Source organism: Brassica napus, chromosome C6, assembly GCF_020379485.1.
Source record: "Brassica napus cultivar Da-Ae chromosome C6, Da-Ae, whole genome shotgun sequence".
In the NCBI taxonomy this organism is placed as follows: Eukaryota; Viridiplantae; Streptophyta; class Magnoliopsida; order Brassicales; family Brassicaceae; genus Brassica; species Brassica napus.
Window position 1 is genome coordinate 31,911,340 of NC_063449.1, and position 72,089 is coordinate 31,983,428.

The following is a 72,089-nucleotide window of genomic DNA, read 5'->3' on the forward strand; positions in this document are numbered from 1 at the left end:
TAGGGAAGCCCATGACCGTCAGAAGAGTTATGCAGATAAGCGGCGTAAAGATTTGGAGTTCCAGGTTGGCGACCTGGTATACCTGAAAATGAGGACATTTCAGGGAGGATCTAAGACTCGGAAGCTGAAGAAGCTTAAACCGAGATATATGGGACCATATCCCATTTTGGAGCGAATTGGAGCAGTTGCTTACCGATTGGATTTATCCGAAGAGTTATCAGATTTCCATGACGTGTTTCATGTTTCTGTTTTGAGGAAAGTCGTGAGAGAACCGGAGCTCATTTTGCAGCAGCCGCCCAGTGACCTTGGTAGGAATTTGCGTGCGCCGTGTCAGCCAGTAGAGCTATTGGATCGCCAAGTGAGAGCAGATGATGGTATGATGACTATGTTGGTCAAAGTTCGTTGGGAGAGAGATGGTATTCAGGAGGAGACTTGGGAGTCCGAGCCCCAGATGAGGATTGATTATCCGGAGCTTTTCCGGGTTGACATTGGGCATGACAGCTTATGAATTGAATTCGGGGACGAATTCCTTGTAAGTAGGGGAGAATTGTAATGACCCACCATCTCCACTATCCCCACCATCTTCACCATCCCCACCATCTCCACCATCTCCATTATCTCCACCATCTCCAACTTCTTTAAAGAGAGAGAGAGAGAGAGAGAGAGAGAAAGAGAGAGAGAGAAAGAGAGAGAGAAAGAGAGAGAAAGCTCACCTGAGCTCGTCGCCGGAGCAACCGTGTGCCGTGATCACGTTCAGCTTGTCACCACCATCATCCGCAACCAAAGGTAATTGAAAACCGCCATGTTTTTGAGTTAAGTTTCGGCCGTTTTAGTAAATCGACCATAACTTCTTAACCATTGCGAATCTCGTGCATCCAAGGCCATCATCGTGTTCCTCTCGTCGATACGAAGCCGTAGACACCAACCACGCCTCAAACGGAGCCCGGACGAAGCCGTACGCGCCTCCAGAAAACCGCCCTTCGCGCGCGCGTGAAACGCACGCGCCGCCGCCGGAAATCGTCGCCACCGCAGCTCCGCCGCCGGACCACCGTCCGCCGCCGCAGCTCCGCCGTCGCCGCCGGCCAACTTTCCGGTAAGCCGCCGCAGCTCCGCCGTCGCCGCCGGTGACCGACACCGGTGACTCACCGGCGACTCGGTCAACTCGGCCGAGTCAACTCAGTGAGTCAACTCGGTTGACTCGGTTAACCGATCGGTTAGCCGGTTTAAATTGATTTCAATTCGGTTAGGTTAAACCGGTCGGTTAAAATCAATTGGAAATCGGTTAGGATAAACCGGATTAATTAATTAATTAATTAATTAATTAATTAATTAAATAATTGATCTTTGACCAGCGGGTTGACTTTTCCGTAAATACCCGTTTTAAACCGTTCGAAAGGCGTTCTGACTCGAAATTTCGATCTGATTTCAGATTTGGAGTCCATTTGAGCAGCTGGAGTTCATATATACCACTTCTCTTCATTGCTAAGGTGAGGGCTACTCCGTTAAATCCCGAGCTAGTTTAGTACTACCATTATGGAAAGTTTAGTTTCGAAACATGGATCCGTCTCTTTGAATCGAGTCTGTTTGAGAGTCTTGGTTGTTCGTTATTGATATTGATTGTTAAACCGGAAATATGATAATAGAGGATTCAACGGTTGATTGAAATGATTGCTGCTAAAAATTGTTAATTATATATATGTATATATGTTAGTCCATGTGTTGAGATTGCGGGGTGCATAGGTATCTGCACTAGGCCGCGGAATTTGCGGGGTACAGAGACGTTTGTACTAGGCCGTGTGATTGCGGGGGCACATGACGTCTGTGCTAGCTACGCCTTGTTTGAGAGATCGCGGGGTACGGAGATATCTGTACTAGGCCGTGTGTTTAGCGGGGTACAAAGACGTTTGTACTAGGCTGCATTGTTTGAGATTGCGGGGTGCAGAGATTTCTGCACTAGGCCGTGGATTTGCGGAGGGTACAGAGTGGACTACTGTACTTACGACGCTTGTAGAATTATATTTATAGATATATATCCTTATGAAGGAAATGCGGTATGATATCATCGCATTGGTTGTAGCATGTCTAGTCCTCTAGACATATGTTGATTGTTTTGTGTGGTGTAATCGACACCGTGTTTGTTTCATGCTAGAGCTAGGCCTACATTTTAGTAGTGCTATGAACTGAGTCAGTGGTTTGCGGATTAGCATCCCATACCTCACTGGGCGATTCCCCTGTCGCTCACCCCTCCTTCTTTCCCCCTTTCAGGTGAGACCGACGAGCAGAAGTGATTATACCGGACCGGTGCTTTTGGGCTTTTACTACTATTGGGCTTTTGGGCATCTATCTTTTTATCGCTTTTATCGTTATCGGGCCTCTAGGCCTTTGGGCTTTTATCGTTTATGTTATTTCGTATTTCGGACTCTCGGTTTATGTCGTACTTTATGTTTCAGATTTTATTTTATATTATGGAATTCAAGCGTGGATGTGGACTTTCAAATATTTATATATGGACATTTCAGATATTTGTACTTATCGAATTATTTTTACTATTTCGAAAGTGACGGGTGTCACATTTTGGTATCAGAGCTATTTACTTATCGTAACATTTTATTATGTAAATCGGGGTGTCACATTTTGGTATCAGAGCGGGTTCCGTCCCGGCTCCGACCCGGGATGGCGATTTTGGAGACCTTGGTTTATTCGGTTTAAACGATTTTAGACGATTTCAAAATATTTTCGGGGATTTGGGAACTTTGAAAATAAAAATAAATAGCACCTTTCCGTTCGGTATCACTCCTTCTTAAATGTTGGTAACCACAGATCGGCATAAGTTAACTTTTTCGCTTTTCCTTCAGATGGCGCCCAGGAAGAGAGTTGTTCGTACTCAGACTCCCAGAGTTGCTAGAGAGGCTGAGGATGAGCATGTCCAGCCCGCAGTTCCGCAGCAGGCGGCTCCGCCTATTGATCAGGATGCTTTGAGACAGATGGTTCAGGATGCGGCTAGGCAGGCTGCACAGGAGACAGTCCAGCAAGCTGCCCAGGAGGCTGCCCGAATAGCTGCTCAGGAGGTTGCCAGACAGATGGCTGCAGTACAGCAGGGTCCGCAGATTCGCATGCAGCAGGCTCCACCAGTTCAGGTTCAGCATTATCATCAGGTTCCACATCAGCCGGCTCCAGTCCAGCAGTACCCTCAGGTTCCTGTTCAGCCGGTTCCAGGAGTTTTTCAGGTTCCACCACCGCCACCTGCATTCCCAGTTCAGGTGCCCGAGGTTGATGAGACATTTATCAGGGTGTTGGGACAGATGAAGTATGTGAGTTTGGAGCATTTCACTGGAACGACGGAACCTACAGTTGCTCACGATTGGAAGCACAATTTGGATAAGTGTTTGAAGACCATCTCGTGCCCACCAAGGCTCAAGCTAAACATCGCTGAGTTGTATTTGCGCGGAGATGCATCAATCTGGTGGGATGGAGTGAGATTGATGCACCGTGGCGAGCTGACATATGATGATTTTCTTTACGCGTTCAACAAGAAGTATTTTCCGAGGGAAGCTTTGCATGAGAAGAAGAATGATTTCGAGCATTTGAGGCAGGGTGCAAAGTCTGTCAGGGAGTATGAGCGGGAGTTTAACCAGCTCCGCAGATTTGTGGGTAACAACATAGATGAAGAGGATCTGATCAGGAGGTTCTTAGATGGGATGCGAGTAGAGCTTCGTGGTAGGTGCAGTGTGGTTACCTACACCAGTTTGGAGGATCTGGTAGAGAAGGCGGCTGTGCAGGAGAAATGTATGGGTGAGGAGCAGAAGTTCTCCAAAGCAGTTCAGCCTAAGGCAGGAGGGGCTTCGGGGTCGCAGAAGAGGCCTTGGGAGCAGACTGTAGCACCCCGTTGTGGGCGTTGTCGTCGCCAGCATTTTGGAGAGTGTCTCCAGTGCTTTAACTGTGGTCTGGTTGGGCATATCTCGAAGAATTGTAGGAAGCCGCCACGTACTCAGGTTGCAGCGCCAGCAGCAGCAGTAGCACCAGCAGTGGCAGCGAGGAACTGTTACGGCTGCAACCAGCCGGGTCACATCTACAGAGATTGTCCGAGGAGAGGCAATGCAGCGCTTCCACCACCACCGAAGCGTCCAGCCATCGCTCCACGGGTCTTTACAGTTGGAGATCCCCAAGGAGTTGAACCGATAGCGGGTATGTGACTTTTTCATACTTGTTGTGTTTGAGTATTTTGGTTTGTGGTTGTCATGTGTAGTTAGCAAAATCTCGTGTAGGATCGGTTTCGGTTGGAGGAAAGTCAGCTCACACTTTATTCGACACGGGAGCCTCTAATAGTTTTGTGAGTCCACGCTTAGCCCAGTCTTGGCCTTTTCGGGGTGTCTTCGAACCGAAGGCTAAGAAGATTCAGACTGCCGGCACGGAAAAGTTGGGAGCAGTCGGCATTCATCGCAATGTACCAGTTATTCTTGGAGGAGTTGAGTTTCTCGGAGATTTGACGGAGCTGGAGATGAGCTGCTACGATGTTATACTTGGAATGGATTGGTTGTCACGACATCAAGTAGTACTGGATTGTCCGAGAGCGAGAGTCCATATCCCCAGAGTAGAAGGGAAGATCATATTCCAAGGGATTCTGACGCACCATGGAATTTCCATTGTCTCCATGTTGCGCGCAGATGAGCTACTGGAGAGAGGAGCAGAAGGATTTTTGGCGACCATTTCGATGGTTAAGGAGGATGGTCAGCAGGAGCTGCATGACATTCCAGTGGTTTCCGAGTACGAAGACGTTTTTGAGGCTTTAAAAGGGCCGCCACCAGCTAGAGCAGACGTTCTTGCGATCGAGGTGGAGCCAGGAGCAACACCAGTTTCACGAGCCCCATACCGCCTTGCACCAGCTGAGATGGCGGAATTGAAGAAACAGTTGGAAGAGCTATCGGATAAGGGATTTATCAGGCCGAGTACTTCACCGTGGGGAGCACCAGTGTTGTTCGTGAAAAAGAAAGATGGGAGTTTCAGACTTTGTATCGACTATAGAGGTCTGAACAAAGTGACCATCAAGAATAAGTATCCGCTTCCGCGTATTGACGAGTTGTTGGACCAGTTGCAGGGAGCTTCTTGGTTCTCTAAGATTGACTTGGCATCGGGATACCACCAGATTGCGATAGCTGATGGAGATGTGCGGAAGACGGCCTTCCGTACACGCTATGGGCATTATGAGTTTGTGGTGATGCCATTTGGATTGACGAACGCACCGGCAGCGTTCATGAAGCTTATGAATGATGTGTTTCGGGAGCACTTGGATAAGTGTGTGATCGTTTTCATCGACGACATTTTGGTTTATTCTCGGAGTAAAGAAGAGCATGCTGAGCATTTGAGGATTGTGCTGGATAAGCTTCGGGAACACCAGTTGTTTGCCAAGCTGAGTAAGTGTAGCTTTTGGCAGAGGAAGATTGGATTTTTGGGCCATGTGATTTCAGAAGTAGGAGTTGCAGTAGATCAGGAGAAGATTACCGCCATTTCAGAGTGGCCGACGCCAAAGAATGCTACGGAGATCCGCAGTTTTCTCGGTTTGGCAGGGTACTACAGGAAGTACGTCAAGAGTTTTGCTAGCATTGCAAAGCCGATGACAAAGCTGACGGGCAAAGACGTCAAGTTTGATTGGTCAAACGATTGCTCGAGGAGTTTCACTGAGTTAAAGCGACAGCTGACCCATGCGCCCGTTTTGGTACTCCCGAGGCCAGGGATACCATATGAGGTTTACACCGATGCTTCAGGCACTGGTTTAGGATGTGTATTGATGCAGGAAGGTCAGGTCATTGCATATGCATCACGTCAGTTGAGGCCTCACGAGGTCAACTATCCTACGCATGATTTAGAGTTAGCAGCAGTTGTATTTGCACTGAAGATCTGGAGATCATATTTATATGGGGAGAAGGTGAAGATCTTCACGGACCATAAGAGTTTGAAATATATCTTCACTCAGGCGGATTTGAATTTGAGGCAGCGTAGGTGGGTCGAGTTGTTAGCAGACTACAACCTGGATATTGCTTATCATCCGGGAAAAGCTAATCAGGTAGCAGATGCCTTGAGCAGGCGCAGGAGCGATGTTTCAGGAACCAAGGAGGTTCAAGAGTTTACTAGGACACTTGCTAGTCTCAGATTGTGTGCCACTACCGTGGAAGGTGAGGCAGTTGGCCTCGAGGCTGTGGAGCAAGCAGATTTGTTATGGAAAGTGCGTAAGACTCAGGATGCTGATGAGGCTTTGTGTAAGCAGATCGAGATTGAGAGTATTGGATATCATACAGCTTCGAGTGGGATGTTCATGTATCGGAACCGGGTTTGTGTGCCTAATGATGAGTTGTTAAAAAAGGAAATCTTGCAGCAGGCACACCACTCGCGTTTCTCTATTCATCCAGGAAACACCAAGATGTACAAGGATCTCAAGCGTTATTATCATTGGCCTGGTATGAAGAGGGATGTTGCTTCATTTATATCGCAGTGTCAGACGTGTCAGATGGTCAAGGCCGAGCATCAGGTGCCTAGCGGGTTATTGCAGAACCTGCCACTGCCAGAGTGGAAATGGGACATGGTAACTATGGATTTTGTGACGGGGTTGCCAACCACCTTAGGTGGAAAGAATGCCATCTGGGTAATCGTGGATAGACTTACCAAGTCAGCCCATTTTCTAGCTATTAAGAAGACGGACAGAGCTGATCAGTTAGCACAGACTTACATCAGCGAGATTGTGAGATTGCATGGAGTTCCTGTCAGCATTGTATCAGATCGAGATACAAAGTTTACGTCCCAATTTTGGAGAGCCTTCCAGAAGGCGCTTGGGACGAAAGTGCATATGAGTACGGCTTATCACCCGCAGACAGACGGTCAGTCAGAGAGGACGATTCAGACTTTGGAGGATATGCTTAGAGCTTGTGTTTTGGATTGGGAAGGAAGTTGGGCAAAGTACCTACCCCTAACAGAGTTCGCCTACAATAATAGTTATCACTCGAGCATTAAGATGGCACCATATGAGGCTCTTTATGGTAGGCCTTGTCGCACACCGCTTTGTTGGACCGAAGTGGGGGAGCGACGTGAGATAGAACCTGCAATGGTTCAAGAGACAGTTGAGCAGGTTGAGATGCTTAAGATGCGGCTTAGGGAAGCCCATGACCGTCAGAAGAGTTATGCAGATAAGCGGCGTAAAGATTTGGAGTTCCAGGTTGGCGACCTGGTATACCTGAAAATGAGGACATTTCAGGGAGGATCTAAGACTCGGAAGCTGAAGAAGCTTAAACCGAGATATATGGGACCATATCCCATTTTGGAGCGAATTGGAGCAGTTGCTTACCGATTGGATTTATCCGAAGAGTTATCAGATTTCCATGACGTGTTTCATGTTTCTGTTTTGAGGAAAGTCGTGAGAGAACCGGAGCTCATTTTGCAGCAGCCGCCCAGTGACCTTGGTAGGAATTTGCGTGCGCCGTGTCAGCCAGTAGAGCTATTGGATCGCCAAGTGAGAGCAGATGATGGTATGATGACTATGTTGGTCAAAGTTCGTTGGGAGAGAGATGGTATTCAGGAGGAGACTTGGGAGTCCGAGCCCCAGATGAGGATTGATTATCCGGAGCTTTTCCGGGTTGACATTGGGCATGACAGCTTATGAATTGAATTCGGGGACGAATTCCTTGTAAGTAGGGGAGAATTGTAATGACCCACCATCTCCACTATCCCCACCATCTTCACCATCCCCACCATCTCCACCATCTCCATTATCTCCACCATCTCCAACTTCTTTAAAGAGAGAGAGAGAGAGAGAGAGAGAGAAAGAGAGAGAGAGAAAGAGAGAGAGAGAGAGAGAGAGAGAGAGAGAAGAGCTCACCTGAGCTCGTCGCCGGAGCAACCGTGTGCCGTGATCACGTTCAGCTTGTCACCACCATCATCCGCAACCAAAGGTAATTGAAAACCGCCATGTTTTTGAGTTAAGTTTCGGCCGTTTTAGTAAATCGACCATAACTTCTTAACCATTGCGAATCTCGTGCATCCAAGGCCATCATCGTGTTCCTCTCGTCGATACGAAGCCGTAGACACCAACCACGCCTCAAACGGAGCCCGGACGAAGCCGTACGCGCCTCCAGAAAACCGCCCTTCGCGCGCGCGTGAAACGCACGCGCCGCCGCCGGAAATCGTCGCCACCGCAGCTCCGCCGCCGGACCACCGTCCGCCGCCGCAGCTCCGCCGTCGCCGCCGGCCAACTTTCCGGTAAGCCGCCGCAGCTCCGCCGTCGCCGCCGGTGACCGACACCGGTGACTCACCGGCGACTCGGTCAACTCGGCCGAGTCAACTCAGTGAGTCAACTCGGTTGACTCGGTTAACCGATCGGTTAGCCGGTTTAAATTGATTTCAATTCGGTTAGGTTAAACCGGTCGGTTAAAATCAATTGGAAATCGATTAAGATAAAACCGGATTAATTAATTAATTAATTAATTAATTAATTAATTAAATAATTGATCTTTGACCAGCGGGTTGACTTTTCCGTAAATACCCGTTCGAAAGGCGTTCTGACTCGAAATTTCGATCTGATTTCAGATTTGGAGTCCATTTGAGCAGCTGGAGTTCATATATACCACTTATCTTCATTGCTAAGGTGAGGGCTACTCCGTTAAATCCCGAGCTAGTTTAGTACTACCATTATGGAAAGTTTAGTTTCGAAACATGGATCCGTCTCTTTGAATCGAGTCTGTTTGAGAGTCTTGGTTGTTCGTTATTGATATTGATTGTTAAACCGGAAATATGATAATAGAGGATTCAACGGTTGATTGAAATGATTGCTGCTAAAAATTGTTAATTATATATATGTATATATGTTAGTCCATGTGTTGAGATTGCGGGGTGCATAGGTATCTGCACTAGGCCGCGGAATTTGCGGGGTACAGAGACGTTTGTACTAGGCCGTGTGATTGCGGGGGCACATGACGTCTGTGCTAGCTACGCCTTGTTTGAGAGATCGCGGGGTACGGAGATATCTGTACTAGGCCGTGTGTTTAGCGGGGTACAAAGACGTTTGTACTAGGCTGCATTGTTTGAGATTGCGGGGTGCAGAGATTTCTGCACTAGGCCGTGGATTTGCGGAGGGTACAGAGTGGACTACTGTACTTACGACGCTTGTAGAATTATATTTATAGATATATATCCTTATGAAGGAAATGCGGTATGATATCATCGCATTGGTTGTAGCATGTCTAGTCCTCTAGACATATGTTGATTGTTTTGTGTGGTGTAATCGACACCGTGTTTGTTTCATGCTAGAGCTAGGCCTACATTTTAGTAGTGCTATGAACTGAGTCAGTGGTTTGCGGATTAGCATCCCATACCTCACTGGGCGATTCCCCTGTCGCTCACCCCTCCTTCTTTCCCCCTTTCAGGTGAGACCGACGAGCAGAAGTGATTATACCGGACCGGTGCTTTTGGGCTTTTACTACTATTGGGCTTTTGGGCATCTATCTTTTTATCGCTTTTATCGTTATCGGGCCTCTAGGCCTTTGGGCTTTTATCGTTTATGTTATTTCGTATTTCGGACTCTCGGTTTATGTCGTACTTTATGTTTCAGATTTTATTTTATATTATGGAATTCAAGCGTGGATGTGGACTTTCAAATATTTATATATGGACATTTCAGATATTTGTACTTATCGAATTATTTTTACTATTTCGAAAGTGACGGGTGTCACATTTTGGTATCAGAGCTATTTACTTATCGTAACATTTTATTATGTAAATCGGGGTGTCACATTTACATCTGTATTTCTCATAAATGATTAAGCTAGCGGTTGATAAAAAAAAAGATTAAGCTAGCATGGACTAAGATCTGGAGATACAAGACTAGTAATGCAAACATTTGTTCATTTTTTATATGTGAATCAACATCTAGCGTTCACGAGTTTGATTCCCTTTCTCCATATACATGTAAATTATACAACGAAAATTATATACAAGCATGATGCATTCAAGAATTTTAAATGTATTAAATATACACGCTATATCACCGCAATCATCATATCACCTATTTTATTTTATTTCAACATGCCTTTCTTAGACACTATCTGAATAAGAAATCCTAGATGTATTCTTTATCAAACGTGTTATGATCATCATGGGGTTGCATATAAAAGCATTTACGCACTTTGAGTACAGTAGAGGTTTATCTAATGACTTTACTTACTATATATAGCACTTTATTATATATTTTCCTTTGGGTATCTTTCGATCATTTTGTTTCTGGCTCTAGCGATACTACAATATTCAATCTACAATACATTCGGGTGAGAGAAAAAGTATGACATGTATATCAGATTTCTCCATGCATACCAATTTGATAGTGCATATCGTTACTCAATCAGACTATTAACTTATCTAATTAAGTCCAGTAATGTATTCTTTGGGAAAAAAAAACAATTATTTTTTTTGCAACAAACGACTATTCTATTACTCAAAAAATAATAATATATGATTGTATAGCTCAACACATCTATTTATAATTCTCCAAAAAATGTCACAAAATATGATTGTATGCATAAATCCTATCTTAGCATTGTCATGTATTAAAAGTTTAGCATGTGGTACTAGAGATTTGACCACCTTTTAGTTATTTGTGAAACTAGTAATCATGTATTACAAATTCACATCCGCAATTTTAAATCAAAGTTTAGACAAGTCATAAGATCTATATGTATACATCCACATAGAATCGATATAGTATGTTTGCTCTTAGAGGAAAAATATCTTGGAAATAGAATAGATATATAAGCCGACAGTTATTGAATAGTTTTTGGTATGTCTGTTGAAATGTTTTGAATAGAGAGAGATTTAAGAGAATCTATTTGCGTGGTTTTTTTTAATTAAATATTATTAAATTAACCCGAAACCGGGAATATAGTTTCGATTACAAACCCGACTCAAACAAAATCACCCTATTCAAATGTTTTCTAACTAGCTTCGCTCGACCTATATCCCCGGCGCGTTCCGCTAGATCGGATCCATATAATCCTAGAGTATTGACTACAGTTCTCAATCTTTGACGATCACCACGGGAAGGAGAGATTGACCTCATTTCTTCGGATGCCGGGGTGTTCCCATGTCGTCTCTGGAATACCCGATGGACTCGTCAAAGTTTGTAATCGTCACTGTCACTCGTCAAAGTTTGCATTTACCTGGTTTGTTTTGGGGTTTATTATTTGTTCATAGATTCTTCTTCTTCTTCTTCTTCTTTAAGTAGCTTTCTCCTTATGTAGCACGAGTTGTCTGAGTTGTCGGCAGGCAAAAACAGATTCATTCCATGCTTCTTCTTTTTTTGTTGAACCATGCATTAGAAAAGACAAGAAGATCTAAACTACTTATGTGGAGCACCTATTTGAGCAACTCAATGGTTAGAAGTTAGAACCTCAAATTGAATATCTAAAACAAAAAGTATTATTTTAGTGGTATTTTATTAGGTAACACAAAACAAAATAACATCAGTTATTATATATATATACAATGAAAACTTGTATCAAAATCTCTTTGATTACTACTATTCACTTCTTTAACAATATATTTTTGAGATAATCTCTGTTAGATTTTTTGGATGGAGATGCTTTTAAAGAGCAAACAAACAAAAATATGTTTTAACATACTAATTTGCCGACAACATACATCAACTAATTTCTGAAAGTACATATCACTGATATTTAAATATGTATGTACAAGCCTCAATTTCTGCTTTGGCTCTCTTTTTTGAACGATCTGCTTTAGCTCTCTTAGCTTATGAATTTTAGTCAAATCTAAAGAAAATATGTTGGAAGTATACGTGTTGGTGGGAGGACATAAACGAAGAAACAGCGTTTAAACCAAATTAATGTTGACAAAAAGGCCAAATTAAACATAATACAAGTACAACCAACAAAGAAAGCTGCCTACAAGATAGGAGGTCTCCGACACCGACTCACACGAACATACACAACGGCACAATATGCTCTCTTCTTCCACACATTGTGTAGAAACACAATAAAATTTATTAAAACTGTTGTTGTAATATTTTTATATCAGCTAATAGAAAATGAATTTGCACTCCTAACTTAACCACGTACAAGTCATTAAGAAAAAGAAGCTCACATTTATTATATTTAAATGTTCTAACGGATTTTCAGCAAATTTTGTTCGCCAATCACCCTGAGTTTTTATTAAAACAAACAAAAAATGAGGCTAAATAGTACAGTAATACAATATAGGGAAAACTGTTTTTTAGAGCAAAAAAATAGTAACTATGTCCTTTAGACTAATCTATATTTTGTGTCATATTTTCCTATAATACCCTTTAATATTTATGAAAATAATTTTAATAAATAGTTTTAGAAACAAAAAAAATTTGAAAAAATAGTAACATTTGTTAAAATACCTATATGAACTTAATGGTATATTTTCCAGTTATAAAAAAGTTAAAATTATAAATTTCAGATTATGTTCTAAAAAAAGTAGAAATGACATTCTACGAAGTAGAAAACGAAATTTACTTTTTTCATTGAATCTACAATGTTTAGAATACGTGATCTACGTAAATAGGAGTATTCTACAAATATGTAGAATACACATTCCGCGCTTAACCTACCATTCTAAAATTCTTAGAAATCAAAATCTACACATTAATCTAATTCTAAAACATGTAGAAACCGACTTCTACAGATTTACTATAAATCTAAAACATGTAGAAATCAAATTCTAAACATTACTATAATTCTAAAAAACTGTAGAAACTGATTTCTACATATTAGTTGTATTCTACGGATAAGAAATCAGTTCCTAAAAATATGGAAACAAAATATTTGAGAATATTCACTTTTATATTTTTTTAAAAAATCGATTTAAAAAAAAAAACGAAAAAGGATCAAAAAAAAGCGACAAAAAAACCTTGGCAACCTTCTTCGCCGTCTTCTATATTCCATTGATTGTTCACAAAATTTTCACAAAATTTTCACATTATTTCTACCATGATTCATGTCATGCTTCATGTGGTGTTTGGGAATTGGTTGTATCTTCAGGTTGGAGTTTTAATGTTGATAAAAAGAAAGGGGGAAGGTTACTTGCTTTGGAATTGAAGTCTTCTCTGGAAGAGTTACAGAAAAACGTTATAGAGGATTTTGGTTTTGAAGAAACAGATGCTGATTTGGAGTTGAGTTACCTTCCTATTGGATTGATCAATTCATCAAAATGTCCACCAGTGATCATTGGAAACTCAAGGCAAGTTCAAAATTTTCTAGGGTTTTGTAAGAAGCATCAGTCAACTCAATTGTGTGTCAGCTATAAAGCAAAGCAAGGAAATCCAAATAAGATCGACATTAACTGATGCAAGTACTAGTGAAGAGAACGAGCGAAATCCTTGTGACATTGGGACCGCTTCAAATATTGTTAAGGGGGCTAAGCATAACGAGAAGAGGAAAGGGAAGATGAAGCAAAGTGAAGTTGATGGAGATGATTATGATGCTGACAAGCGTAACGAGAAGAAGAAAGGAAAGATGAAGCAAGACGAGGTTGAAGGAGATGATTATGATGCTGACAAGATCAATTCTGAAAAAGAAAACAGGGAAAAATTGGCAAAGAGTCAGGTGGTGGAATTGGTTAAGACGGGAGATCTTTTCCTCAACAAAACAGTTTTGAAAGCGAGGTTTGAGTTATGTGCAATGAAGCATAACTTTCACTACACAGTTTCCAACTCCAATAAATCAGTTTGGTGTATTAGATGCGCTGATAAGGTGTGCTTTTGGGGTGCTCGAGCTGAGTGTTTGAAGGGCTCCACATATTTTATTATTAAGAAGTATGTCGGTGTACATTCCTGCGCACCTTCAAACAAAACCAGTGCCGGAAAGACAGCTTCAGCGAAAACGATAGGCAGTCTGGTAATGCATAAATATGAAGGTATCAAGGAAGGGCCTAAAGCGAAAGATATTGTTCAGATTATGCGTAATGATTATGGATGTGAGATCTCTGATTCTTTAGCATGGGATTCCCGTGAATATGCAGTCAACGCTGTTAGAGGTATTCCTGAGGAAAGTTATGGGAAAATACCAAAATACTTGCACATGCTGCAAGAGGCCAATCTGGGTACACATTCCTCTTACAAGACTGACGTCGATGGTAGATTTCGATATCTGTTTATAGCGTTTGGTCAATCGATCAGAGGCTTTAACACAGTCATGAGGCGTGTCATTGTTGTCGATGGAACATTCTTGAAGAGTAAATTCAAAGGGGTGCTACTGGTTGCAACTGGTTGCAACTGCTATAGATGGAAATTCAAATTTACATCCTATTGTATTTGGGATAGTAGACTCTGAGAATGAACAGTCTTGGGAATGGTTTATGAGACAATTAAAAGTTGTTGTTGCTGATGATAATGGTTTGGCTTTTATTTCGGATAGACAAGTGTCAATAGCGAAGGCACTGGAGAAAGTGTATCCGCTAGCGAGACATGGTATTTGCATTCATCATTTGTTGAATAATGTGATATCGTATTTCAAGGGGAAGGGATTAGCTGGGTTGATTTCTAAGGCTTCAAAGGCTTATAGAGTGGTTGATTTCAAGAAGACGTTTGCTCATGTTTGCAATATCAGTCCAGCAATTGGAAATTATCTTATGGAAGCAGATGTCAAAAAGTGGGCTAGATGTCAATTTCATGGATACAGGTATGACATTAGGACAAACAATCCTGCAGAGTCGATAAATTATGTGTTGCGTTCGCCGAGAGAGTTTCCCGTAATTCCTTTGTTGGACAGTATTAGAGAAATGCTGACACGCTGGTTTTTTAAGCGTAAGCAATCGATTTCAAAGCACACCCACCGTTTGACCATAAATGTGGAGGAAAAGATTGATAGAAAAATTGGAAAGGGGGAAACTTTCAGAGTTTACCCTGTAACCGATAGCCAACTGCTTGTTAAAGGTGATACAATTGACTGATTTGTTGATTTGGACAAACGGACTTGTTCTTGTGGGAAGTACGACCCCTTGAAAATCCCTTGTAGACACGCAATAAAAGCTGGTTTCTTTGTTGGTAGAGAACCATATACATTGACTGATTTTTTGTATACCACGGGAGCTTGGAGAGAAGCTTATCAAGAAAGCATAAATCCCATTTCAGTTCCTGAAGATGGTTGGTCTGTCCCACAAGTTTTGGAAAATTCTGAAGTGCTACCGCCTGAGACAAGAAGATCTCTTGGAAGAAATAGAAAACGCAGATATGAAACTGTTGAAGACAAAATCCGATCATCACAAGGATCACAGGGGGGTCAGTCTCGTAAGTGCAGTAGATGTGGTCTTGGTGGTCATAATAGAGCAACTTGCAAGATGCCAATATAGTGGATTTGTTTGCTGTGTTCTTCACAATTTAGTGAAAGTTTTCCAAACTTCATTTGCTTGATTTCTAGTAACTTTGTTTCTGTTTGTGACAACTTTATTTCAGTTTTTCTGATTATATTTGCTTGAATTTTAGTAACTTTGTTTCAGTTTGGGACAACTTTGTTTAATTTTCATGCCGTATTAACTTGGTTAGAAGATCTGAGTCAATCAATCCCTTAAACAAACTGTGATGTTCACTACGTGTGGATCGATCGATCTGTATATTGAACTCCTTACACAAGAAAGAGTGTACCAACCTCGCCGAAAACTTCAGATCATTCTTCTGGATAACCATAATCTGTGAAAAAATGGGATCTTTCATAACTTCATTGAATTCTGGCTCCATTTTTTCTTTCAACAACTCGAGAAGTTTTAGTCGGCAGCTGTTATTAATCTTCTTAACCTGAGGTTCCAATCCCTCACCGTATAAACGATTAGGCAACTCCAACTCCATACCTGAAAATTGAAAACAATACAACATATATCTATTAATAACAAATATCACAGCTCAGTTAAATAATGTCTCTTAATACTTTATCAATAACCAATGTCAAAGAATTAGCATTCTCACTGTATTAATTTCAATTTTATGGTGTTTTAATTTTTTTTTTTTAAAACAAAACCTAAAATTCCTAAATCTATCCCAAAAATATGATTTAAGCCATGATTGTGTACAAAATCTTCTCTAATCATCACCTTAACACATGATTGAAGCCTAAACATCCTAACTAACTAAAAAAATTTACCTTTTACCTTTCTATTTTCAAACTCTAAAAAGAAGTGGAGATAGAGTTTCATACCTTTGCAGAACGAACTAAAGAGTGATAGATTCGTAAAAAGCTCACGAAATCGTATGGGTTAGGCCAAATAATCGTCCAAATCAGAGTGAAATTGAGTGAGTTAGGTTAATGAACTTGGGTGAGAATTTGATTTTGTCTCCCTTTATTCGTGAATGGGAAATTATTGGTTTCATCCCAGAGAAATCGAGTTTAAAGAGTTGAAATCATGCTTGGTCGGTTCAAATCAAGTGAGAATCAATCCGGATATAATCATACAAAACCAAAAAAATCGATTTGGGATTCCTTCCTCGGCACGGGATCGATCGATATATTCTTACAGATCGGTCGATCTGTGTAAATCGACCTTCGCCGATCGAGTGAAATGGACCAGGTTGATCAGTATATATTTCGCGTTTTTTTGTTCTGAATAATGATCGGGATCGATCGATCCACTATAACTTGTAAAGTGGGATCGATCGATCCTCCTTGTCGAACTCAATATATATCTTTTTAAAAAAATTACAATTTTAAGGGCATTACTGCCATTTTGAAAAAAAATAGTCTAATAGAACATAAAGTAGTATAAATTAGTCTAAAGGGACATAGTTACCATTTTTTTGGTCTAAAAAAACAGATTTCCCTACAATATAATAGAGCAAACAGTTTATTATTATCGTCTTTTAAATCAGGCACCCACTATATTATTGCGAAAGCTTTGGCGTTTAGGAGGATAAACTTAATTATTCGTTAATTACTTTCTGTAAAGCACCATTAAACATTGATCCTTTGGTTTTTAACTTTTTATTATTTTGGTAGAAAGAAAAAAATCCTACTTCATACCATACCAGACCGCAATTTTTTTTTTTTTATAATTCTGCTATCTGGGCAGCCACATTCCCAACTATCCCCGTAGGGGGTCCAGCGCCCCAACGAAAGGGATGTTAAATCCGCTGTGGCTGGGGTTCGAAGTCGTGATGGCGGGCACCTCAGCCGAGGTTCTTTTACCACCAGACCACGAGGCCCGGTTCACACCGCAATTTCATTGCTATAACATTAATATATATGCAGTTTGAGATTTTTGTAGAATGTAACTTACTAGTATAAAAAAAAAAACTTAATAGTATACTATTTTACAGAACATTATTGTTAATTATATACACTTTTTTCTTAAAAGATAGATATTTAAAATAAAAAATTATTTCAAAAATGCATGTTCGAAGTTATGCAATTTTATTAGTTTGTAATTTTTTTAAAAATATTAATTATTTAAAAATATATATTTAGATTATGAAAATTGATAAATATAAAAACTTATACATTTATCATAAAAAATTATTTTTTTTTTAATATGAGTAAAGTACACAAACATTCATCTTTTAAAAACATTCGGAGCATGCACTATGAGAATTCTTTGAAATAGTTATGGAATTTCCGTAGCTAAATTTATCAGCTACAAAAATGGCAAAAGATGGCGACAAAACCCATATTTTTGTTTTTGTAGCTAAAATATAGCTATATAACAAGAGATGGATTTTGTAGATGTTTTGTAGCTAAATAACTACATATTGGCAAGATAAATTGTTGCCAGAAATAATCAATTTAGTAACAAATATCAAAAATAGTAGATTATGAAATTTAAATGTTTATGCCAAAATTTAGTGATACTAATATTCATTTAAATTTTCATAAAATAACATCGTTATAAATATATACGATATATTCATGGTTATAGATCTAGCTTTTTGTTTGGATACTAGAAGTTTCAGATCTACATTTCTGTTATATTTGGGAAGTTCAGATTTTTTTCTTATAATACTTTAATATTATAAAACAATTTATGTAATCTTATATTCTGAAAATAACAAACGTATATACATATATTTTAAAGAATTATATAATTATTATATCTTTTGTAAGTTTTATAGTTTTAGTTATTAAAATTTTAAAAGGTAATTAAATTTTATTTTTCTAACAAAATATTTTATTTTATATTTTTTAATTTTAATTTTTTATAATTAATTTTATTTGTATGGATCGAATCGGATTATCCAAATTAAAATATAAAATTTCAAATATTCGGACATCGAACATCCGGATGGCTACAGATAGAATCATATCGAATAACTGATTATCAAAAAAAAAACAGATAGAATCATGAATACTTTCAAATACCCGAACATATTGCAAACGATTTGAACAATCTATTGCAACTTTCATCTTTATCAATTAAGACATTAAACATTCAAAGATGGGGTCAGTCAAATATATTATTCCTATCATCATGTCAATAACGAATGTCTTACAGAATCGACCCCATTAAATCAAACTAAAACCTAACCTTTGGATTTTATAAAACAAAAGCAAAAGGCAGACAATAAAAGTTGGTTTCTCGTAAATAGCGCAACAGTAACTCTCTGGTTAGACTTACAGTATATACATACATTAAACAGCTTTCACCTTCAACTCATAGAACTTCTCTCACTCAACCATCTTAACACAGCTTTATCTTTCTTGAAAGATTTTCAATTTCATCTGTTCTCAAAATGGCGAAATCAAAAAACATCTCTACAAGTCAAAGATTGGGTTGTGAGAGTCTCCTTGGCTGTATTTTCGAAAGTTGGAGCCCTCGCAGGCGGAAACCCTCTATACCAGAGAAAGATCGCAAGACAACAGATTACTTGCCTCCCAAGTCAACCACCATTACAAACCCTAAAACCCTTCCAAGAAAATCAACAGATTCTTCTTCGCGAAGTAAACCAAGAAAGTCATCAGATTCGGCCAGAAAATCGGTGTCGTCGGCTTCACCAAGACCAGAGAGCAAGACGTTTTCACCTAACGGCGTGATGGGAAACATCATCGTTAAACCACAGCCCGCCGTTAACTCTACCGACGTGGCACAGACGAATGGTCGGTGGGAGGGCAAAACGGTAAACTACAGACTTTGTCCGGAGGATCTGAAGAGAATGGGAAACGAAGAGTATTGTCGTGGACGGTTTGGAGAAGCTCTTGTGTTTTACGAGAGAGCTATCTTAGCTGACCCTAAAACGCCGACGTATTGGTCTAACAAATCGGCCGCTTTGATCAGTCTTGGTCGTCTTTTAGAAGCTTACGATGCTTGCGAAGAAGCTTTAAGGTTAAACCCTAATTACGAGAGGGCTCATCAAAGACTCGCTTCTCTCCAACTCAGGTAGAGTTTCTTCGCTCTGTTCTCTTTTGTTTATTCCTTACTTGGTTCATCGAAGTATTTATATGCCTTGAATCTAGTGTGATCCGAACGGTATAGAGTCTCTACTATATATATAGACCGCAATATTTTGCTTAATTAGTCACTTTTATTGGATCTAAACCCGCGAATCCGTCAGGATAGCGTTTTAGATGTGCGATACTCATATTCTGAAATGATCTCTAATAATAGGAAATTATCTTTGCATGTGGACGTAACTTATTTGGTGAACCATCTTAAATTTGTATTGTTTTCTTTATTCCATTTATTCTGCATTGTTCTTTTCACATTCGTAATAACGCTAATTAATTGGAATTACAAAAATGTCAAATTATACCATGAGTTTTTTTAAACCAGATTGGGCGAGGCTGAAAAAGCTTTGTGTCACTATAACCAAGCTGGAAAATACACAGAGACAAGACATATAGAACAAGTTGAAGATGTAATAAAATGCTTAAGGAGGTGTGATGAAGCTCGGAGATCAAAGGAATGGAATATTGTGTTGAAAGAAACTCGCTCTGTAATATCGTATGGAGCAGATTCTTCTCCTAGGGTTAGCTTTTCTTTCTTGTTTATATCATAGCTAGCTAATATTTTTATGTACTAACAAGGAGCCACAATTCTCAATCTCAAGGTCCATGCGCTCCAAACCGTGGCACTATTGCATCTACAGCGACAAGAAGAAGCATACGATGTGTACCAGAAAGGAACAAAACACTTTGATATCGATATTTACATAAAGATGTTTGGTCTTCCCATCACTTCTTACCTCTTAATGGTCGGAGCTCAGGTCTACATTGCAGCGGGAAGGTCAGTGCTACCTTGCCGTTTTTTATCATTTCTCTTAGAAACAACTCGACGTTTCATTACTTTAAAACGTGAGACCGAGACTCATGTTGTTTTCTTTTATGGACAGGTTTGAAGATGCAGTAACGGCGTCAAGTCAAGCGGCTCGACTGGATCCCAGTAATGAAGAAGTCAACGCAGTGGATAGAAAAGCTAGAGCGGTTGCTGCGGCGAGACTCAGCGGAAATTTACTATTCAATGCGTCCAAGTTTGAAACGGCTTGCGTGGTTTACACGGAAGGGCTCGAGCAAGAACCCACCAATGCCCTCTTGCTATGTAACAGAGCCGCATCAAGATTCAAGATTGGTCTGTACGATAAAGCTATAGAAGATAGCACATTAGTTCTTAATCTCCAGCCATCGTACCGGAAGGCTAGACGGCGCAGGGCTGATTCTTATGCGAAGGTATTTTAATTTTTAAATGTCAATTAAAGAACCGGTTTACTGAATTTAGGAATTGGTGTGATTGTAATGAATGTTAATTTGATTTACTCTCAGTTGGGGAAATGGCAACAAGCTATGCAAGATTATGAGTTTTTGATGATGGAGACACCTGGAGATGAGGACACTAGAAGAGCCTTGGCTGTGGCAAATGTCCGGTTAAGGAAACAGATTGGTGGAAATGTCCGGTTTAAAGGATTCGGATCGGGTTTAGTTGTTGTGAATGAGATGGGAGTTTTGGTTTAGAGTAAGTTGAATTCTATAGATTGTGTCTGCTTGTTTGCTTTGTTTTACTAAAAAGTCAAGTTATTTGATTTGATCGATTTCTTAATTTAGGGGGATGTTGTGTGTTTGCTATCAAAATTTTGTATAAAAAGAAATAAAATAAAGCCTCATCACATAACGGAAATCATCCGATAATTTCTCTTTTTCGCAAACTCAGTATAATAGTTTTGATACTTGAAGCCTGAGTACAGATTAGAAATTTCATTCAAAAAAAAAAGTGCAGATTAGAAACAGCATCTCATGTCAATTCCTTCGAAGTCTTACGGGTTTGTGGGCACAGCTGAATTAAACGATAACATTTGTGTGTTCTAGCTTGATGTGTTAAACCAACCATGTGTAATAAACTTATCAGAAATTGACAAACCCTCTAATCAAATAAATTCACTAGGGTAAAGTATGATAATCAAATAAATCAGTAATATTTGATAATCAAATAAATTTACTAGAGTAACTTATGATCATCAAATAAATTCACTAGAATAACATATAGATAAGATCAAATATATTCTTTATAATTAGTATTGTTACGATAAGAGTTATTTTCAATACTACTTAAGATCTTATTGTAAAACTAATCCTAGTTTACCACAAGATGAAGAAAGATATTAAGGTGAATGAAATAGACTTTCATTATAGATATTTCATATTTGACAATACTCATACGTAGGTTTGTTTCTTGTGACAATCATTTTTTAAGTTGTAACATTTGTATCAATGCTGATGTGTCAACACCATATCACTTCTCAGCTCAAATATTTAATGCTTCTTTGGTTACTAGAAAAATTGCAAGAGTATGCAATTCATTAATGTTTTGGTCGGACGTACATTAAATTACTGTTTTACAAAATCATTATTTATTTTTAAAAATGCGTCTACATAATTTTAAAATAACAAACTCTCGATAGGATTATCTTCCCATGTTGTGAACGGTTTATTAAAAACATTTACACATGATGAAATAAAGAATGCATAATCACTTGATGGTCGAGTGTTGTCTCATGAGGATGAGATGGAGTAGACACCTTCAAAGAGAAAACAATTCGATCAAACAAAGATGACATATTGCTTATGTTCAATACCAAAATAAAACATTGATCCACGATGATACATAAAAAAATATATTACCTATGGAACCTTTTATTAAAATTACTTTTCAAAGTTATATGAGTGCAAACGCATTACAAAAGTTAAATTTTTTTAAAAAAATTCAAATTTAAGAAAATCCGGTTTAATTTGGTAAGCCTGAACCAATATTCTATTGACAAAGTTAAATTCCAATTGACTTTCATAAAACATTGCAAACTTGCAATAATCTTACAATACTAAAAGGGGAATATGAAGCCCTCTGAGCTATGCCACATCAACAAATTAAATCAACCAATGAAAGAGTTTCAATTTGACAGGTCACTTAAGCTTTCTCGACCAAATCTTAAACGGGGCATTCCTGTGGGCTTTATATTTTGTTTTTTGTTCCTTTGGTACGGGCCTGTATGGCTCTTTAAAATAAAATCGATAACGTAATATATTGTGCTCTTCGACTTCCCTTCCTCAACACTTTATAAATCGATTAAAAAAAACTGCAGAAGAGTCACCACAAAATATGAACAGCTCTTCCTTATGCTGTTTTTTTCATTGAGCGATTCTTTGATACACACGATGACACGAACCTAAAAGTCTCTTTCTTTTTTTCAGGGGCATCCGTGATGAATGAAGCTACAAGCGGTATTCATCCTTACCCTTTGCCTCCGTAAGTCCAGTCCGTCTACGTCTCTTTCATCATCACTAGAGATTTCTTCGGCGAACTGGTAAGAGATCCAAACCTTTGTTAATTGTTTTACATATTCTTATAGTTTTTATATCTCCAGATTCGTTTTGTGATTAGAACAGAACTATTCTTTATCTACAATAGAGAGCTAGAGACAATAATTGATTGTTTTAGGGTTTGGGAGTTTCCACTTCCATGAATCAGTGAAGACCGGGCTGATAGATAAAGTAAGCAGAGGATTCCGCTTTTTATTATTTTTCAGAGAAAATTCTCAGAATTTCACCAGTCAAATTCATAGCAAGGAGATCCTACCAGCCAAATTCAAACGTAGACCTTCGAGTTATTCATGCTTTTTATTGTTCTAGAGTTATTCGTGTTGCAAAACCGTGAAGATCCTGTCATAAAAAAAATAAACGTGAAGATCTTCATATCTGTAGTGAGGTACATCAAATGCTTTACCTAAATTAAAAAAAAATATATATATATATTTCATTTCTTATCTTCATGCAATTTCAAATTTGTTTTCACAATGATACAATCAGTCATCCTCTATTTAGCTACTTTTGGTCTCATCATCATTGTATTCTTTCATAACTCAGACTCATATACGTTTTTCAATCTTTTAAAATTTTCATTGATTCAGGCACTCACAACGCACAGTCAATGACAGAGAGGCGAAGAAAAACATTGTATTTTTTTTAATCATTTGTTGCTTTCTTACTTTTAGTTTCAAACTTTTGTGCTTATCTTTTTTCTGCTAGGCAAGATATTTTTTCCAGCAGATTATATCAAGAGTCAGATTGCCATGATGTAGAGAAATGACTTTGAAGTTCTTCTTAACTCTCGCAGACATATTGAAGTGTAGTTTATCACTCCTGTAGGCACACTATTTTTTCCTTATTCTCATAGCAAATACGCCAGAGTTAGAGGAGATTGGAAATATACCACTTTGTTTATGATCAAGTCAGATTGTACGGGATCCTCATTCTCTGTGTAACATGAACTCTAAATTAATTAACTAGCTCCGGATAACCACAAAATAAAAACAACAAATCTTTGACAGAGTCTTGGATTTTCAGATTAAGCTAAAAATCAAAAAGAACATCAAAAGTTGGTTGTTTATATGTTACCAATAAACACCTTTAAACTAAGAAAAAGTTTTTTAAAATTGGTTGTTTATATGATCCATCAATAAAATAATATTTTGAATGATTCTAAATATATTAGAATGGATCTTTAGTGTTATGGTTATTCGTTTAGGAGCCATAACAACACAACTTACTCAAGTAACAAACCTAGAAATGATAGAATCAAACATTGTAGCATATCATGCAAAAGATTGCTTAAATTAGAATATATATATAAGAATTAATTATTAAAAAAAAGTAAAATACTCTAAAAATAAACAAAATAGTAAAAAAAAATTACCCATACAGTCAATATTTTTAAACTCTACTTGGACACTGAACCATATTATTTTCAGGGTCGCCAAATCATTCGAGTGACTGTTGCTAAACCATGGATCAATAATTAATAAATTTTATTATATAGTTACATATTAATATAAAATTATTAATCGTCTAAATATTAGATAATATGAAATCATGTTTTATTTTCAAAACAAAATTGAAAATTTTATTTTTAATCTCAATTTTTTTTCCATGAAAAACAAATTATTTAACTAAGCTATTAATCTCGAATTAGGACTTTGGCCGAAAAATTAAGATAAAAATAATTATATAACAATTTTTGAAAAAAATAAATCTTTTGTACTAAAAATACAAAGATTTTTTTTTAATTGTTACCTCCGGTCTATTTTGTACATACTATTAGATTTTGCATCTTTATTTATAATGCTATACCAAATAAGTTAGTGTAAATGTCAATTCAGGTTAGAGCATCACCAATCAATACATTTTGCTTCTCTCTGTACGTCTCAATCATAAATTTTTTAAAATTAACTTAACAGTCTAAGATAATAATGTAAGTATGTTTCTCCTCTGCCAGACAAATAATATTGCAAGGTTATATATTTTCTATACAATGACAATGACAAATATATATATATGCATATGTGTAATGGTAGTAATGCACATAATCTATCCAAAGTAATTTTATGTCGTATCTAAACATGGAATCGTTCATAATAAAATGTCCTACATGTTTCACAATTTTATAGAAAATACTTATTGACAAAACAACAAATACCAAGCAATATCATATCAACACAAATAAATAATATGATATATCACAAAATAAAATTACTAAGCATATTTTGTAAAAGTAAAAATCATGTACATATTTGTGTTACATCACAATACTCGTGATACACGAAACAAAGAAAGAAAAGAAAAAACAAACCTTTTGAGATACAAGACATGGGAGAGTCCTTGCAACCCAAGAAACCATAAAACAGTATCAAAATTAATATGTAATCAAAATGATAATAGTAAAAAAACTTAACCACATTTTTTAAATACGATGATTAATGTTGAGTAACGATAGTAGATATGGTAAATATTTAGCTTCTCCAACTTCGACTCCGAGACAGAGGATCTTGAATTCCTCCGACAACCCAAGTTTCCTTAGCAATGTCTGAAGAGAGTTTGTAATAATCAGTATCGTATCTCATCAACACTAAGTCCATCTTCTCTTCCTCCACTAGTGATCTCAAATCCTTCTCATCTTTCTTCATACTCATCATCTCTTGATCCTCTGTTTCCTCTTCTTGTTGTTTCTCTCTGTTATCTTCCTCTGTTTCCTCTTCTTGATGCCTCTCTCTGTTTTTTTGCTCTGTTTTCGCTTGCATTCTCTCTTCTAACCAACTCTTCGCCGGAGCCGATCTACACCTCATCAGCAAAAGCGCGTTCGGCGGCGGAACCGCCGGTTCTGCGTCTGAGTTTTCAAGAACGCACTTGTTGTTGTTGTTGTCTTCATCCTTGTTACTCTGTTCCTCTTGTAACACCATAAACCATTTGGAGAAACCACTCTTCGGATCCTCCTCCTCTTCTTCTTCTTCTCCATCCTCATCATCATCTTCGTCCTCTTCGTCGTCGCTAGTGACATCAGCGTGTCTGAAATCACCAAAACACCTGAAATCGAATCTGATATTCCTCAGACAAGTCAAGAAACCCATCACATCTTTCTTCACTCCAAAAAACTTGCTCTGCGGTTTACTCCTCTGTATCCTCTCGATCTCCTCCATCACCGATCGCCAGTTCTTTCCTTTCCCGCCGCATTTACTCGGCCGGACTTTGATCTGACCGGCGCAGGTGACTTTAGGCGAAGTGGGCTCGTCTATCTCGTCACGGCCCCTATTCTTACTACTCGCTTGCTTAGCCCACAAAACAGGACTCCCATGTCCTCCTCCTCCTCCGCGGCCGGAGGGTTTGCTGTGCCGGCGACGGTGGTGGGGGCGGCGGGTGGTGGAGTCAGAGGGACGAGATGGGCTAGAAATGGGCTTGGGAGTAAGAGCTAAGTGGGTTCTTGGAGGGAAACAAACCAACAGATCTGCAGAGTAACCAGAAGAAGAAGAAGGTCCTCTGTTTCCATCTCTTCCTTTGATCATAGCTTTTGTTTTTCTTGGGGGTTTGGTTTTTTGATCGATCTCTCAACAATGGAAGTGGAAGGGTTCAGCTTTTTTATGTTTGGTTTTTATAAAATTCTTGTTCTTTTTTATAAACTTTTCTTTCTAGGCTTTGAAATTCCTGTGCTTACAGCTCTTACATGCTTTTTGCTTTTGATGGGAAAACATTGTTTTCATTTGAAACCCTATTTTATAGAAAGTGAAAATAGGTGGTGCAATATCAATATTTTTTTTTATAAATGTTGATTGTGAAAATAATAAATGCTGTGAAACTGGTTGATAAATATGGCAAGAAGATGTGATGGGGTTAAAGACTTCAAAGGAGTGAAGAGGGTTCATTACAACTTTATTCCATCATGTACAAGAAGCTTCTTGAACTGAACTGTTCACTTTCAGCATTCAATGGTCGTCACCATATTTTTCTTCATTCATTTGTTTATCATTTCACTTTGAGATTTATGCCAATGTTAGATTGATAGGGTTTGTAAATATACGATGGATTTAAGGACTTTAGTGTATCAAGTGTGATCATTATTTTGACAAAAATAAAGATTGGCATGTGAATGTGACAAGGGTGATGATGGGTTATAGTCGAATGCTCCGATAAACTAAAGTTGGAAATGTTATGTGGGCTTTACTTTTGTTAATACAATATAAAATCATCATATTATTATATGAATAGAAAAAAAGAAAGACAATGGTATAAAGAGGAAAAAGATTGGAAGGGCACGAGGCTTGTTTCTTTATCCAGTGGTACTCACAAGCTGTAAGGTCACATTTCACTTTGTTCTTGTCATCTTCAACCACAGACTCATCAAACCATCTCCCAGTTTAACTACCTTCTAACTATATCACTAAACTATAGCAACAACATTCCCTTTGTTGTTGTCAATATAGTTGAATACACATGAAATGGGTAAATAGGCATGCTCTTTTCCCTGCTCTCACTCTAGTTAACTTAAACTTACCAATGATGCTATAATTGCGTTCATGCCTTTGAAGTAGTACAGTTTATATTTGCTGGAATGATATATACATGCACTTGGACAAAATATCAAATAAATAGGAACTACCAGGCCCCAACAATCAAATAATTAAAAGAATGCAAAGAAAAGTTTGGTATGTGTTATCATGATAAGTTGCATCAACATAGAGGTAGGCCTTTAGCACTAGGGAAAAACACTTTTATTTAATCGTTAAGTAGCAATCCCTTGAAAAAAAAATTATGTAAAGGATAATATTGTTTTTATATTAATTTCTAAAAAAATCAAGTAGATGAAGATAGAGTTTGATTTAGTTGTACTCCTGAGAGCGACAATATTGAGAGATCATGTGGGTAGGGCTTTGGCACTAACAGCCCCATTCGAAAGAAGTTAAGCAGTTCATTTTACTCTTTCACAAGCTGAAGTCTTTTTTTTTCTCAAATCACACTGAAACATATTTCAAAATAGATATATTTAGGTCGTAAAAGCTCTTAACTGAGACAAACTTCATGATAAATGTGACAAAATGAAGCCTGTTTCATATGCAAATTAATTGTATTGCTCAACTCTTTTAACATGAAATAAAAGTTTGGGACTGAAGCATCATTGACACCTATAAGGTATTGTTGATTCACTCTAATCAAAATTTTTATATGTGAGATATATTCTGTGCTAGTACGTAGTAGTCTTTGTAGCACATATATTTTTCATTTAAATGTATGCTAGGTGCTAGGACCACATTTTTGTTTTATAATAGGGGATTAACTTATGGTTTAGCGAAACTAACAACGTAATCTCTTTCGATCTGCAATCTATCGCCCTTTGCAGATTTATATAATATTGTCTAGAAATTGCACTAGAACTAATAAAATAACAATCCGTTGGATCATGATAGTGATGATACCACCCAATGCCTAAAAAAACGATTACTATATTAAAGAATGTGTTCGTAAGACGGAGTGAATATAGCTTACTCTCTCTCCTCCATTACGCTCTCGCCTCTCTCCTCAATTTACTAAATCGCTCACGTCCGCTCCGGCGTCCGGCGGCGCGTCCGCGCGCGCGTACCGGCGCCGGAGACTTACCTTTTAGGCTTGTCTTGCTTCTCCTTCGCTATTGCTTCTTATTCTCTGTGACTCCGTCGCTATACTCACGGATCTAGGTTTTGGGTTTAGCTCAGGAAAGTTCTCCGCTCGAGAGGAGAGACGATTCTGGGGGCGACTTGGCCTTCTGGCTTCGTGGTGAGACGGTTGTTCAGTGGTTCGAGGTGATGGTCGGCTTTTGGGTTCAGGAGTATATCTATTTTCATATTAGGGTCTCTCTGGTTTTCGCTACACGGGTGGGGGTTGTTTTGCTTGTCGTAGATCCTGTCGATTAGGTCGGAGGATCTCTTTCGGCTTCGATTGGAGGTAAGGTGACTCTGTTGTGTGGAGTCCCGGTTCCTTGCGGTGTCGTCGTGAGTCGGACTCTTCTTCATCGGCGTCTGGTGAGCTCCAGTGGGTTCTTCTACCACGGTGACGAGCCCTGAGTCTTGTATGCAGGCGGTAGATGGTACATGGCTCATCTCTGGCTTGTGTAAGCTCGGTTAGTTCCTGTGAAAGGTGTCGTCTATGGCTCCTGGATGGTTGCTACCTACGCTTCCTCATTTCGAAACTCCTCTACACGGCCCTTGTCTGTGTTCTCCGAGTGAAGGCTTCGGCTTTCCTTATGGGGAATTGCCTTGTGTTTCAAGTGTTGGTAGTCTCTGTTTGGAAACGGAGATGGTTTTCTTTCAGCTTAGAGAGTTGCTCTTTGGTTCTCAAAGACTTCAAGTGTGGGGTGATTCTCGGTTGCAGTCGTTGATCGCTTTAGTGGCTCGCTTGGTTGTGCTCACATCCCAGCTCTGCAGAGGTTCAGTTGTTCTTTTGTAGTGGTGCAGCATATCTTCTCTTTGCAGGTATTAAGGCTTCAGGCCAAGGGCTTGGTGGTGCTTACAATCCCGTTTTTCTGCTGGTCGCATTACTTCTTAAGTCGATCAAATAAATGTGACTCCGGTGATCTAATGGTGACTATCCAGAAGGTGAGACATAGTTTTCGGGTGTGGGTTGAGGTTTGTAGCTTCTGGAATTCGTGCTCATACCACCGGTGGTGGTTGGTGGCAAGGATCTCAGTTGACTTGTGGTTTTTGCAAAGCTGCGTGTAGATGGTATCAATCATTTGGAGCAACGTTTTCGGGGAGGCCAAAATTACCGAGCGTGGTCTATTGGTATATCAAAGATGCTCTCTCTATTTGGCAATGCTCTTCTCATGGTCCAGCTCTTGCCTCTTCTCTATCATGTTAGCTAGGGTTATTTGTACATTGTCTTCTAGGTCATTGGGTTGCTTTCTCTTTCTCTTTCTGCGTTGTTTAGTTTTTCCTTTTATTTTGTCCGCTACTTGTTCATCCTTGTAACTTCTGTAAAAAATAAAACTTTGGTATAAAATTTAACATTTAGACCCAAAAAAAAAAAAGAATGTGTTCGTAAATCGTAATGATATCAGTTCAAATCTTGACATACTTTATTGTTCAGGGAATTTCGATAAGATTATTGAAAAGTGAACCACGGGTACAGCTCATCCCTTACATATTAATTGAAAAACTTTTAAAAAATTATAATCTCAATTTTGTAAAAATTATAATCTCAATTTTGTAAAAATTAAAAAAAAAACTTCATCATATGTAGCACTTGTGTATGCCTCATAAATCTTATTTTAAAGAATTCTAGAACACCTTATATAAACTATAGTATAAAAATTATACTTTATAGCAAAATAATATTTCGCAGGCTATAGTTGGTCGCATATATCAAATCTTTATTGTTTCGCATGCTTTCCTTAAATAAAACCTACAGAATTAACTAATGTGATTAATATATATATATATATATAGCAATTAAAGATTTTAAACAATAAAGATTTGATAACAATTTGTATACTTTTTTATCATTTTTGTTTATTTCTTCATTATTAAAATAAATTACATAATTACATTAATCATATAATAAAAATTTAGATTTTTTTTGTATATGTTGTATTTTGAATTTTTCAAAACGATTATAAATTACTAATACTGTTAAAAGTCTCACATAAACTTTTATGATCAAGGTTTAAATTTTTTTCTATATGAAGATACAATGATTATAAGACCATATGAAGAAATAATTTTATTTTAATAGGTTTTTATGTTAATATATATACATATATATCGTTTAAATTAAACTATACATCGTATGAAAATGTATACTTATATTTATATTTTGTTATTTTCATTGAACATATATTGAAAAATTAATATTTTAATTTTGAAATATTTATTGTTTTTTAAATGATTATAAATTATTAAAATTATCCCACATTAAAAAAAATCGTTGGTGTAAACTTTTGCTACACAAATATGCCAATAATCATAAAATCATATGAGTAGAAATTTTATTTAATAAATATCCATATTAAAAGTGTACTATATATATATGTTAATATCATTTAAATTTAATTATATATCATATACAATAGATAAGATTGATTGTTTTGATTTATTTACCCTAAAATGATTGTGAATAAACAAGAGTGATAGTTGATTTATATGCACACGCCAATTTATTACATAATAGTAAATGATTTCTTAGTTATTTAATATATATATTTATTATTTTATTATTTCATAATATGCAGAAAAACATAAAATAAATATAAAATATAAAATATTTATTCGTCAGGGATAAATAGATCTATTTCTCTATGAGAGAATTATATTTGGTCCATACACTGTTGTCAATATGATTGATCTTAACTTAAGTATGTATCTCTTTAATTATTTTAAATCATAAGCATTTTCTAAATCTCAGGTCAAAACAAACAAACGAAATGAGAATAAACTTCAAAATCAATATTTATATCGAACAATAACCAAAATGAAAAAGAGAAAAATATTGAAGATAGATAGAATTGGCATGTGAACGTAAACTTCTCATAACCATAATTAATTTTAAAATTACTAAATCATGATTTAATATCAAGCTGGCATAGTTTCATTGTAATCAAATAGATCAGAGATTTTTCGACCTAAACGTTAGGTTCTTATGCGGTAAGTGATTTTTGACCTAATTTTTGTAAAAAAAATTGGGATCAGCTCATCAATAAACAAATTATGTAATTAACAAAAAGTTAAAAAAATGTTTAAAGACCAAAATATTAATTCAATCAAGAATATAAATTTATTTTTCTGTATAATATTTTTAAAAATAATTTTTATATAAATTTATCATGCACAAGGCGCAGGTCTTGTACGAACTTTAAACTTGAAAGAGATTTGATTGTTGCTCCAAGAAAAAAAGAGATTTGATTTAATTTTATTTTCTCCAAAGGAACGAGCTGTAATGGGCTTAAACCTGGATCAAGTAGACTTGCGTAATTATTAATTGTTTGCTTGGCGACGGTTGGAGTCGGAGGGACAAGGTGGACTACAAATGGGCTTTGAGGTAAGAGCTAAGTGGGTTCTTGAAGGGAAACAAACCAACAAATTCTGCACTGCAGGGTAGCCACCAGAAGATCATCATTGACGGTAGGAAGGAAGGTTCTTGCACTTTCTCACCAAAGTTTGTGCAATAGCAGGAGGTGTATGATTGATCGCTCTCTCTCTCTCTTTTCTCCAAGCAACGTACAATAGATTGTAAAAATCATTAATAAATGTTGGTTTATCATTTGTAAAACCGTAGGCGCTTCCACAGTTTCTGGAATCCTTGATTTATTTTTATTCGGCTGAGTCTTACAACCCAATCATCGGGAACAAAGAGCAGTTCAAGTAGCTGAAATATACAAGTGTTGTAAGATTGATGTTGGATAGGGTGGCAGAAACTGGTTCTCTTTCTATTTATTATAATTTATACTCAAGATCATCTATATTTTATAAATGTTTATAGTTGGTTCTGTTTCTCTTATTTAGTGTAAGGGTCTGTATTAGATTCAAGATTAATCTCGGCACCTGTACAATTGTAATAGTTGAATGTACTGGTCTAAGTTAACAAATTCAATGAATTGTTTTTCTAAGTTAAATTCTATACTAATTAAGGACGGATGTTACTAGAGTGGATCATACAACTAGGCCTGCATATATACACTAATCAGATTTAGAGGTTGATTGTTTACAGATTTTGAAATAGTTTTTGGCTTTTATTTTTGGAAAAACTAATTTTTAGACAATCAAGTTTTTAAGAAAATAGATTCCCTACATTTTAGAAAAACTAGTTTTTCAAATAACTGTCATTTTTTAAAGAAAACCAAAATCTCAATTTCCTTGGTTTCTACATCTCACGATGTTTTTTCTTGTTTTTTTTTTAATTTAAAAGTTTTGTTACATTTGTGCATTAATATAGGAATAAATAAATAAAATGCTAACTACTATAAGTATGAGCAAATAAGTTTTAGTAATAAGAATTTGTTTAACATATATAATACAAAATAATATATATTAAGAACATTCTTTTAAATTTGCCACTAAAATTAATTTAATTATTTAAATTTACTTTTATGTGAAGTTTGCATGTTTTGTTAATAATCTATTGGTGTTATTTTATTGAAAACTGTGATATATTCTTATAGTAATTTTAAGTTTGTTTAAAAAATAAATTAAATAATAAGTTAAGGTTTTAAAAATAACAGAAAAACTGAAATATATTAGTAATCAAATTTTAGAAAAACAAAAATGCAAAGAAATAAAATTTATTTTATTGTTTTATTTTTGTTATTAATTTATATTTCAACTTCAAACAATAATAATTAATTAAATATACTAAAATTAATTAAAACCTAAAAAAATATCATTTGTATTTTTCTAAAAACTAAAATTACAGTAAAATCAAAAATCTAAAGCTAAAAATCAAAATCGCCATTAGAGTTTTTTTCAAAATCTGAAAACTACTGCAAAATCAAAAACCAAAAACTAAAAACCAAAATCTAAAAACTAAAAGCTAAAAGCCAAAAACTAAAACCTAAAATCTAAAAACCATCTAAACAATCTTCGCCTTAGGTTTTATTCAACGTCACACGTAAGCGATAATAATGGTGTTAGAGAATTAAATGCAACGTTAACACAACCACTTTTATACGAAACATAGTTGAAAATGCATGTGAAAGAAGAGAAATGGAGTGTGAACATAATCTTTGGTGGGCTCCTTTGGTGTGTCTGCCTCTGAAACTTTCCAGCTTTGTGCTTCCTTTGCGTAATTTGGAATTCACCTCTCTTATAAACTACTACTACTTGTAACCTTAATGCGTAAAAAATATAGATTATTTGAAATGCTAAGAGAGAACAAAATTTTAGAAGATAAAAACATGAACAAAACGATAAAGTTTGATAGACGTGCGAAGCATAAACGATTTGAGATGATTGTGTTTTGATCAAAATGATAATCAAGAACTTTATATTCTTTAAGCAAAAAAAAATAAAAAATTTATATTCCAGCTCTTACAAATATAAACTAGATTAATTCCATGCAAATATGTTTTTGTATAGTTGGCTAAATTATAATAACATTCGATGCAAACCGTATCCACTTTCTAAAAATGTGTGATGAAGATTCGATCGTATTGCTGCCGACTTTGTCTTTTTCTACTTCACTATAGTGACTGAATCGAATTATTGGTTTCTTGATTCTTTTGATTGCAAATCCAATATTTGTAATAAGTTTAAGTGGATACATGATAGAAGATGCTGCACGACAATTGCGGCATGGCCGGCCACATTTACCAACACGCGAAGCTCCACCATTAGTGAACTGAAACGGACAATAGTAATACATAACTGACAATATTGATTTCTTACAAAATTGATCTCGTTCGAGAACATTCCCATAAAGAGAAATGCAACAGCAAGATACGTTATGTGGATCCTTGTAAAACCGTTACAGCATTAGAAAGATTCCACTTTGAATGTAAGCAATTTGCAAACACAGAAGAAACCTTTATTAGCGGAACAAAACCGTTTATGATTTTATTATAAATGTAAAACACACTTTATTGTAATAATTCTTCAAAGATTTTTGCTATTATAGATGAAATTAATTTTCTAGGATGTCAATCTGCATGGGAACTTTCGTAGCAACACGACTAATATGATTTGTTTGTGGGTTATGACAAAATTATTAGTCAATAATCAAACCCACATTTAGATTTATCCTCATCGGTTACATGAGTTAGGCAAACAGAATATCATGAATTTGATTTAGTCATTATGGTATGGATTCTTTTATTACTATTAGGTATAACATTTGGACGAAAGACTTATTCGTTTTCAAATATCTAAAAATAGTAATTGGTGACCCACTTAACATTTTTGAATCACACAAGCAACAAACCCAATCGGTGCGACGATTTTGAAACTAATGTTACTGCCTTGTAGAATATGTAAATGGAATAAAGTAAGTATCGGTGCCACAATTTCATTTTACTACAAAACAAACTAAATATCACATTAAGATAAAGAAAATGAAACTATAAATTACATGAACCCAAAAAAAAACACTGTGGCATGGTCGAGCATGACAAAAAAACCGCAACTGGACCGACACAGAGATTAACACAAACACACAATATTAACATATGAAATTTACCCACTAAACATAATCTTAATAGCCTCTCTGCAATTTCCAAAAAAACTCCATTGCAGGCAGCTTCTAAATTTACTATTATACCCCTAATCTTCCCCAAATTACTATTATACCCCTAATCTTCCACCAAATTACACACGAACTGATCAGCTAGAATCGAATCCCAATCGATCTCGTACGAAGGATACTTCTCCAACGCGAAGGTCTCGTTCCACTGCGGCTGCTCCTCCGCGTCGGCGAACGTCAACTCCGACAACGGTGAAGATCCGGCGGACTCAACGAACTCCGTCACCGGTGGAGACTCACCGATCGAATTCAAATTCTCCTCCGCCTTGACTGCCTCCGTCTTCAGCGCCGCCGTTGACGCGCGTTTCTTCGATGCTTTCGTCGTCTTCTCCTGTTTCTCCGTCTCCGCCATACTCTTACAAATAGCTTCGAGCTTGGCGTCGACAGTGGAGTGCAGAGGCTTATACTCTCCGAACTCGCCTCCGACGTGAGATCCGTTGTGACGCAGGTTAGGGAAGTTAAGCCGGGCGAAATCGCCGCGCAGCTTATACGCCGCCGTATCGTAGGCCAACGCAGCTTCCTCCGCCGTGTCGAACGTCCCAAGCCAGAGACGAGTCCGGTTCCTCGGCAAACGGATCTCCGCCACCCATTTTCCCCAGTGACGCTGCCTCACGCCTCTGTATAGCTTCGCCGGCTTCGGCGGAGCACCGTAGGCGAAGCAAGATCCGGCGACTCCAGGTTGCTTCATCAGTAACGGCTTGGGGCTGAGGTTGGATCTGGTGGGAGGGAGAGGATGGTTGTGGTGGATCTGAGATTGGATCTGGTGAATTTGGGGAGAGGAGAGGTTGTTGAGCCCGATTAGTGACCCGGTTTGCTGAAGATCCGACCCGTACGAAAACGGTTGGGTCAGATAGTGTTCCGGGTAATATCCGGGGAAGGTAGGAAGAGGAAACGCAGACGCTGCGGGATTAATAAACGCAGACGCGGACGAGGAAGGAGAGTCGGAAGCGCTTTTGATAAAAGGTAGAAGCGCTTCCATGAGTTCACCGCCACCACCAAACGAATCTGGTTGTTGAAACGTTCTGCTACTGTTCAAATTCATAGCAGCTTCCATTGTAAATTTTAAAATTTCGAAAGAAAAATAAAAATTGAATCCGAAAAGAATTCGAGAAAATAAAAATGGATCGAAAAGGTTTGAAATAAGCAACCTGATGATCCCGAGGGAACAAAAAATTACCCTCGACTAAATCTATAGAAACTAAAAAGATAAATTCAGAAGAATTTTATTTTTTTAAATGATTCCTTTCTGAAAATACCTGGCTTTCAATTAAAAAGAAAAACAGTTTCATAAGCTTGGATTTTCGTGTGAATAATCAATTAAAACCATTCAAACGTGTATAAACCAAGAAACCGATTTTTCTTTTTGAAAAACAGATGATTCACAAAAAGGGATCGAAGAAGCGGGGAAAAATAGATGAGAAAAATAATTGCAATGATCTAATGATTTTTTTTTTGGGAGGACACTCAGTTTTTTTGTAGTAAATTTTGCTCTCAGCCTCGCCGGTGATGCTTTATCCTCAGCAGCTTGGCTCACATTATATAGTGGGGGGTGTTCTCCTCACACTGTTTCCCGTTTTTTATTCATATACTATTATTTTGTGTCTTTTTTTTTGTCAGCTTTTTTTTTTCATCTGTTAAGTTATATAATCAATTTGTCAACTTATTTTGTGTCTTTTATTATTTCGATATTCCTCATTTTCAAGAAATTTTGTTTACATTGAAAATAGGAAAAATACTGATTTTGAGTAAGATGATTTCCAATAAATTTTTATTTTATTTGAAAAATGAAAAATTTAAAATAAATGTGTTTTTTTTTTTGAAGTTCTTTAGTATGATTTGCTGATAGTTCATTAATGCTTTTACACCATGAGGTTTGGATTTCAATCTCTAAAGAATGTTAAATTATGCGAATTAATGAAAAAATGTTTACAAGAGATATGCAGCATTGCACAAGTAACACCGTCAAGCGTGGATCTCATAGAACGGTTCAAACGAATAAAATTGTCGGCTGTATAATCGTCCGTAATATTTCTCATAATTTGTAATAATATAATTATCTAGCGTTAAAAAAATTGTCTTTTTTCTAAAATATAGGAATACAAAAAATTTTATATCATAAAGTATTATTTAATAAAAACACCCAATATTTTTGATAACACATATATTATTTAATTTAAATAAATAAGTATAAATATTTTATTTTTTGCGAAAAGAAACACGAGTGGTTCCCATAAATTATCCGATCATAGTTACTGTTCATAAATTTTGACATTGTATATTGTTGTTGAATAGTACTTCTTTCTTTTTTTTTAAGATAATCATATAAATTTATTTTTTAGTTACAAATATAATTTTCAAATGTTTAATATATTTTAATAATTAATATTAATAAGTGGGATACTTTTATAAAATATAAATTGAAAATTTTAAATAAATTAAATATTATTAATTGATAGTTTTGGGGATAATATATTATTAGCTGATACATACTGTAAATATATTATAAAATATATTGTAAATTGAATTATAAATATCTATTATATTCTAATATAAATAAATATACAAAATTAATCTTTAACGAAGGACTACAATTTTGCATACTGAATTATTTAATTTTCTTTACGCCGTAAACTTTACGGTTATGTACAGTAAAAAATAACTGTAGTTAATTTTTATACCGCTATTTATTTTGCGTAACATGTGAGCCGTCGAGAGGTAACACGCTGCTAACGGATGGACGACGCGTGTTATACACAAAGAAGTGGGTTGCCATGTCTTCTGGCTCCATACACGTGTCGTAGCAGCATTTGTGAAAGGTGGAGTAAATAGTAACACCTGTTTTTATTGACCGTTCTGGTTTGAGTTCACACTTGATGTTTTTTTTTCTTTGGACCTCATGGTTCGCAGACCATTGGTTAGTTAATGGCTCCGAACATATTTACCCAACCAGAAGTACCTATCTAAATTCGAATCGAAAAAACTATACCGGATCCGAACTATTATACAAAAATATCCAAACTGAACTTATGAGTTTAGTATTTTGGAGTTTAGTTATAACCCGAACCAAACCGAAATTCAAACTACGATCCGAAGATATCTAAAATTAGTTAAATATGTTCATATTTTTATATATGTTTATATTTTTATATATGTTAAGGTGATTTAGATATTTTAAAGTATTCAAAATATTTTTGTAGTTTTTTTTATTTGTTATTTTGAATATTTTTTAGTAAATTTAGATAGTTTAACTAATTTTAATTAGATTTGTGAATAATTTTTATATTTTCAAGAAAAAATTGTCAATTTTGAGGTCCAAAATATATATTTTTGGACGATTTTTTACACTGGTTACAATCCGATCCGAACCCAAAAAAATGGAATCGAACCCGATACGATAATTAGTAAAACCCGAATGAGATTTATGAATATTACACCAAAAATCCAAAAATCTGAATCAATCGAACCGAAATCGACGGGTAACCCAAACGCTCAGGCCTAGATTCGAGTGTAACGTACCAAATAACTAAGGTGAAATTCTAGTAATAACAAAAACGTATATTTTGTGGTGTCGTTACTATACGAAACTAATAGTTATTAATTTTGTAACCTTGTTCTATTGGCCATATTGATATTTTTAACTCTGAGAACACGTAATCAGTTTGAAACTTAATAACACACTGGGTTAATATCCCCGTTTTGCGTGAAACGAATATTATAAGTAAAAATTATTTTATATGTTATATATTTTTTTACGTATTATGAAAGAATAAATATGTATTGAATAATTAAAAATTTAGTAACTATTACATATATAATTAAATTGGTGCAAATATATAAATAAATTTTATTATTCCAAACAATATTTTTTTTCTATTTGATATGGTATATAATTAAATATAAATGATAATTAACATATATATATAGTATATTTTATATTAATATCTATTAAATTATGTTTTCTACTCATATTGTTTTTTTATCCTTTGTATATTTTATAGCAAAAACTTTAAATTACTCATAACAAAATTTTCATTGTGGGATTAATAGTTTTAGTAATTTATAATTCTTTAATAAATTAAGTTGTCAATATTTGTTCAAAGATTTTATCAAAAATTTGTTCAAAGTAAATTTCTAAACTAAAATATTTATGTATTTTTATGTGGTATATATTTAATTTAAATATATATATATATATATATATATATATATATATTTTTAGTCTTAATACTTATTAAATGAGACTTTCTACTTAGATAATTTTGTAATCATTTGTATCTTGTCATAATAAAAAATTTAAATCATAGATCACAAAATTTGAATGTAAGACTTTTAAAAGTTTTAGTAATTTATTGTCGCTTTAAAAAATTCAAAATATAACATATATTGAAAATTTTAAATTTTTATTATATGGTTAATATTTTTGTTTAATTTGTTTTAATAGTTTAAAATTAAACAAATATGATAGATGATACACTAATTTTTATTATTTTAAATCATTAATTGTCATATATACTTTAACCATAGGAAATTTCGTAACTTTTATTTAAGAAAATAAAAATAACTTAATAATGAATGTATGGTTAGTTTAATAAAAAATTATTATATATTTAGACAGACCAGTCTATTTCTTTAAGAATTCCAAGAATCATCTTAGTGATGACATGTGACTACAAAAAAAAATTATAATGTTTCTCAATTAATATATAAGAGATTTTTTGTTTTAAACGTCTATTTTCTTTTTAGTTAAGAGCCCAAAAAGAACTTTGTAAATCCTAGAATTTATATTTTCTTAATCGCTTTGTGTAAGAGAATCTCCAATGTAATATTCTGTTTTTTCCAAAATTGAGTAAAAGTGAATATGGAGTAAAAATGCTCTAATCTAACTCTATTTTTTGCTCTATAATGAAGTGATGAACAAATAAAAAATAGATTACTTCATATGAAGTGAGATATGAAGTTGGGTTGAAACATTGTTTATTTCATAATTTTTTTACTCTGTTTTAGAGAAAAAAATAGAGTGGAATAAGAGATGCCTAAGAATAGCTGTCGTGCACATATAGTAGACAACTGATTGGTAATGATTATTAAGAAGAGATAAGAATAAGATTGTGACTGACGGCACAGAGCTGCCTCCAAAGCAGTTGCGATATTCTTATTAATGGGTCACCTACTTCATCCTCACCCTAATCTATTGAGTTAGTACATTCTTTATCAATAGAGACAACTGTTTAAGAACATAATATAATCTTGGCTCCAAGTCAACTCTTTGAGAAATTAAGCAATCTAATTGACTTTACGAACAATAATATCTGGTGACAGAAAACAATAATATCATAGATATATAATGCAAAACATTAAACTATATATATACGACGAGTTAATTCATATGTGGACGTGAGGTTTTTCATTGACATTAATTTACAATGCAAATTTCTACTTTTGACTCGCATATCTATTGTACATGTAATCACCACGATTGTCTACGGAATTAGCCAAACCATGCATTGTGGTTTAGAATTCAAATACGGACGCCTCATAATAAAATAACAATTCAAATTAAGAAAAATATCCTAAGACGCCGATAGTGATATGGATTTACATCACTATTACGTCTTAAAGTTGTTGTTTAGTCGCATGTATTAGTCATGATAATTATAATAGGTAGTTTAGATTTTAATTGACATAAATTGTTACAGAAGCATTAAGAAGTCTCTAGAGCTTTAGAGATGGATTGGCAGAAAACTCCACCATTATCATTACCATATTATATCTTTTTTTATATTACATCTTATCAGGTTGTGTATTTTATTTTATTTTATTTTTTTGAAAAGAGGTTGTGTATTTTATTTCTAGCCGCATTTCCCAAAACTTCTACACAAACGCTGGACCAAGAATAGAAACAACTCGGACGACTCGTGCAATTAATATCCATGGTTAGTTTTCTGAATGTATTTTTACAGAATACGATTACAATGCATGCACAACGTCCTACAATAAAGAGGGTTTTAAGAAACCTGATACAAAGTTTTACCCTCCTGAATAAAATGTGGGACCATCAATGCCATGTGTTAAGTTATTATTAGTTGTCAATTTTATTTTCATATTTTTCACTAATTATTCTATAGTAAATTAATTTAGCCCATTTTCAAAAAAAGTTTTACTCTCCATTTTTTTGGTTGACGAGTTTTATTTATTAGCCATTAGTAATGGACGTCAATAATTTAAAGTGAAAAAATTAACTTATTTCCTTTAAAATAAAATAAAATAAAACATGTTTTTTTTTAAAGAAAAATAACTGTTCATAAAACATCCGATATGAGAAATGTAACGTCTAGCTAGTGTCCTGTAATGCAACATTACGAAGTATATGCTTATATAATTCACAAACTTGAAGTTTATTTAAAAAATACACAAACTTTAGAAGATTAATTACTCCAGTTTGGTAAGCATATTGAAATACCCAAGAAGTAAAACACCACTTGTATTTAAAATTGAGAAACTAGCTAGTGGCCTCTAGAATTTGTAAAGCTTAAGTTATATTGTTTGTGTATATTATAAAAAGTCAGCACTCAGCAGGGCGTGGAAGAAGGGGTAATAAGTAGAGTATGGGAAGCATGTGGCCTTTGAACATGTACGCCGTTTGCGGCGGAAGAAGCTTCGAATTTGACGGTGACTGAAATAGCGGCATATTTGCGCGCCAAATAATAAAAGTATTAGATGATAACCCCCGCGCGGGGGATGAAATACATAAAATAATGACATATTTTCAGTTTAAAATCAATTATGTATTTGCAATTTTTTTCTTCTACATATATAAAAACATTTTTCAAATTTAATAATGCATAGACATGACACGAAATATTAAATAATATTTTTTGTTGCTTTTATTTTAGTAATATGATGGTGGTAATTGTTTAAAAAATTGAGTTTGTCTTTTCATTTACTTCTCCAAAATTGATTTTACGTATATTAAACCGTAATATATTTTTTACTTTCAATTTTATTCAGTCCATTTTATAGATTCTTAAAATCTATGTTAAGCCCAAAACAAATTCAAATGGGCTAAAACTAAAAATATAACTTTTTCTTTCAGATCTTCGATGTAGAGAACCGAAATCATTCTTTGTCGGCAAAGCGAAAAAAAAAGAGAAATAGGGTTATGCAACCAAATTTTGCTCAATATATTCTGACATTATATATATACAAATATGTATGAAATTTGCCGGAATCTCTCTAGCTGCATCTTCTTTTTCTAATCTTTCTTTCCAAAAAAATAATCATGCTTTTCGTTTCAATACATTAAATGACCAAACATCAAAGAAAAAAAAATTAAATGGTTATTATTTTCCATATTCAAATTTATTGATATAAAATAAAGTATCGAGTGATCCATTTAATGTCACATTTTTAATAACTCTAATAAAGTTAGTCTAACTAAAAAAAGAAGGCTGAGGAGTACACTGTGCTTGACGCGTAAGCATGCTACTCAAATTTGTTATTTAACCATGGCTCCATGATTAATATATAGGAGATTTGCTTTATTACTCGGGAAAGAAGTAATGATCTCCATAGATTTTAATATTTACATCATTTTGAATTTAGGTTTAGTTTTGTGTGGTTTATCTATTTTTGAGGGCTAAGTCTGTTGAATAAACTGTTAAATAAAAATATATAGCCTTCTGATAAATACTAAATCTATTTATATATAAATTGTTTTAGTAATTACAATGTCTACGGTTATGAGAAGGTCTCAATTATTTCTAGAGTGATGCAAAGGAGTTGACCAATATATATTTCACAAATAAATACTCAAACTCGGGCCTTGCGGATGATATATCGAGACCTTCTCATTATGTGCAAATATACAAATATACACTATCACACGAATATGAATATACTATATACTATTGATTTGAACTATTAATTTCACCCAAGGTTTGAGTGCACATTAAGCAAGGTTTATTTACTACATTAAAACTAGTAAAACAGCTAAAGGAAAGTTTTATAAGGCTAGTTATTAAAATTCGTTAAACAGTTAAGGACAGTTTTATAAAGCTAGTTATTTAGATTTTCTCATAAAGTTCTATACATTATAGTTTTTATACATCCATCATATATTCCATCCTTTTTATTCCTAGTAAAGTCGGTCGACTGAAAGAAAAGGGCTGAGAAGCTCTGTGAACTTGACACGTCAGTATGCTCCTCAACGTTGTCATTTATCCAATGTTCTAGAATTACTATGAGCATATATGTTAAGCAATCTTCGTAACTAAATAGAAGCAACATGCAAAGCTGCATAAGAAGAAAAAAAAGGTTGAAATTGGTAAATAATATCTCATGTATTGTTAGAAAATTTGAAAAATATATTTTTTATTGAACTACATTACCCATGTTGATTTAAAAGATTTTATAGTTTTGGAAAAATGAATGAGTAACGTTTAAATATAACATGTATCTAACAATCTATAACTAAACTACCAATCAATAAGTTATTCTTGGGTTCATCCCCTAAGATCTTCTTAAATAATAACCAATAAAAAACTGTCACGTCATATATTGTTTATGAGAAAAATAAAATTGAAAGTAATATTAATTGTCAAAAAAATTAACATTATAACATTTTAAACCCTAATATTTATAATTCAAAACATTAAATCTTAAACTCTAGGATTAACACTAAATCATATATTTCACTCTAAACACTAAATCCTAGGATTAATTTTACACCCTAGGGTTAACCCTACACTCTAGGGTTTATAGTTTAGGGTCTAAGATTTTTAGGATTTAGATTTAACCTTAGGGTTTATGATTTAGAGTTTAGTGTTTAATGTTTAAAGTTTGAGCTATAGGATTTAGTTTTAACCTTTAGGGTTAGTGTTCATAATTTGAATTATAAAATTTAAATTTTAGAATTTTATAGTGTCAATTGACTCAATTTTTTTGCAATTAATATTATTTTTTATTTTATTTTTTCATAAACAATATATGACGTGACAGATTCTAGTTGGTTATTACTTAAAGGGTGAACTCAAGAATAATTCATAATCAATCATTACAAACTATTTAATATTATATATATATATATATATTAACAAGCAATATATATACAAAGATGGAAATCGTATCCTTGGTTGATATACATGAATTTCCATGTGTTGAATGAGTAATGAGTAAGGTTTCATTTTCGAACAACAATATAATTAATCTTCAAGTACATAACTCGCGGAGCATGAGATGAAAATAGTCAATTGTGCAATGCAGCCTCTAATTTAAATTGATAGCTTCTTAATACACATTTCATTTTTCCTGTGACGCCATAGTTCTATCTAATTAATTTACATACATCTTTGTTTTTTATATTCACAAATATAGAGACTTTTCAAGAGCTCTTACATTTTTTTATTGGATAACTGGAATTCTCATAATCCTTAAGATGATATGTATTGTATTTTCTGTCAAGTTATACGGTACATGCAGTATGTATGTAACAGTAAACGAGCAACGTTGTAAGAGTAGTGAAGATATGTTATTTGGAAGAAAAATATGATATTTGGAATCAGTATTTAAGAAAGCGCTGAGAGCATCCGCATTGAGGGTTTATGGGAGAAGTTCACACAGAAATCAAGAAAAAAAAAAAAATAATAAAATCACATGAACCCTTCTCTCCTAAAGCTCTCTTGGATGAACCTCTCTCTCCTAAAGTTCATCACTGTAGCACGGACCCCACGTGTCGTGGCGGTACGCGATTGGTCTAGTTTTTTTTTTTTTTAAAAAAAATCAAAAAGAAAAAGAAAAAAAATTTAATAATAAAAAATTGAAAACATGAATCCTAAGAGGGGGTTCACTGATGTGGATGTTCTAAGCGGCTCAACATCTAACGCCTATAACGATTAATTAGATCAGACCTAGATTATTAATTAGACAAAATGCATTTATAAATTAAAATAATATGCTAAATATATCTTTATATAATATTTTATATTAAATATCACTATTCACAAATGATAAAATTTATATTACTTCATATTCATATGATTCTATATTATAATATATTAATTATTATAATTTATGAATGATAAATTATATTATATTATTTATTATTGCAATATTATAACGGTTTAGGCTGTTTAGAAAACAATTGGCATGATCTTATAAGACCTAGCGTGCAATCACGTAAAACGCGTTTTAGAACATCAATTTGAATATTGGAGAATAATACAGTTATAACATAATTTTGTAAAGGAATACAACCCCTTGAATATAATACACACGTTGGCTTCGTATTTACCTCAACACTAAACCCAATACGAACAGATTCACTGTAACTTTGCTGATCAGTCCAATATATATACATAATATTTTACGACACATCATATTCATCCATACATATGATCGATATAGAGTCCTTGAAAATATTCTTGAAAAGTGAGATACATTTCTACAGATTAGTAATTCAGACTATTTGGTATTTTGTTTTGACCAGAAATAATCAAAATCCAGTCGAATTTATAAAATTGATGGAAAAATCGGATATTCTATACTAAACAGTGTAGACAGCTGAGACAAACCTCTCCAAAGGTTTTATTTGTCCCATTGTCTGGCATCGAATAAACTTTTAAAATCCTATACAGATGATATATATAGATGCTTAATTGCTTCTTTTAAAAAACTAAAAGATCTAACGCGTAATACACGTAATAGCTACAAAGATCATCGACCTCGAAATTTCAAGATCAGTGGCATGGATTGCGCGTGTCTATCATCTCAACGTTACTATGAGAATGCTTTTCCAATTTCAGAAAAGTTCCTTTGTAGCCCCCTTTCCGTCCCACACTATCCGTTTAAAGACTTTTGAATCCAACAACCGTTCGCCACGGGTTCATCATCAGTGGCCCAGATTATGCTATCATTAACTTAGCTGTGTGGTTACCATGAACTGTAAATCAACCTCACTCCACTTATGTCCATGCCTCTCTACATATCTCTTGTCTCGTCAGATAAAACAAAATACTACAAAAGTAGCATTAAAAATTGAAGAAGTGATTTTAGTCAATTGGTTAAATGTCCATATCTGCGGTTTTTCCCTTCGGAGTTCCACTTCACTAAACTGGGTTAAATGTCGCACAAAAAAAAAAAAAAAAAAAAAGTAGTTTTTAACCAAGCGCTTGTGGTCGAGTAGCGCGAGGCGAGCTCGTTGGTCCTAAGGGCCGCGGGTTCGATCCTCCCCCTCAGATAGGCCCAAGTGTTTGGCCAGACAATTGGGTATCTAATTCCCATAATAACAAATGGGCTGCCTCGCGCCGAGGGGTTAGTCCCCTGGGGGTTGAGATCCCTCCAGGTTAATCAAAAAAAAAAAAAAAAAGAGTAGTTTTCAATATAGATCTTCATCTTTTGGAGTAATTCAATAAAAGAGTAATTTCATAGTGGAATATAGTTTGTTCCATTATACTCTATTTTAAAATGAAAAAGAAATAATGAATAAAAAATATGAGTATTACTTTATTTATGGAGTAAAACTATTATAGAGTAAAAAACAGAATAACTTAGAGCATTTTTTACTTCAGTCTACATTTGACATATTTTACTTTAAAATAAAATATGGTTGAAGTAAATTCAATTCTACTACATAGTTATTTCATTTTTAAAAAATAGAGTTTTATATTAGATACGCTTTAAAGCTCTTTATAAATTGGGTATTGTTGATCTCACAGTAAAGTAAAATTACTCTAGCAGGTCAATAATAATAGTATATTTGAACAACTTCTTTTTCAAAAAATTATTTTTTGAAAAACTTAGGCTTAAAGATGTTGTGATTAATTTTCGGAAGAAAGTATAAAATATACATTTATGCTTTCGATCATTAAGACTCTAGTTTTTTTTTTCTTTTGTCATCTAGACTTTGTATTTAACTTTCTAGATACAAACAGAGAATATAAATGTAAGACTGAATGAAAGACTTTTGCAGAAAATAAAAAAGGGTGTCGTCGTTTTCAGAGCAGGTACTAGACGTCGTTTTAATGAGGAAGATGGATGGCATGTGAATTTTAGGTGAACTGTCGTCCTCAATTTTGTTCAAATAATAATACTTTTCTCTTCTTTGGTTTATCGTTTTCCCGTGATATCGTGAATAACGTGATATGGTCTATTTCTTCATTTTTAAAAGTATTCAACAAGCTTTGTATTATATATAACTGGAGATCCAAAACTTGTACAGACGTTTTGGATTCTATTACGTTGTTGTTCACACCACCATATTATATGATAAATATCTCTTGTTCATGGGAATTATGGTTAGAAAGTTCTTTAGAGACTATAGTGAAGTATTAACATAATAACATCTGACACTTTTGAAAGGAAAACAAAAAGAAATGAAGTCATAGAAGAAAATAGAATCTATGACTTTTATTGTCTAATGAGAAGAAGGTTAGGTGTTATTGTTAACGAAACATTCTTCATATTAACAATAACATGAAAATAAACATTTGATTCAGTTGCAGGGATTACTCGGGCTCTAGTTTTAAGTTTATTTTGTATTTTTTTAATAAATATATGTATAATATGAAGTTTATGTATACATAACAGATAAAGTGTTTGTGGGGTCCTTCTCCCGAGTCGCATCACCCCGGGTTTCAAATCTCCCTTTTGCTCCTTTAACTTTATTTTTTTCCCATTTTTACAAAAAATAAATGAATGGCATTTTTGTAATTATTTTATCGTCTTCCTCATTAAATCAGTAGGGTTTCATGGGTTCGACAACTTTTTTTCCCTAGCTGCCATTGATTTTCTTCTTCTAATCTTCGTTATATATGCGTTTTAATCACGATTGATACTTTAAATTTATAGATTAGCTATATATAAACCGATTTCGGATATCAAAATGACGAAAAACGAAAATTTTTGTACCACCCGCCTAATTCGCAGAGTAAGAAGTATTCGCCACGGTTGGGGACCGCCGAGCGTTTAACCTCCGCAAATCCGGTCATGTCGGCCACGTTTTAGAACAGGGATAACCAATAACTTTCAGCCTTTGCTCCTTTAAACATTGTTTTAACCATCATTCTTTTATACAGCAGAATAAATCGTCTAACTAATTGTAACATCCCGATTTCTGGTATATGTATAAAGATTTAAGAAAACTTATTTGACTACCTATGTCACCAAAATGCACTTTCTTTTCGATAATACATCCGTTTAGAATTTCATAATCAAACGTGCCTAAGTTAGAGTGGTGAAAGAACATATGACCTATTGGGAAGTAGTTCGTGATATCGTGCAAGTGAGACCAAAGCAATGAGAAAGGTCATGTGAAAATTGCGGGGCCAGTAAACATAACTTTCAAACCTCCTAAAAATTAAAGCCGAAAGAGCGAGCGTTGGAAGTCCATTAGTCGTTGGCGGCTGGGGCGTTACAAGTGGTATCAGAGCATGTTCTGCCCCGAGATGCATCTTGAGACATGTCATAGTGCGCAATGGGGACGTTGCGCTCTGTGGATGTGGATGAGTTGTAACATCACAATTTTTGGTATATGTGGAAAGGCTTGAGAGAATTGATTTGGCTACATATGCCACCAAAGTACACTAACATTTTCGGTCACACATTCGTTTAGAACTCCAAAGTCAAGTGTGATTAAACTAGAGTAGTGAAATGACAGGTGATCTATTGCAAAGTAATTCGTGATATCGTGTAAATGAGGCCAACGCAAAGGAAAATGTCATATGGTGATTGCGGAGTCAGTAAACATAACTTTCAAGCCTCCAAAAATTCAACGCACCGCCCGTCACAGACCCACAGACAAAAAACGTGCGTGGGAGGTCTATTAGCCATAAGTGGCCGAGACATTACACTAATATTTTACTATTTACTATGTACCATTATTTTACTCAACAAAACCTCTGAGAAATGAAAAGAGGCAAGTCGCATTTATATAACTCCCGAGATGATGTATATATTATTACATGAATGGCTTGTTGCAACCTTCCGAGGAACGCCTGCTGAGATCCCAAGTTTTTCTTGTTTGTTTAGTAAACTCACGCTTTTTTATTTCTTCTTTGCTAACCAAGTGGTCTTAGCCATCTGTATATGCTTTAAGTGCCAAGAAAATTCGGATTTCTATGGTTTTTGTGGTGATTAGTCTTTGGGCTTAGAAAGCCATTGGAATCATACCACAGTTATAAAAAATTGTATCCTCTTTGCTTCTACCTATTGGTGTCACTGTGTCAGATCAGAAAATGGAATCTAAAACTGGATAGTGGCGTTGGTGCTCATATGGGAAGAAATCATCAAAGTTCAATGTTATTTAAGGGAAAGGCCGAAACAAAGTAAATAAACAACTAATAAACAAAACAAAAAGAAACTAATATAAAGCCCATTATGTTTCCTTAGATCTCATCTTGGCCCATTAAATTCACTGATCGGTCTATTTAATGTAATATAGGCCAGAGGGGATCAAATATATTATCAACAGTTTTCAGCCCTCTAACAAGGCCTTATATTTATTCAATGCGGCCTATCCTAAAGTTCCATCTTTCTTTGCAGATGCATTGTAGAAAACATACACAAACGATGACGGACGCATCCAAAAAAATCAAGATGAGCCTTCTACTAAATTTAAAATGATAAATATTCCTACACTTTGGGATGTTCTAGAAAACACTATATAATCGTCAACATAATGTTAAACATCTCCTCCAATAGAAAACCTTCGATCAAGAAAAAAACATATGTTTAAACCTTTTCAGCAAGGAAATTTTCAAAACAATAATGATGCAGTATAATTAGGGTAAAAGGTAAAAGGGGACATATACTGAGATACTAATGTTGTAATACAAGCATAGTTTATTCAGTTACAAGATGATGACATTGACGACTACTCATGTAATGTGATTTAAATTTAGTGACGAACATCAATTATTTCATCATACCAAACCAAAAACTTTCTGTTCACCAATGTTTTTTTTAACTCCGATCCAGTTGATCATTATTTTGATGGTTCATCATTATCATGTTCTAAAATAATATCAAAACCACTTTTGTCGTCTAAAAACACGCCTAGGATTACACGACTCCTATACATATTCTATCCTATAGTGCTTTGTGTGTTTTTTTTGTCAGCAGTGTAGTGTGGTTATAAAACTAAATAGTGTTCATATATAGTTATTATATAAAAAAGAGGGTTTTATACCTAAGCAATTGGAGGTGAGGGGAAGGCATGAGAGTACAATATTTAAAATCAGATCAAGAATCAAAATAATGGAGATATACCAATATTTGAGTATGTTTTGTTTTATTCTATACTCTCAAGTCTTAATAGTTAATACACACATACATTGGATAATTGTTAAAGTCCATATGAAATCAACAATTAACATGACTAGGACCTTCACATGAGCTGTTCCCACTAGTCTTTGCTTAATATGGATGGCACAAACTCGATCCGTAACATATAAAATCGGAATAAATAATGAAAATATTAAATAAAAAAAACTTAAGTTTGGAATAAAGGCCAAACGACTATTCGTCGGTGTGGGTTTAGACTGTTGCCTTAATACAGACGGAAAGAAGCTTATATCAAGATTCAAAGACAGTTAGCACTAATGTGAATACATAGAATACAAATTTAGCCTTTCCCAAGTGTACTTAACCTTGTATTATTATTATATCATTAAACCCTAATACATTAGAATCAAAGTAATTAAGAAGGATCAACAACATTAATGGACGGTATATTTGCACGTGTATTCCTTATTCTTATCCCCACACTTAAGCTATTTTCAATATAGTAGAACCAAAGAGTTAACGGGACAACTTCTCATTTCTTGTCCCCTCATAATAAAACAAATACCACACATCAACACATATATGGCACATTCTTTATTATTAATATATAGCATGCGAGGCTTGCTAGCCAATCAATTTTCAGGTTTTTTTTTTTTTTTTTTTTTTTTTTTTTTTTTGTAATCGAGGGTTCCCCGCTTCGCGGGTCAATCCCTGGGCCCGGTCAGACAGCAGGCCAGCTTCACCCGGGAGGTTTTTTCCTGAGCCCGAAGGCCCAGTACCCGCTTTAGTGTCCAGATGAGGCATGGTAGTTTCTGCATGGAGGAGATCGAACCCGGATGGTGGTAGCCACCACAGGTCCGTCCTTCCACTTGGACTACCTCGTCCGGACAACAATTTTCAGGTTTTAGCTCATACTTCTCTTTATACACATGCATGTTCATTCTGTGAAAACTGCATCCGAAAGCTCAAACTATAAACAAGATTGGAACTTCTATATAAAGACTATATTCAACCAAGTGAATAATTCAAAATGGATAAATATACTACTATATATAATACATATACATATATAATGCATATTTTCGTGCTGGTTTGATAATGGTTTTCACTTAAATAAACAAATAGAAGCAGGCAGTTAGTCTCGGTTTCTTACCATCTTCTTTGGTCGAGAAAGATGCCAACCATCTTTATTTTACAACTCGTACTTGCTTTTAGTGTACCCTTTTGCTTAAAAACATGATTATATACAGCTTTTGTTTCGTAAAACAATAATTAAGGAGCCTAGATGCTAGAAACCAAAGAGACGTTGGAATTCGATAGTTGGCCAAATTTGATGCGGACACATGCCAATTTGTGGCCAAGTGGTACTATTCTATATACTCAATACGTAAAAAATGTTTTAATATCACAAAATTTATTCACAAAGCAACCTATATATATGTCAATATATGTGACATAAACTTTATATACATCTTTTTTTTTTTATTACGTATCATTTCTGTTTTTACTCATTTCTATGAATATTTTTCTCGTGGTAAGATAATCTATTATTTTTCCTATTGGTGGATACTGGGACCTATGCTGATTAGGCATTAGATTCCTGACAAGCAATATCGTATCCAGTTAACCTTGTCTATTCCAATATAAATTTACATATAAAAGAACAAAATATAGTCACAAGAACACCGTAATATCAGTGTATTTGTATAAATGTGGAGTTAAAAAAGTACACAGATCGGCCACAGCCAGTCGAGACTTTTACATCAACTCTAGTTGACCTAAAATGAAAACTTGGAATAAAAATTCCTTATGATAACAATAAAAAATTTTATCATAAAAATATTACATAAGAGTCAAAAATGACTAAAACGTTTTATTAAAAAAAAAATAGACGCTAATCTAAATTTAAGTTTTAGATTTGAGAGGAGGAAAGAGTGAGGATTTTAAAATTTTGATATTAAAAAATAAAATAAAATTTTAAAAATAGTTTCAAAAAAAAAATTCAAGTTTCAAAATAAAAATTCAAATTTTTTTTTTTGAAAAAAGTTCGTAAAAATATAAAAGTTTGAATTGAAAAATGTATTATTCGAACATAATAATTTTTATTTTTTTATTTAGTAATTATTTATATTTAGATATAAAAAATAAGGTAGAAGATTCTTTTATCTTTTTAATGAAACATTTTTGATCATTTTTCTTCTTGTATGCAAATTTTGTTAAAAAAACTCATTTTATTGTTTTTAAGAGAATTGCCTCGTACTAGTTCTCAAATAAAATAGCGATATTGATTCGAGGTTTGATGTTTGAGAAAAGTACACCACTTGTTTTGACTTTGAAGGGGTATATATATGATCAGCTAACCAATTACGCTGTTATATATCTACTTTTCTTTGTTATCTCCGAATTCAAAATTACTACTGCTAACATCCTTAACTTGTTTTTGTTTTATCGGTGACTCTAAATATCTAAATCCCCGTTCTCCTAAATTGCATTAAAAAGAAAGAAAGAAACTCCTAAAATGCAACCTCATCACTCCCATAATTCAAACGTAAAATCTCACATTTCTCAAAGTACTTGAAAAATATACATACATTTGATTTTTACTTCAAATATATCAAAACTTTTAAAATCTGAAAAACCCTCGAAAATTATCTAATTCCAACACGACACACGAGAGTGATTAACATATGTCAATTAATGCTCAAAGTTCGAAAATGTTTTACCCCATTAGAGCACCTTCAACCGTGGATTTTGGTCAATCCTTAGACCAAATCTGTAGGATTAGTGTAATTAAATAATAATATTTATGTTAAATGGGGGAAGGACTAGGCCGTCGTGATGGTTTACACGGATCGAATCCTTAGGTACGTGTCATCTTCTGAGTGGGGGATAGTCGGCTATGCGTTTGGGTAGGGTCGAAAAAAAAAATCATTTTCCACCGAAAGCGAAAAAAAAAGGTGGGGAGAGAAAGGCGATTTACAGGCGATCTCTCTCGATCTCTCTCCCTCGGCTCCAGTTAGGTAAATCGAAGCTTTAACTCCTAGATTTCTTGATTAAGATCACTCTCCATCTTCTCTGTTCTCTATTAAGGGTTTGATTGTCTGGTTTCGACAGATTATAGGAAAATTGAGAAATTAGGGTTTCAAAAAAATTTGGGGATAAATCGTTATTTATCGTTTTTGGTTTGTATCGGTCTCGGATCTCCTCTTTGTGTCTTACAGATTGGGGTTTCAATCGATTTGTCGTTTCTTAACTGTTTTCAATTGAAACCTTTTAAGTGATATTGTTATCTTATTTGTGTTCGAATTCACTCTGTTGATATTGTTTTGGTTCCTTCTCGTTGGTTTGCTTCCTTCTCGTTGGTTTTGTTGGTTGATAGATGATGATTAATTTGCTTTAACTCTGTTCTTAGTCGTTGTTTGCTGAATATATTGGTCTTTAACTATCTGTTTACAATTTTTTTTCCAGGTAAACGATAATGGGACAATACAGTTACAGCCAACCATCTTCATCATCAAACTCTGAAGACTTAACCTCCCTCATTGAAGCCGAAGCTGAGATGTACGCGGCTGAAGCTGAGATTAGTCAGTGGAATGCAGAAGCCATTCACTACGAACCATCACCAGAGGGTGATGATGGAATCCCGAGGACATGCTACTGTGGGTCGGAGCCTGTTCACGGATATTCCCAAACTCCTAAAGATCCATACCGACGGTACATTACGTGCCCCAATGCTGATGATGGAGACTGCCACGTCTGGAAATGGTGGGACGTGGCGGTCGAGGAGGAGATGAGGGACATTCAGACGGAGCTTAGTGAGCTTAAGGGTGAAGCCAATGAGCGTGAGCAGAAGCTGCTCATCCTTGAGAAGAGAATAGGCGAGTTTACAAAGAAGAAATCAGGAGCTAAGCTAATGGTCTTTACCATAGTTTTAGTAGGGTTGGTGTTTCTTAATGTGCTAGGTTAGTTCCTTTAATTGTTTCATCTCTTTTAGTTTTCAAATTTGATAGTTTGAGAATGTTGATTGTTTCTTCTTCTTTTTCAGGAAAAGTTGGAAAGGATTCAAAGGAGTGGGGCGTACCATCTTTGTTTCTTTAACGAGATAATTATTGAAAACAGTTAGTGGTGTTTTAGTTTCGAAACCGGAAGGAAAAAAAATTAAATGTATTGCTTTCTACCTTATGAGCTGGTTTGATTTGATGTGCTTTTATTGGTATAGAATAGTTAAGATACTTAAGTTGCTAGTAGCTACCATTGTACTTTACTTAGTCAAATAGTTAATGAAACTCAATTGCTTTCCACCTTCCCAACTGCTGTGATCTGATTGCTTTTAATTAGTTCTAAGTGATAGAAGGCTTATTAATAAGCCTTCTGTGTCGCTAGTAGAGTGTCACAGAGAAACAATTGAAACCATGGCTAATAACTCAAATTTTTTTACTAGATTTCTCCTTAGTCAAAATACAGTTGACCTTGATTCACCAGAACCTTTTTGGTACGGTAGTCACGGTCCTGATGAGTCTGGTAGCGAGGTTCCTGTTACGTCTCCTGTGCTGTCTGGTAGGGACGTTCGTGCTAAGTCTGCTGTGAATTCTAATCCCTCATCAGTTTCTGAGAGGAGGAAATGGTCTCCCACAGAGGATAAAATCCTTATTGGTGCTTGGCTTAACACCAGTAAGGACCCTGTGGTGAGCAACGAGCAGAAAGCCGGTGCTTTCTGGTACCGTATAGTAGAGTACTACAACGCAAGTCCTCTCCTGTCTGGGACAATACGGAGAGAACTAATGTCTTGCAAGCAGAGGTGGTCTAGGATAAACGGCGACGTAGCCAAGTTTGCTGGCTGCTATGATGCGGCTCTGAGGGAGCAGAGAAGTGGGCAAAACGATGATGATGTGATGAAAACGGCGTTAGACATTTTCTTCAAAATGGTCGGCTACAAGTTCACCATGGATCACTGCTGGAGGGAGCTGAGGCATGACCAGAAATGGTGCTCCTCTTATCCGGCAAAGGACGTTGGAAAGGAGAAGCGCAAACAAGCTGTGGAGGTGGATACAGAAGAAGAGCAATTTGTCGATCCAGAGGTTAGACCACCCGGGGTAAAGGCTGCGAAAGCTGGTAAGAAGAAGAAGAGTGGCAGGGAGGAGGAGTTGTCGCAGCTACAGGGGGTTTTAGAAATTAAACAAAAACTGTCTAAACAAAAGCTTCTTGATCGTTTACTCACAAAAACAGAACCTCTCTCTGAAATGGAAACCAGTCTTAAGCTCAAACTAATGTCAGAAATGTTATGATCTATTATTAATCTTGCTTTTGAGGTATTATAACTTGATCACTCTGTTTTTTGATTGTTTGATTTTTTTTAAATGCTTACTAAATTTTGTCACTTTGTTTTGACAGGTTTACGCATGTGGGAAGGAGTCACGGGTGCATTTGGTCTGTAGCTGATGTGGGAAGGAGTCACCGGTGCATTTGGTCTGTAGCTGTTGTGGGAAGGAGTCACGGGTGTTGTAGGAGTCACGGATGACTCTGTTCCTTTAGTATAAGTAGTAGTGTAGCAGTTTTCTGTAGTGTACTGACGGGTGAACATGTTTTCCTCGGAGAGTTTGTAATCTACTCTCCTTGTTTTCCTCGGAGCCGTTGTAATCAAGTTGTTCTTACATTGCACTGCAGTTTTGGTAATCTACTCTCCAAACTTTAGTTAACTTTGACGTCATTGCTTTTTAAACTCACGTCACCCATTTCTTTCTCGAGTCGATTATTTGGTCATTTAAAACGTTTTGTCATTGCTTTTGGTAAAACGCACTAGTCTCCAACAATTGTAATATTTTACTCGTTTTTGTTTCAATCTTATTTGGTAATCTACTCTCCATGTGTAACATGCATTAGTAACGTCTGATAATGTCTATACAATCTTATTTGTTTAACTTATAGATAATTTAATTATTTTCTAGATATGTCATCATCTTCATCCGATGAAGTCGATGAAAGATTGGACGAAATTTGCGATGAATACGTGGAAAAAATATACAACGACATTGAACAAAAGATGTGGAGCGGGCTTTTGGAGTATTGCAATCTCGATTTGCAATTGTGAGAAATCCGGTAAAAACATTGAACAAAAAAAAGATAGGGAAGATTATGAGAGCATGTATCATACTCCACAATATGATAGTCGAAGATGAACGGGATGGATACTCTCGTATTGATATATCTGAATTTGAAGAAGGAGACGCCCCAAGATGTTCAGAGGTGGAAACCGAGAGACCAACAAATCTGAATAATATCTTTCCCACTCGGAAAGATCTTCGTGATAGGCAAACGCATGAAAGATTGAAAAATGATTTAATTCAAAATATTTGGAATAAATTTGGTGATGAAGATTAACAATTATTCTATATTTATGTAAAATTTTTGTTTTTATGTTTAATTAATGTATTTTATGTTTATTTATATTTCACTAAAAAAAACATTTTTTTTTCCTAAGGATTCCAACTTCAGAATCACCATTGTACACACATTTTTAACAAAAGTCCTTAACTATTCAAAAAAAAATAATATATATATATATTACTAAACTAATCCTATGGACTCCACAATGGGTTCCATTGTCACCATTGTGGATGCTCTTATAATCATAATATAACAAACGCATAGCAAGCCACACATAATATATATAAAAATATATAATGTACGTGAAGATGGGAGATTACACGGCGGTTGAAGCTCTCCCTCCTTTGCCTGCTTTGCCGGAGGTCGCCACCGTCGATTCCTTAGCCGGTTTACCTTTCTCTTTCCACTCGTCTTGTGCCATTTGCTGTTGCCTGCAGTCCAAGCTACAAAAGGCTGTATCTCCCCTGCCATTTTTAATGACAGAAAATTATTACTAATTATACAGTATTCCAATTAAAAAAATTAAATTAAATAACCACAAAATCATTCAGATAAGGGAAACCTAGAATCAGATTAACAGTTTCTCGTCGATGATTTTATGTGTGTTTTAGTTATGCACCTATACATATAGATGTCGCGGCCAGGAACAAGTAAGCGTTCGCAGAGGGAGCAAGATCTCAAGAAATGTCCTGCGTCGGAAAAATCTCCCGAGTGTCTCCTTAGGTTACCTCTCGGTGAGACCATAGCTAAGAGTCTTTGATCGACGGCTGCTGCTACGAGTTGACCGTTGGAAACGTATGGTTCCACCATGGTGTTTTGGATTGGATTCTGCTGAGTTGATGATACCTCTGATTCTCCGGGAGGATTAAGATCGAACTTTATCTCACGATAGGCTCGTAGTTCTGTTGATCGGTGGTCGTTGTCTCTTTCCTAACAACACCCTGTCAGTGTATGTGCTCTGTGTTCTGTTCCTTTGTTTTTTAGGGCTCTAAATAGAGCAAAGCAAGTCTAAAGAGAGGGAGAGGAGGGAGTGAGGAAGGAGAAGGGAAGTTTTTTTTTTTTAGCAAAGGAGAAGGGAAGCTTAGACCATGTTTATTGCAGATATCTTAGTTTGTGGTTCTTAACGTAATATAAGATACAGTCTTTTAGTTTTTAACTAAAAAAAACTAAGAGACGTCTTCTAAATAAGAGATATAAGAGACCGTATCTTATATTACGGTAAGAAAGAGACCTGTAATAAACGTGATCTAAGACAGAGAAGAAATCATAAACTAAGTACTGAATCTGAACCGTTGATTTAATATGCTTCTTCAATCATAGTACAGTTAAAATTTCATAATCATTCAGGAAAGGGCCAATTGGGTTAAATGATGGGCCCACTTAATTAACAATAGTTAACTTTCCACTTCAATGGTTGCACCCAATAACTAATTAAATTGTCCATTCCCCCGGGTCATTTTACAATAATAATTACAAAAGAACTCATATCAACTTCTAAAGTATTGATAAAAATACAGTAAAAATGCTTATAATAATAAATTTTGAAAGGGAAATGTTTGTAATATGGTTCCTAACGTTTGGGCTAATATAAAGAAGGGACCACCTTGAAAACTATGTTTTAATTCAATTTGCTCTTTGCAATTTTATTGAGCCTTTTCTCGTGTAGAGCATGTTTATCCCTAGGATCCCACATGGTTTCTTAAGTACACTTTGATGACTATTAAATTAATAAATTGTAGCTAAGGACCTTAGTTAAGAATCACCTAATTTTTGAGGTGCAATGATAGTTTTTTAATTTGGGTTTCTTAAAAAAATAAAAATAAATAAATTTGCCTCTTTTGATCCTCGGTTTCTATAACTAACGTTGTATCAAACATGAACCTCCCGAACACATCTTGCAAGTCCACGGTTTACCAAAAAAGTCATTTCAATTTGAACCCCCCAAACAAATATATTCGATTCTGATTTAGAATGATTCAGGCCTGGAGAATTCATAGTCTTTACCTGATAAGACAGTAATGAGGAAGTTTGTCCAAAATCTCAAGTTCCTCGAGAGTGATTTGATCGATCTTGTTGACTGCATAGATACATGGCATGTAGATTACTGGCTTTAATGAGACGCTTGTGAGTTATTGGCTTTATGGCATCAAGAACAATTATGATGCAGTTGCAAGTCCTAGCAGTAAAATGTCGTGACTTCTCTTGCACACATACGGACAACGTCATTGTTGTGGAATCCAAGCAGAAGCCTTTGTCTCTCTGCACACGGAAAAAGATACAATAAGATGCTTATCCAGCTTGAACATGAACATAGAAACTCGTTTTCATAATAAAACAGAACATACAAGAGAACATGAAACAGAAACATGCAACAGAAACATGAAACATGAAACAGAAACATGAACCATGAAACATACAAAGACACATAGACCAAAGACAGAGAACATGAAACATAGACCAAGACACTCATTTTTAAGAAGATGATATCAAGTTTTGCACACTAACCTCACAGTCTTACGTATTGTTTGCTTGTCGAAGAGCTAAACTAAGGCTCCAAGAGCTTCTGCTGCCTGTTGTTATATTATATGAACAAACAATCAAAAACCGTATTCTTATACAGAAGAAATAGGATTTTGACTTAATAAACTATATACTCAACTCATGGCATACTATTGGATGCAAAGACATATCATTAAGAACAGACTCTAGAGCAGGAACTGTTTCAATCTTTACTTAAAAAATCTTCCTCATGAACCAAAGCTTCAATCTTTACTTAAAAAAATCAATCCTTTACTTTGATTTCATACTACTCAAAGACTATCCTCAAACGTTCTACATAAAGTAACAAACTTTTTTGGTTTCGAGAGCAGCAGAGATTGAACTAACCAAGGATTAGAGCGGTGCGAGGTCCGGGGCCTTTCAAGTTGCGAAGAGAGAAGAGAGCTCTGAATCGCTCTGAGATCGGCTGCGTCTGGTCCACCAATCAGCTTCGACGGCGTTTTGGGTCGACGACGGGAGTAACAAAGACGGCGACGACCAGCGAATGCTGTGAGAAAAAAAAAAAAGAAAAAAAAGTTTGCTGCTTTGCTGACACGTGGTTGAAAAACTACGCTAAATAGGACTGGGCAAATAAACTGAACCCGAAAATCCGAACCGAAACCGATCCGATAAAAATGAATCCGAACCGATCCGAACCCGACATAAATAACGAATGGATCCTGTTTTTTGGTATTTTGGGTTATGGGTATTATCCGAACCGAACCCGGACCTAAATGGATATCCGATAGAACCCGAAACATTTAAAATCACAAAAAAAACTTCTACCAAATATGATCTTAATTCTTAATATGTATCCAAAATACTTTAAGATATTATTGAACTTCTAAAATAATTATCTGTTACACGAAGGTTGATGGTGGAATGTGGCGGTTGAAGCCTGAAGTTTTTAGATTTTGGTTTTGTTTTCATTGAATAATGTTTCTCATTTCATGAGAACTTAAGTTTTTGTTTTATGATTTTATTTATCTGGTTTTTTTTCTATCACTAACTATGTTTATCTTTCGCTTGATTTTGAATGATCACGTTTGATGTTTTTTCTTATTTTTGAATCGATTTTAGTTATGTTTTGGCTATTAAAATATGTACAAATCATGTATTTTAAATCCGAAGAACCGATTTCATTTAAGTTTTAGTTACAAAATAGGTTCAAATTAGGTATTTTTAAACCGAAGAACCGATTGGGACCCGAACCCGAAAGTACAATGGGTTATACCGATTTTCCGAAGATTTACTAACTCTGATCCGAACCCGATAGAACCCGAACCGGTCCTGAACCGAACTTTTATATAATCCGAATGGGGTTGATTTTGATAAACCCGAAAAACCAAAACCCGAATGGATAAAACCGAAACCTGATTGGGACTCCGAATGCCCATGCCTAACGCTAAAGATCGGTCTCCAAAGTCACAATTTAAAGATCGGTAATCTACTTTTAATTAGTTTTGATTTAATTAAATCAGTTATTTTCTTTAAAAACCCCACTAAGGATCAGAGATAATCATGGTCTTATGCACGTTACATGCCTCATCCTTCTCACCATATTTCAACATTTACCGTAAATTTACAATGATGATTTAGTGCCCAAAAAATAAATATTATAGATGCATGGGGAAGATACTCCATGAAACACTACAAAAAAACAGCGACATACTGAGGAAAAAAATCATCGGTATGTCGTCGGAATAACGTTATTCCGACGACATACCGACGAACCAAGTCCTCGGAAATAACTCTTCGGAAATTTATTTTTCCTCGGAAATACCTCGAAATTTTCCGACGGAATTCCGAGGAAAAAAAATTCCGAGGAAATTCCGAGGACCACATGTTCGTCGGAAATCTCCTCGGAATATACCGAGGGAGAGCTTCCTCGGGATAATTTGATGGATTTTCCGATGGTTCAATCCTCGGAAGTTCCGAGGAAATGTTCTTCGAAATTTTCATCGGAAGATTCCGAGGAAAGTGTCCCTTGGAATATTCCGAGGAAAATGTCCCTCGGTATATTCCGAGGAACGGGGACCCTCGGTATATTCCGAGGAACATGTCCCTCGGTATATTCCGAGGGACCCCGTTCCTCGGAATTTAAAAAAATTAATTTTTTTTTAAAAATAAAATTTTTGAAATTTAAATTCGAAAATATATAATTAAAATTAAAATTGAAATCATTAAAATTAAAATTAAAATTAAAATTTAAATTCGAAAATATTCAAAGTTTCACAAATAAAAATAAAACATTCCGAGTTTTTGGAAAAAAAAAAACTACGGGTCTGGCACGTCCGGGAACACCTCGTTCGGGTACATCCTCTGCATCATCTCCATCATTTGCTGGTTCAGCCTCCTCTGTGCCTCATAGCCCACCTGTTGAGCCGCCTTCTGGGTCTCCAACAAAGATATGCGATCATCCTTGTCCTTCAACTGAGCCGTAAGTACTTCTGGATCAACAAAAGGCGGTGGTGCAGAAGAAGGAGGAACCGACCGGGTGCGACGACCCAAACCGACCAAACGTCCCTTCTTCTTTGGAACCGACTGAAATAGAAAATAGCCAAATTTACAAATTTAAATCAAGAAATAAATGAATTGAACTTTAAAAAAAAAACTTACGGATTCAACGATTTCGTTGATTCGAAACCGGGACAAGTTGGAAGAAGCCGTCGAAGCGTCATCCTCGGTTTGAAGCTGAGACACTTCGTCTTGCACCTGAGTTTGGACCAGGCTGACCACTTCCCTCACAAGACTGTCATCAATCTGGCCGGTCTTCTTGTTGGTATACGCCCTCTTCATTAGGGCGAGATCATCAACCGGCTCACCATCATTTTCTTCCGCCTTGAAAAAAAACATAAATTAAAGAAACATTAGAAATTAGAAGAAATAGACAAAAAATAAAATTTCAAAACTTAAATAATTGAAGAAAAAACGGCTGAACTTACCATGCGATCTCCCAGAGAGGCAATAGATTGAGCACCCAAGTTATGCTTGAAGACGCCCTTCCCTTTACGGTCGCTCCTGCGGTTGGTGGAGTTGGTGGAAGAAGTTTCTTTCGTCTCTTCCTTATCCCAATGCGCACACAACTCCGTCCAGACCGTGTTGTTTATCGACTTTGGGACCTTTTAATAAAAAAAAAGAAAATAGTTTAATAAATTAAAAACTAGTTTAATAAATTAAAAAAATTGTTTAATAAATTAAATCAAACCTTATTGATTTCCCACTTCTTCTTCCATTCGTGGATCTGCTTCCCGTAGTTGTCCATAACTTTATGGACGAAGTGGTGATAGATAAAGAGCGTCTTATCGGAATTCCAGTTGAACTCTTGCTGAAAAAAAAACACAATTAGTAGAAAATTTATATTAAAGATTAAAAATATAAGTAAAAAATTAGAATACTTACTGCAAACTGACGAAACCACAGATGCTGCTTGTCGGTAGGGAAGTGAGTGAAAGTCGGATGTCCCTTTTCGAGGGCCGAGTACATCATACGGTTGATCCATGCGATGATCCCGTTCCCGAATCGGTTGAACCTAATAAAAAGAACAAACGCTTAATAATGAATCAAATTTTAATGAAAAAAAAAATATCTTTAATTACCATGTTTGACCTCGTCCATGTGGATACGGAGTGAGATAGGGAAGATGGTCACGACTAGGCTGTCGAAACAACTCCGCAACACTCATCACGCCCGGAGGACCCGGAGGAGCAGCAGCGGCTGCAGCTGCGGGAGCGAGAGGAGCAGAAGCGGGTGCAGCAGAGGGAGATGTATGGTAGGAGCTGTGGGACGAAGGGAAATCCTGAAAATGGCTGGAATCCCGAGACTGGCTCCCCGTACCACCACGACCACGACGCTGTCGAAGCTGGGTCTGATCATCATGAAACGTGTAAATTAAAAAAAAAATATTTAATAAATATAGAAATATATAAATTAATTTTTTTAAAAAAAAAATCCCAAATAATAGTTTTTAATCACAAAAAAAGTTTTATAGATATTAAAAATGTTTAATAAATATAGAAATTTATATAATATAAATATATATATATATATATATATTTTTTTTAAAAAAATCCCAAATAATTGTTTTAATCACAAAAAAAGTTTTATAGATATTAAAAATGTTTAATAAATATAAAATTTATAATATATATATATATATTTAAAAAAAAAAAAAATCCCAAATAATAGTTTTTAATCACAAAAAAAAGTTTTATAGATATTAAAAATGTTTAATAAATATAGAAATTTATATAATATAAATATATATATATCTATTTTTTAAAAAACAAAAAATCCCAAATAATAGTTTTTAATCACAAAAAAGTTTTATAGATATTAAAAATGTTTAATAAATATAGAAATTTATATAATATAAATATATATATATATTTTTTTTTTAAAAACAAATCCCAAATAATAGTTTTTAATCAAAAAAAAGTTTTATAGATATTAAAAATGTTTAATAAATATAGAAATTTATAAAATATATATATATATATATATATATATATATTTTACAATCCCAAATAATAGTTTTTAATCGAAAAAAAAGTTTTATAGATATTAAAAATGTTTTCTAAAATCCAAAAAATCGAATTTATATACAAAAAACGTTTTGTAAAATCCAAAAAATCGAATTTATATACAAAAATTGTTTTGTAATATACGAAAATCAAATTTATACACAAAAATCGAATTTATATACAAAAATCGATTTTATAAATACAAAAAAAATAAAAAAATTATAAAAAAATTCTAAATCAATTCAACAAAACAAATTATTCAACCAAATCACAATTCTAAACCTATTATACAACCAAATCACAATCCTAACCAATTACCCTAACAAAAATCTATCAAATCTACACAAAAATCTAACAAATAGAACCTAAGAGAGTGTGATAGGGTCCTTACATGATTTGTGTAAGAGAAGGGGGAGATCGCCGGAGATATCGTCGGAATTCAGGGGGAAATCGCCGGAGAGGAGAGAGGAGCCGCGCAGAGGAAGAAGAGAGAAATGAGGAAGAAGAAGCGGCTCGTGGTTATAAAACCTAGGGTCCGACGGATACTATCCGTCGGAATTCCGTCGGAATTCTAATTTCAATTTTCGTGAAATATTTACCCTGTTAAATGAAAATATTCCGAGGAAATTACGACGGATACTAAAATATCCGTCGGTATTCCATCGGAATATTCCGAGGAAATACCGCGGAACTAGTGTTTGGGGTTTCAAAACATCAATTTTTTTTGCCGTATTTCATTTCTTATACAATTGTAATGCATACCATTGAGGATTCTTTGTATAGATGATCATAAACCATGAAATAACAAATTTCAAAACGAATTGAAAGTATTCCCTTTACCGTTCATTAAAGTGTATAAGTGTTTCTCTTATGTTGTGGGGATTTCGTTCATACAATCGGAAAAATGTTTATTATAGGGTAAGGAACAATTTTTTTACTTCATAATCAGTCTAAGACACTTAATAAGGGTTATATAAGTGTTATTCAAACCGCAAAACGTTGTTTTCGGTTTAGAAACTCTATTTCCTCGGAATTTCCTCGAAATATTCCGAGGGAATTCCGAGGAAAACCTTATCTTCCTCGGAATTCCGTCGGAATATTCCGAGGAAACACCGAGGAACTAGTGTTTGGGGTTTCAAAACATCAATTTTTTTTGTCATATTTCATTTGTTATACAATTGTAATGCATACCATTGAGGATTCTTTGTATAGATGATCATAACCCATGAAATAAATAATTTCAAAACAAATTGAAAGTATTCCCTCTACCGTTCATTAAAGTGTATAAGTGTTTCTCTTATGTTGTGGAGATTTCGTTCATACAATCGGAAAAGTGTTTATTATAGGGTAAGGAACAAATTTTTGACTTCATAATCAGTCTAAGACACTTAATAAGGGTTATATAAGTGTTATTCAAACAGCAAAACGTTGTTTTTGGTTTAAAAACCCTATTTCCTCGGAAATTCCTCGGAATATTCCGAGGGAATTCCGAGGAAAACATTATCTTCCTCGGAATTCCGTCGGAATATTTATTAAAAAAAAAAAAAAAATCGATGCTAGTCTGTTTCCGAGTCATCATCACCAGATGAATCTAAATCTGGATCTTGGTGAAACTCTCCAATCACTGGTTCATCCTCTACGTGAACGACGGTTTCCTCTCCGAAGTCGGTTAAATCGACAACAAGGCCAACTCCAGCTAAATCTTCTGCTGCACTTAAGAAAACAGTACATCGCAATAGAAAACAGTACATCGCAATCCAACCATGCCCAAATACTTGATTTCCAAAATCTCACGTATGTGTCCGTAGTATACATCATCTCCTGATGCAGAACAAACGCCAGCATCATAAGTCGTACTCGAATGTCTCCTCTTCTGAGTTGTGAATGCATATCCTCGAGTACAAAACCTCGGATATGACTTCACAACAAATTTTGGTCCAACGACCATCTCGCGTATCCAATCGTCAAATGTTTCACCTCTGGCCAAACCAGCAGACACCTATATTAATAGTACATATATATATGTTATATCAATAAATGTGAATTAGTATAAATATGTGATAAATGATATTTTAATTTGTTTAAAGCACTCACATAAGTAAACATCCATCCAGAAAATTCTCTCTGCTTCATTTCTTCTAGCTTGTCCTCTGTGGCGTATCTATATTCGAACCGTTTTTCTGCCATGAAAATCCTGTACATATGATGACAATAATGTAATTAATTAAGATTTAAATTTCAACTTGTTAAAATAAAAATTTGTAAGCTAATTTATTTACCTCTCATATTGAAGAACATCTTCGCAGTTGGTGAGCAAATATGTTTGCAAATTACTCCGCTCCTGCTCAGTAAGTCGACGGTCCTTTGGTTTTCCGCTAAGTCGTCCAACGTCTGTGAAAATGTCTGGAACCGTAACATGATATGTTGCCCGTTCGCCTCTATCATCATGCCGAGCAGGTCTTCTGTTTTTGGTCTGAACTTCTGCTGGAAAGTAGTACTCGGCAAAGTTTGAAGTTTCTTCATTGATCATCTGTGCGACTATAGAACCTTCCACCCTACTTAAATTTTTCACCATCTTCTTCAAATGGAACATATACCGCTCATACAGATACATCCATCTATACTGCACAGGACCACCAAGTTCCAATTCTCTTGCCAGGTGAATAACAAGATGCTCCATAACATCAAAAAATGAGGGAGGAAATATCTTCTCAAGGTTGCACTGAATCACGGCTATGTTAGTCTTCAAATTTTCAATACCTTCAAGAGTCACTGATCTCGTGCATAAATCGCGGAGGAAACCACTTATCCCTGCAATTGCTTCATGAACATTTCGTGGTAATAGTTCCTTGAAGGCAAATGGAAGGAGGCGCTGCATCATTACATGGCAATCGTGGCTTTTCAAACCAGTAAACTTTCCTTCATTTTTGTCGATACAGTTACGCAAATTAGATGCGTAACCGTCTGGAAATTTCACATCGTTTGAAACCCAATCAAAGAACGCATCTTTTCCCTCTGCATCAAGTCGGTATATGGGAAAAGGAGCCCTACCATTCTCATCAACATGAAGTTCTGAACGAGCACATATATCGACTAAATCCAGTCTTGACTTCAAATTATCCTTTGTTTTACCTTGAACATTAAGGATCGTGTTCATGAAATTGTTAAAAAAGTTATTCTCAATATGCATGACATCTAAATTATGCCTTAGCAGATAATCCTCCCAGTATGGCAGATCCCAGAAAATACTTTTTTTGTGCCAGTTATGTAGGTCTCCAACAGCATCTACCAGAAAACGCTCATGTCCACCGACGTCTGGCGTCCTTTCTGCACCAAAATCTCTTAGTTGTGTCTTCAAATATTTCCCACAAATTTCCGGAGGTGGACTGTCAAACACCCTTTTGTTCTTCGTAAACAAATTCCTACTCCTACGATATGGATGATCAGGTAGTAGGAATCTCCTGTGACAGTCAAACCAACACGTTTTCCTTCCGTGTTTTAGTTGGAAAGCATCAGTGCTATCTTGACAATATGGACATGATAGCCTTCCATGCGTTGTCCATCCAGATAACATACCATATGCTGGAAAATCACTTATTGTCCACATTAGTACTGCCCGCGTTTGAAAGTTTTTTTTACACGAAACATCGTATGTTTCAGCACCTTGAGCCCATAGTTGTTGCAATTCATATATTAGTGGCTGAAGAAACACATCAAGTGATCTCTTAGGATGCTCTGGTCCGGGAACGAAAATCGAGAGAAACAAAAACTCTCGTCGCAAGCACAAGTTTGGGGGTAGGTTGTATGGTGTAAGAATGACTGGCCATAGAGAATACTGTCTTCCACTCTTGCCAAACGGGCTGAAACCATCAGTACATAATCCAAGGTAGACATTTCTTCTCTCATACGCAAACTCGGGATACTTTGATTGGAAATGCTTTCACGCTTTTGCATCTGAAGGATGTCTGATCTCACCATTTGTTGAGTGCTCCGCATGCCATCTCATTGGTTGCGCTGTGCGTTCAGACAGATACAACCTCTGCAACCTTTCCGTCAAAGGCAAATACCACATCCTTTTATATGGCACTGGAACTCTTCCACTCATATCTTTATAACGAGGCTTTCCACAAAATTTGCATGTAACCCGCTGTTCATCCGCCCTCCAGTAAATCATGCAGTTGTCGCTGCATACATCTATTACCTGATACAATAAACCAAGACCAGCTACGAGTTTCTGAACCTCGTAGTATGAACCAGGAGCTACATTATCCTCGGGTAGAATACCTTCTACAAAATCAGCAATCGCATCCACACAGTCTTCAGCCAAATTATAATCTGTTTTAATGCCCATCAATCTTGTAGCAGATGATAAAGCTGAATGACCATCTCTGCAACCTTCGTACAATGGTTGCTTTCCAGCATCCAACATATCATAAAATCTTCTAGCTTGTGCATTGGGTAAATCTTCCCCTCTAAAATGATCATTTATCATCTGCTCAGTACCTACACCATAATCTACATCCGTTCTAATTGGTTCTTCTAATCTAACCGCTGGCTGAGGTTCGCTAGTACTACCATGTTCATAATCTGTTTCCCCATGATGATACCAAATTTTGTAACTTCGTGTAAACCCACTCAAATATAGATGAGTCCAAACATCCCACTCTTTAATAACCTTTCTATTTTTACAATTAGAGCAAGGACATCTTAACATACCTGTTTTTGCTTCCGGTTGTCGGTGAACTAACCCCACGAATTCGGTTATACCTCGTTGGTATTCTTCCGTAAGCAATCTCGTGTTCGGATCCAAATGAGGTCGATCGATTCAAGAACGAAAATAATTTGAAGAAGACATGTTTTTTATGAATCAAATTCGTGTGTAAAGAGAGTAAGAGGGAGGATGAAGATATGGAGTGAATGAAGAGGAAGAGGGGTGCTTGTATTTATAGTTGAAATCCTACCGACAGCCCGAGGAAATTCCGACGGAATTCGGACGCCAACGGCTAGTTCGTTGAAATTTCCTAGGAATTTTAAAAATCCCCCAACGGCTCTCTAACGGCTATAATATATCCTTGGAATTCATCGGTTTTTTCCGAGGAATACGTTTTTCCTCGGTATTCCATAAGAATATTCCGACGGATTAGTATTTCCTCGAAAATCCGTCGGTATATTCCGAGGAAACAAAATTTTGTGTTTCCTCGGAATTTCCTCAGAAATTCTTCGGGATATTCCGAGGATTTTATTTTCCATCGGAATGTCCGTCAGAATACCGCTGTTTTCTTGTAGTGAAAGTTTTAGTTTCCTAAAATTTATCTTTGATCGAAAATCACAACAAAAGCCTTTTCTGATTGGTGCATTGTGAGTAGTGGTGACCTCTTTACACTGGAAAAAACTAGAGATTACGGGTGGACATTTTATCCGATATCCGAACCCGTATCCAAACCCGGTCCGAAAAACTCAAACCAAAATCCGAACCGAAATAGTAAAATACCCGAACATGTATTGAATTATGACATATTGGATATCCAAACCCGAATGGGTGATGTCCGAAGATAACCGAACATATGAATATTTGACTATATATTTCTAGTTTCCTTCTCTAATTGCATTCAAAATATTTATATTGATGTTGGAAATGACTGAAAATCAGATAATATATATAATTATGGACAAAATCATTTCCTACTCACTTAAAATAGATATCAATTTCTTGTTTCTTACATTAACAAAATTTGCATCCAAAATTTTAAAATAACAACTAAACTAGTGTTTTTCTATATTTAAAGTTTTGTCTTCAAACATATTAATAGTTTAATCTATTAAAAATTAGAAAACAAGTTAAGTTGAAAATATACTTCCTCTGTTCTTTTTTATTTGTAGTTATACAACATTGCACATAAATTAAGGAAACTAATGCAATGTCTAATTTAACCTTCTCAATTACTTGAGATCATTTACAAGTCAAAAAGATTCTAAAATCACTATAATTATAAAAGGGTAGAAGAAGGCATTTCCTGTCATTATTTGCATTGAATTTTGTAAACGTCATATACATTGATACAAAAAAAGTACTAGAACGTCAAATATTACCGATCAGAGGGAGTTTATTTTAAATACAAAAAACTTAAACAACGAAGAATTTATTTATTTTTTCCTTCAAATTTTAATTATCAGATCCGAAATAACTGAACCCGAACTTAAAATACCTGAACCCGATCTGAAATATAGAAATACCCGAAAATCTAAAATATCTAATCCGAATCTGAACGGGTATCCGAACACCAACCCCTATCGATAAATGTAACAGAGTGGCACATTGTACCTAAAGTGATCGGTCTCCACGTTTTCGGCCTCGAAGAAATGCTACATTTTAAACTAATTAGTTTACGAAATATTAGTATCAGTTTGTATTTTTTTGGTTAATTAGGAGAAGTTTGAGTCATAGATCATAATCTCTTTCTTAGTCCGCAGTAGGGGTAGGCGTTCGGGTATCCGTTCGAGTTCGGGTCGGGTATTTCGGATTTTCGGGTATTTCGGTATAGAGGTATAGAACCCGTTCGGGTATTTCTGTACTTCGGGTCGGGTTTGGGTATTTTTTAGTTCGGATTCGGTTATTTCGGATCGGGCTCAGATATTTAGATTTTGAAAAAAAAATTTAAATTTTTCATTTCTCAAATTTCTTGTATTTAAAAATATAACTTTCACTTAACTAATTTTTTATTTTTAATAGATTAAATGGTTAATAGATTTGGACATAACATTTTGAAACTAAAAAAGACAATAATTTGGTTATTGTTTTTAAATTTTGGATTAACTTTTTGTTAATTATTGAAATAAAAAGTTAGACAAGCATTTTAAGGGAGTAACAAATCATTTTCTCTGTAATTCTATGTATATAATATGAACTTAAAGTATGTGTAGTATCAATATAAATATTTTATATAAAATGAGAAATGTAAACTAGAAATATATAGTTAATCATACATATGTTCGGTTATCTTCGGATATCCATTCGGATTCGGATATTACCCGTTCGGATTCGGATATCCAATCTCTCCTAATTCAATACCCATTCGGATATTTTGCTACTTCGGTTCGGATTTCGGTTCGGGTTTTTCGGATAGGGTTCGGGTGCGGCTTCGGATATCGGGTAACTTGCCCACCCCTAGTCCGTAGTCAAACTTTGCTATTAATATCACGGCGTAAAACATTTCTTCCATCAAATTTCGAAATAGCTAGGATTCCCGAAGCGACATCAACACATGTGTCTAAACCAATTGGTTTACCACGTTTGACACTATCAGTTTGTATATTGTTACAGGGCAGCGGTGTGAAGTTTGGGCTTATTTGAAAACTTATGTGTAATTTACTAGTAGTGTAAGTAACATTAATAAAAAATGTAGAAGTTCTTTTCTTTCTTTTTTTCACAGAAAAATGTAGAAGTTCTATTGAAAACAAACCTCAAGCGGAGCGCAGATACAATTTGAAAAGATCATAGTATCCATTCCACTCTCAAACTCGAGAAAAACCGAAATATTATGGCCTGAAAATCAACATTTCCATAAACAATACTATATCTTCTATAAAAAACTTACAAGAACTGTATCTAATTTTTAATTACAAAATAATAACCAACAATGAGTTGGTCTAATGATTAAAATCCTCAATCACCTAACAAGAATTTTGAAAATCATATGTTTAACAGTTCTTAGGAGGATCTGCTCGCCAAAAAGTTAACTATAAACCACAAAAGTTAAACCTTTTTTTTTTGCTTGAAACAAAAGTTAAACTTATAAAAATGAAATACTTTTTATTATTCTATAGGATGAGATTTTGGGTTAAAATAAACCATTATTCATAATCTACGAAAACTCATGAATGTTTGCTAGATAAGACCTTTATAATGACCGTCTAATATTGAGATTGAGAAAATTTGAAAACAATCTCTTAACCCGACTACCTATTATAAATTTTTAAAATTAGTTAAAAAAAACAATTATAAATATTATTTGTGTGAGATTATAGACAATATTGAAAAATTGCTTCAACATGTCAGATATATCGGCCAGGTTCGTTTATCTATCTCGCGACCTGCGACTGATCGCAGGTCGCAGGTTGTTGTTCGTTTTGCTGTCGCTTAACCTGCGATCTGCAATTGGTCGCAGGTCGCAAGTCGCAGGTTGTTGTTCGTTTTGATGTCGCGCGATTAGTCATCGCGGGTTCCATTTAAGTCGCCCGAAAAAACAACGACTAAAAATTAAGAAATTTTTGATCGCGCGACTGGTCGCAGGTCGCGTGACACGTAAACGAACATAGTTTTAGTTGCAAGTCGCTGCTTAGTCGCAGGTCGCCCGACACGTAAATGAACATA

The 72,089-nt window shown here is 35.3% G+C and overlaps 6 protein-coding genes, 1 long non-coding RNA gene and 1 pseudogene across 8 annotated transcripts in view; 5 read left to right on the forward strand and 3 right to left on the reverse strand.

The window, feature by feature from the left end:
* The window catches only part of LOC125588477, a 645-nt gene extending 137 nt beyond the window's left edge, over nucleotides 1-508 (forward strand). Inside the window, exon 1 of the mRNA XM_048759842.1 lies at nucleotides 1-508. This exon is cut by the window's left edge and continues 137 nt beyond it. Coding sequence (XP_048615799.1) covers nucleotides 1-508 — 508 coding nt within the window.
* Nucleotides 509-13,529: 13,021 nt separating this feature from the next.
* LOC106355681 lies at nucleotides 13,530-14,964 on the forward strand. Its single transcript, XM_013795585.1, has 2 exons — nucleotides 13,530-14,247; nucleotides 14,336-14,964. The coding sequence occupies exons 1-2, from the start codon at nucleotides 13,530-13,532 to the stop codon at nucleotides 14,962-14,964; spliced, it is 1,347 nt and encodes a 448-aa protein (XP_013651039.1).
* A 3,263-nt stretch (nucleotides 14,965-18,227) lies between these two features.
* LOC106414496 (inactive TPR repeat-containing thioredoxin TTL3-like) lies at nucleotides 18,228-21,649 on the forward strand. The gene is made up of 5 exons (XM_013855142.3): nucleotides 18,228-19,368; nucleotides 19,762-19,957; nucleotides 20,039-20,214; nucleotides 20,321-20,654; nucleotides 20,748-21,649. Exons 1-5 carry the CDS (start codon nucleotides 18,725-18,727, stop codon nucleotides 20,934-20,936), a joined length of 1,539 nt encoding a protein of 512 aa, XP_013710596.1. The 5' UTR covers nucleotides 18,228-18,724; the 3' UTR covers nucleotides 20,937-21,649.
* Nucleotides 21,650-21,954: 305 nt separating this feature from the next.
* LOC106414182 lies at nucleotides 21,955-23,758 on the forward strand. 2 transcript variants are annotated; one of them, XR_001282799.3, is made up of 3 exons: nucleotides 22,116-22,780; nucleotides 22,915-23,181; nucleotides 23,384-23,758. It is a non-coding gene; the product is annotated as an uncharacterized LOC106414182 (long non-coding RNA). The 2 variants fall into 2 exon arrangements; XR_007325128.1 differs by having other exon boundaries at nucleotides 21,955-23,181.
* A 1,228-nt stretch (nucleotides 23,759-24,986) lies between these two features.
* On the reverse strand, nucleotides 24,987-26,554 carry LOC106413758. The gene has a single exon (XM_013854503.3). The coding sequence runs from the start codon at nucleotides 26,306-26,308 to the stop codon at nucleotides 25,262-25,264; it is 1,047 nt and encodes a 348-aa protein (XP_013709957.2). The 5' UTR covers nucleotides 26,309-26,554; the 3' UTR covers nucleotides 24,987-25,261.
* An 8,184-nt stretch (nucleotides 26,555-34,738) lies between these two features.
* On the reverse strand, nucleotides 34,739-36,603 carry LOC106353462 (ethylene-responsive transcription factor RAP2-4). Its single transcript, XM_013793221.3, has one exon. It carries the CDS (start codon nucleotides 36,049-36,051, stop codon nucleotides 35,047-35,049), a length of 1,005 nt encoding a protein of 334 aa, XP_013648675.1. The 5' UTR covers nucleotides 36,052-36,603; the 3' UTR covers nucleotides 34,739-35,046.
* Nucleotides 36,604-54,685: 18,082 nt separating this feature from the next.
* LOC125588478 (glutathione S-transferase T3-like) lies at nucleotides 54,686-55,708 on the forward strand. Its single transcript, XM_048759843.1, has 2 exons — nucleotides 54,686-55,385; nucleotides 55,665-55,708. The coding sequence occupies exons 1-2, from the start codon at nucleotides 54,686-54,688 to the stop codon at nucleotides 55,706-55,708; spliced, it is 744 nt and encodes a 247-aa protein (XP_048615800.1).
* A 1,015-nt stretch (nucleotides 55,709-56,723) lies between these two features.
* Nucleotides 56,724-58,883, reverse strand: LOC106353463 (annotated as a pseudogene).
* Nucleotides 58,884-72,089: the final 13,206 nt, after the last annotated feature.

Bases quoted from the DNA above. Each gene is read 5' to 3' on its own strand.
- LOC125588478 (XM_048759843.1), top strand. From the start codon at position 54,686: ATGGCTAATAACTCAAATTTTTTTACTAGATTTCTCCTTAGTCAAAAT. The intron at 55,386-55,664 runs GTAAGAAGAAGA...TTGTTTTGACAG, and splicing joins GGTAAAGGCTGCGAAAGCTG to GTTTACGCATGTGGGAAGGA.
- LOC106414496 (XM_013855142.3), top strand. From the start codon at position 18,725: ATGGCGAAATCAAAAAACATCTCTACAAGTCAAAGATTGGGTTGTGAG. The intron at 19,369-19,761 runs GTAGAGTTTCTT...TTTTTAAACCAG, and splicing joins CTCGCTTCTCTCCAACTCAG to ATTGGGCGAGGCTGAAAAAG. The intron at 20,215-20,320 runs GTCAGTGCTACC...TTTTATGGACAG, and splicing joins GTCTACATTGCAGCGGGAAG to GTTTGAAGATGCAGTAACGG.
- LOC106353462 (XM_013793221.3), bottom strand. From the start codon at position 36,051: ATGGAAGCTGCTATGAATTTGAACAGTAGCAGAACGTTTCAACAACCA.
- LOC106355681 (XM_013795585.1), top strand. From the start codon at position 13,530: ATGAAGCAAGACGAGGTTGAAGGAGATGATTATGATGCTGACAAGATC. The intron at 14,248-14,335 runs GTAAATTCAAAG...TATTTGGGATAG, and splicing joins CGATGGAACATTCTTGAAGA to TAGACTCTGAGAATGAACAG.
- LOC106413758 (XM_013854503.3), bottom strand. From the start codon at position 26,308: ATGATCAAAGGAAGAGATGGAAACAGAGGACCTTCTTCTTCTTCTGGT.